Here is a 72089-nt window from a genome sequence, read left to right as displayed (position 1 = left end):
TACACCCACAGGAGTTCCCCAAGGATCAGTACTTGGCCCTCTCCTCTTCAACTTATTCATTAACAACTTCCACCTCTCCATCCCGGAAGCCTCAATCATCCAATATGCCGATGACTCCACCATCATCTGCTCAGCCTCCTGCCCCTCCAAACTTCTACTCAATACCCAAACAGCCTTCTCCAAAATTGAATCATGGATGCAATCCCATCACCTGGCCATAAATGCCAACAAAACTAATGATATTCACTCCCACCAAAACCTCCCAGTTCCACAAGGTCCAATTTTACATCAAAAGCCACAATAACACCCCTCTGGAAATCATTCCTAGTACCAAGCTACTTGGCATTGCCATAAATGAAAACCTAAAATTCGACTCCCACATCCTCTCAACAATCAAAAAAACCTACCAGAAAATCAGTCTCCTCTACAGACATAACTACTACCTTACTCCCTCCTCCCGTCATACCCTCGCATCTACCTTCCTTCTCCCCTCTCTCTTGTATGGTACTCCCCTATTCTCCAACCTACAACTTGGCCTGCATTCTAAACTCAAAGCTTGTTACAACAAAATCTGCAAATTTGCAACCAATTCTAAAAACTCTTCCCATCACTGTCACTCCCTACACACCCTAAACTGGCTAGAACTCCACAACCACCTAAAGTACCTACAACTTACAACAGCCCATAAACTCATCTTTAAACCAACAGAATGCCCCTCTCTTGCAAAATCTCTAACACCCTACACACCTACCCACACCCTGAGTTCCAAAGGCCAAAACCTCCTACACAAACCCATACACCCACCTGGCAAACTACTACTATCCCATACCGTAGCCAAGCTATGGAACAATCTCCCCACACCACTACATAATATACCTAACCATAACAACTTCAAATCCATGCTTCTCTCCCATCTCTCCTCCAAATGGGAATGTCCTTCACATGCTTCCACCTAAAACACCCACACTACTAACTCCACACCTAAAATCGTTTCTTTTCCAACTTTAACAAACGTCAGAGATCTTGCTCAGAACATCTTTCCAAAAATCTTTTGCATGTGTGTCTCTGACCTACCTTACTCATATTCTCAAAATGACATGCTCTAAATTGCAATCCAGTGTGTATATATCATTTGTAAAACTGATACTCCTGTACAGACTAATATTGACACATGCAACTCACTTTATCTATTATTAATGTGGCAAATCTCTGTAATTCTGCCTTTTGTAAGTTTACAAATTTTTGAACTTACATCATATAATGATGCATATTCTGTATATTTAGATATATTATAATGATGCAAATCTATGTACTTTATATTATGTACCGGAGCTTTTCTCCTCGGGTCTCCACTGAAAATGGGCCACAAGCCCAGCTGGACTAACCCAGTTAACAGACAAACAATAAATAAATAAATACAAGTAATAGTCTAAAATGGTCCCTGGTTTTACAGAATGCTTCTTCTGTTGCTTCTTTTACATGCCCTACGTGTCCTGTCATGGACCACTGTAATCAGTGAATAATGCCAGACATTAGGGTTACTTACTTCTTTATAGTGCTTAAAATACATTAGTATACAAGCCCTCTTCAGTTAGTGTACATGGTTAAGGCTTGTCAAGCTGCTTTCTGTGCCAAGCGTTCAATGTTTAAAACTTCAGCCCCTTTTAGTTTAACTTTTTCTTTTTTCAAGATGAAGTTAATATGTAAGAGTGTCCATGGCATCTAGTGGCAATACAGATGGCTAAAGCTGTGCTGAAGAACGGTTTCTGAATATTAATGGTGCAGGGCTTGAATGCCTTTAAATGCCATGAGAGCATGATATAAAGAGTATCCCTGCTATCTAGTGTTCCATCCCACACTCCATGTCCTTCATGCTGCAAAACATGTTGTATTTTCTTTTTAACCAACTTAAGGTCACGATATAAAGAGTATCCCTGCTATCTAGTGTTCCATCCCACACTCCATGTCTTTCATGCTGCAAAACATGTTGTATTATCTTTTTAACCAACTTAAGGTCACAATATAAAGAGTATCGCTGGTGTCTAGTATCCACTCTTATTTCATGCTGCAAAACTTGTGCTGTTAGCCTTTTTAAGTGCCTTTAAGGCATAATATAAATCATATCCCTGGTATTTAGTGTTCCTCACCCTCAATATTGTGGATTTACTTGTTATTCTATGGCAGTTTGGGGGGGTATGATATTTGTTAACTTGGGAGGACATGGTTGTCAGACCATACTGCTTTGCCAGTAATGGCCTGCACCTGTCCCCTCTAGGCTTTTGAATATTGGTTAAAACCTATTCCACCCCCATAGTGCCTTTTGTAGGCATAGCCAACATGATAAACCTTCCATAGCAAAACGAACCCAAGAAATTCTAAAGGTGCTACTGCTTAATGTCAGGACTATAAACAAGAAATTCCCTCAAACTCTCATCACCCAGGAGAATGTAGACATCTATGCAGTTACTGAGCTGTGCTTAAAAGCCAAGGACAGATCCCCTGCAGTACAGGGCTATAATGTCTTCCACAAACTTAAATCAGGTACTGCACAGGAAGGGACAAAAGATGGATTTGTCTCAATTTACATCAAAAGCAAACACACCTCAAGGCTGGTCAAACATTATTACATGCTTGAGCTCTCTACAACCAAATTAATATAGGTAAAGTCCCATACCGTATCCTTGCAAATTACAAGTCCTCCTCTATGACCCAGGAAACCCCTAGCATATACTCCAAATGTACTGGAGACACTCCTCATTCAACACAACACCATATGAATAGGTGACTTTAACTACCCCCAATATAAACTGGGAGTCATATACAACCCCAAACATGCATGTTCTAGACTTTGTAACACAAACATCCTGAACCTGCTATTCTGCGTAGTTACTAGGAACTCTATCAAGGTCCTCGCAACATGGGTGTATGTTGCAACCCCCTCCCCAGCCAGTGTAATGCCTTCACTGGTCAGGTCAACCTATAAAGCTGGCTCCTTTGAAATAAAAATTAATCCTGGGATCCAGGTTAGCCATGGAATTTTTAGGCATTAGTCCAAGGCAAATGCTCTATGATTTAGTGACATCCTAGCAAAATTTGAAGTTCACCCAAACCATAAAGACACCACTGCCTATGTGATATTGTTCATTGAAACCCTCTGCATTCATGTTAATGGCTATATAGAGACAGTTGTACCATCCAAGAATAAGCACAGGGCAAACTCAAAATACAAGCCACTCTGGAGGAATGCCAACATTTATAGATTGTATAACAAAAGGAAAAAAAAATCAGGATAAAATTTTGGATGTACAATGCTCAGCAAGGTGAAAACTCCCTCATCAATCTAAACAAGCAACTTGGGGGGTAATAAAGTCTACCAAAGCCACATTTGAGGGATAGACAGCTTCCAATGAGAAGGACAAGCAGAAGGCATTCTTCAGCTATGTCCACAACCTCAAAGGAAATGCACAACAATATGCCAAAATAATTGTAAATGGACCCACCTATACAGAGCTGGAAGAGGTAGCAAATCTACTAGCCAGTAAATTCACCCCCGTTTTTACCCCATCCTCTCTGCCAGACAACCCTCAGGAAAAAACCCTTAACCATAACTCTTCTGACTATCACTAGGGAACAGGTCCTTAATACACTGTCTAAGGCAAGGCCAAGAACACTGCATCAATAGGCAAAGAACATATCCCAGGATGCCTCCTTAATAGCATGAAACATACAACCTATCAGAAACACTCAAATTATTATTTCACAGTAGCTCCTCACAGGCTTCAAGTCAAGCGAATGGAGAGCTGCAACTGTAACACCCTGCATAACAGCAGTCAATCTATGAACCCAAGAAACTACAGACTCATAAGTGGGGGGGTGGCTTAATGGTTAAGGTGTTTACCTTACAGACATAAGGTGCAGGGTTTGATTCTCACATGGAGTAACTGGCTAGGTTTAACATCGCCTGAAAGGGCAGGTAGCCTAGTACCAACCTATGAACCTATGACTAGTCTGATATGCAAACCCATGGAGATAATTATCGTGAAAATGATAAACAGTGATATAGAAAACATTCAGACACTGGATCCAACCCAGTTTGGTTTCAGCAAGGGCAGGTCATGCCTACTTAATTTGGTGAAGTTCTTTGAGAAGGTCACCAAAGTAATGGAAGAGGTCAAAATGGTGCATACTGCCTATGTGGACCTGACCAAAGCATTTGACACAATACCCCACATGGGTAGTGTAGACAAACTCACAAAACTAGGTATAAATCTCTGTCACTTGCTGGATAGCCAGCTAGCTCACAGATAGGATCCAAGAAGTTAGGACATGGAATGGGAGTCTACGTCCACAAAGAAGTGAGTGACTAGGAGAGTCCTTGATGGCTTGATGCTGAGGCCTCTCCATTTTGCATCTACTGCTCTGAAGTCAAGGTAAATATCAAGGGCCTCTGACTAACTCACTTTGAAGATGATTGCAAACTTAGTGCAGTCATAGAATCTTCCAAAGATATACATACCCTACAAGAAGGTCTGACACAGACTAATAACTGGTGCCAGAGCCATGCTCTAAATCTCAATGCTAAGAAATGCATAATAGTATCCTTTGGAAGAAACATATTAGAGTATGGCATGCAGGTCCAAGGATATCATTGTTCCACTGTACCCAGCTGTCATCAGACCAGCCATTGAGTACAACTCACCCTTTGGTATGTAACAGTCCAAGTATATGCAACAATTGAAGCATCCACAGAGGTCCATCACAAAAAGAATGCTAGATGTAAACAACACGTTCTATGAGGACTGCCTCAAAGCTTATTCCTATACTCAGTCTCTTACAGACAGCTGAGAGGCAGTCTATACCTGACCTACAAAACATCTTCTGAACCCACTTTGAAGAATCAATTATAAATCCTTAAAACAAATAACATTAGTATTACCCACTCTCAAGACCTCAACCTTGTCTGTAACATTAAAAGGACATGTTGGAGGGACAGGTAGGACAGGTATGTGTCTCAGAGATTACTCCTTATCTAGAACTGTCTTCTCATCTCTGTCAAGCAGAATTTATCCCTAAGTCGATTCAATCATAGCTTGGACAAGTAGGTGGGAAATCGGAAATGTACCCCTTATCTGACCCAGAGACCAGTTGGCATATTGGTTAAGGTCTTCACTTCCAAGGTGCAACATTCAGTCCTAACCTCCAACTAATGCCTTTTTCAAGTTTGCATGTTCTCACTGTGTTGCTGTGGTTCCTCCCATCTCTGAAAACCATGTTAATTGTTTCCATCTCAGACTCACCTAAGAATGGAATTGCTGGCACAGATTCTAGATGGTGCCCTACTGGGAAGAGTTGTATAGACCAACTGTTTTGGGCATTTACATCAAAGAATCCTCAACATAGGGGAATGGGAAACATGGATCACAGATCAAGGCAGAGCTAATGTTACCAAAATAGGCATGTTAGGCATGGTTTTTGGTGGGAGGGATGGATGTACCCCTATAAGCAAGTGTGTACCTACCATATAAGCTGGCTTGGTTACCTGGGGAAGCTAGATGTAAAACCGTTCAACCTGCCAAACATGAACTAAGAACTGCCACACTGATGAGACTTGGAAGTGGATGACATGAAATTACAGAGGAGGCTGGACATCCTAGGTATACAGGATACAAGATAGAAGAGTAGTGCAGCAAAGCCACTTGGCTTAGGAACCAGAGCTTACTACTCAGGACTATGACAGGCTAGAAATGGTATATGAATTGTGGTGAGGGAAAGCCTTCAGAAGACTGTGAGGGATGTCATCAGGGTTAGAGGCAATCAGACTCCAGAGCAATGATAGGCCATTCATAATCCTATGTCCCTCAGTGATGACTGTGATAGTGAGGAATTGGTGGTGATAATGGCTGACCTGAATGCACATATTGGGAGAGACAGCCACAAGATCACTGGATGCAACAAGAATAAAAAGGAGATGTCATTCTAGACTTCTGTCTGGCAAATGGTTCAGAAAGAGTGACAGCCACAAGATCACATACAAAAGTGGCCAACTCAGGTAGACTTCATCATAGTGGAGAAAGGGCACTGGGGGTAGAATCAGCAATTCCAAAGTTATGCAAAGTCAATGAACCACTGATTACAACCATAATAGTCAGAGAAGGCTCTAAGGTCAACAGAGACCAGGCAGAAGACCTGGGAGTCGACTGAAGAGAAAGCACAATAGTTCAAGGAATTACTCAGGGCTCTAGTACTTCAAGAAGAACAAGAAAAAGGTGGACTTGAAGAAGAATGGCAGCACCTCATGTGTGAAGACTGTAGAACAGATATGTGGTGAAGGCAGGTATGGAAATAAGGTACATATAGAAAGCTAGTGGTGGAATGCAGTGGTCCAGAATGTCATGAAAAGAAAGAAGGAGTGCAGGAAAAAGTAGGAGTTAGAAAAGCCAGACCTGACAAGGATGGAATGCTGATTTTCTAACAAACAAGTTAAGAGAGGAGTCGCAAAAGGAAAGAACAAAGCATCAGAGGCACTCTACAAACTTCTGGAAAGTGACTCAGTAGATGGTACAGAGAAACTCTATCAGGCCGAGAGACAAAGACAGAATGATAAAGAAGATTGTCAAACACTCTTCATAAGGGATGCCAACAACAACCTGCTCACTAGTCCAGAGGATATCAAAGGCAGATGGAAGGCATACTCCCAGTAGTTTCTGAATGAAGAAACCCCACAAAAGATGTACTGCTACAAACATAGTCTTCAGTGAGAGAAGTGCAGGATCCTACCCTGGAAGAAGTAAGAACAGCACTAAGGAACAAGAAGTCAGGGAAAGCAGCAGGCTAAGATGAAGTCACAGAAGGGATCTATGTCAATGACTGAGTTTTCAGAAACTCAAAATTCATATGGATGAGACCATATGATCGAGTTTCTGAAAACTTGAATATTAAAAAACAAACTACTTTTTTTACATTTTTGCAGGGGGCATGCACCCCTGCATCCCCCATCCCCCCTGCAAATTATAGATACCAACTCTGAGGTCACACTACAGTGAAGAAAATGGTAAATTTCCCAATCCTCACTGTACAATGATCTCATTCAAAAGCTCTGAGTTTTCAAAAACTCAACCATATGGTCTCAATCATATGAATCTCATGTTTCTGAAAACTCAATCAACTGTTAGGGATTCCTCAGAAGATATGATCAAGATGTTGGGTGAGAATTAGTGACAGGCTTATGACATATCCCAAACTATTAATGAATAGAGAGTAAACATACTAGTGCCGGTGTTCAAGAGCAAAGGAGACATTCACAACTGTGGGGAGTATAGACATATCAAACTCCTGTCACTCTGCATGAAAGTTCTAGAGAGCATGAATGATAAACAAACAAGGTGACAGTAGAAATAACTTGGGAAATGAGTTGTGTGCATTCAGATCAGGATGCAGCACAACAAATCCAGTGTTTGCAGTGACACATATAGTTGAGAAGAAGCTACAAATGAAGAAAGTGTCCAAATGGGCATTCTTAGACTTGGATAAAGGATCCCTAGGTCCCAAGAAAGCTGATTTGGGCAGTTCTGTGGTGGTCTGAAGTCCCAGAAACATTGGCAGAATTAGTGTAAACTATGGACAAGGACCCAATGATTCAAGTATGAACAGTGTTCAGTCTTACAGAGGGGGCAACAGTAGGAGTGGGTGTGCATCATAGTTCAGCTCTGATCCCACTGTGGTTCATACTGGTGATGGACTACATTAGCAAACAGGTCATAGGAGGCAGATCAAGAAAGCTGCTGTATGCAGACAATGCAGCATTACAGGCAGACTCTAAACAAGAACTTCGGCAGAGGGTAGGGGAATGAAATGCAAAACTGAAGGCACATGGGATGAAACTCAGTACAGATGAGACAGTTGTAATAGCAGCAAATGGGGGAATAAGAAGAAGCTGAAAATTGAAATAGACAGGAAAACAGTGGAACAGGTTAACAGCTTCAAGTATCTGGGAGGGGAGGTTGAAGAGAAGGGAAGTCTGAATGAGGAGTTCAAAGCCAACTGGCACAGAGTGTCAGGGGTAGTGGATGACAGATGAATGCCAAATAAAATGAAAAGTGAGGTGTGCAAAACATTAATGTGACCATTACATCTGGATGGTACAGAAACTGGCAGTAAAGAGAGAGCAGATGAGAAAACTAGAGCTGATGGAGATGAAATGCTTGAAACTGGTGGTAGAATGCACACTGTGGGGCAGACAAAGAAAGTAGGACAAAATTGCAAAAGCCAAGGTAGCAGCTATAACTGCAGAAAAGGGCAAAGATAACAGGTTATGGTGGTTCAGGTACATGTGCTGGATAGCAGTAGAAAATCTGAGGAAGATGATATGGCACAGACAGGAAGAAGGGAAGAGGAAATGAGGGCATGCTACAAAGAGGTGGATGGATTGTGTGAGAGAAGACCTATGATAATCAGGAATGAATGTTGAAGAAGGTATTGAACAGGGAGAGGTGGTAACAAGTGACACAACTCCCTGAGCCCACGTAGAAAATGAGAAAAAAAATGTGTTGATGATGATGATGATCTGACACATATGTCTCTAGTAGACAGAGGCAGCCTATAAATGCTTAACCACCTATGCTCAAAACTACATATACCCCTTAAAATAACTACAGAGTACCAAAACTGGGGGAGTTAGTCTTGTAATCAATTATGAACCTATTGACAGCCCCCCACACATGGGCGCACATTTTCTCATTCATGCATATATTTATACAAGAACACACACATCCTCCCACCCAATCACACTGATAGACACATTCAGCCATGCACACACACACACACACACACACACACACACACACACACACACACACACACACACACACACACACACGCATGGGCTCACCCATCCGCACCCAGTTACCATATCTATCTCATAACTAAGTCACTTTAGCCATCTAGACAGACTTGTAATCTCACACACACACACACACACACACACACACACACACACACACACACACACACACACACACACACACACACACACACACAGACCTGAAACCACTCATTCCTCTGTATACATTCACACATGCATCCACACACATACATGTATCCACATCCCCCCTAGAACTGCAATTATATGAAACTCAAAAGAAAAAAGCCAAACCAGTGAAATCAGGAAGCAAATTTAATATCCAACAAAATGACAAAGGTAAAATCACACAAAGCTTTCAGGTTAGAACAACCCTTCTTCAGTGCAATGAATAAAAACAATTAAACACTCAGCTCTTTTATATAAAATACATGACACAGTCATCCTATCAAAATCAAACATTAATTAAGAAATTAATTGAATTAAATAAGCAATGAGAAGAAACAAGTAAAAAAACTGCTTTTTACAAGCATTGACTGGGAATTAAACCCAAATCTCCTGCATAACAGGTAAACGTTCTAATACTACACTACTTATTTATCATAACAGTGCATCAAACTTTATATTCTCATCTTACTTTATATTCTCATCTGCTTTTCCTTTAGAACAAGTTTAATACTAACTGCTGCATTAAGCCCTGGATCCTTATCTGCATTAAGCTTCAAGATCTATTTGTATTCCAACCTATTTTTAAAATCACCACCCTAACATTTGGATACACTACTTAAACAACCCTATATCCAAAAGTATTTTCTAAGCCTTTCTCTAAGCAATGCTTTTCCAGGGCATTTTTATATCAGAAACATGTTCTGTTATTCTTTATTTTTATCTCGTACCACAATTTCCTATATAGAATGCAGAACAGGCCAGACAAGTGGCCAAATAAACTACACTTTCAGTATTACATGTTGAAAGCATTTAATTTCAAACTTCTCCTGAGTAACAGGATGTATAAAAAGGTTATCTTTTAAGATAAACTTGCAGTTTGTACAATTTAAACATGGAACAGTACCAGCTTTATAATTATTTCTTACTATATTTGTATTTTTTAGCTTGTTAAAACATAACTGCTGTTTAAGATTTCTTCTTCTTTTATAAGAAAAAGACGGGGCATTGCCCATTATGTCTACCAGCTCTGATTGAACACTTAAAATTGCCCAGTTATTTCTAACTATTTTCAAGACATCTTTTGTCCTAATATTATAATTTGTTATACATATTATATGATTCTTCGCTGAAACTTTGTTCATATTGTGACTCTGATAACCATTGTATGTAAATTAAGGCTTAGATGATAACTGCCTTTCACTGTCTACATATTCTTTAATATGCTTTAATAACCCTTTATTATATTTTCTTTCAATAAATTCATTATCCAGTTCTTTAATCTGTTCATTATAAACCCAGTCTTTAGTATTTAATCTATTCACCCTCAGATATTGACTTGTGATGATGCCATTAAATATATGTGGGGGGTTGCATACTATTTTTATGCAAGAACCTAATAGTCTGTAAATCTTTCCTATGTATCTTAGTCTGCATGTTATCAGCTTCCTTAAATAAACAAACATCTAGAAATACAATTTCTTCTCTAGAAAAGTTCAATTTAAACTTAAGGAAGCCAGTGGTGCTATTAAGATATTGTACAAAGGTTCCCAAATCTTTTTAATTTCCTGTCCACACTAAAAAGACATTGTCAACAAAATGTGAATAAAATACAATATGTGGAGAAAACAAATGCCTTTTTTCAAAAACGAAATTCATTTCCTAATAGGCAAGTGTAAAGTTGGCATATGTATTGGCCAGGCGAGTACCCATGGCCACCCCAGATATCTGTTGAGATAATTGTCATTCAAACATAAAGATATTATTTTTAAGAACAATTTCAAGCAATAAATGGATTGTCTCAATCTTCCTTCCAGTATATTCTCTCTTATTACATAGAAATTGTCTGACAGCTTCTATGCCATACTCATTAGGTATAACAGTAAACAGTGAGACTATGTCTAGAGTTATAAAGTAAAATTCTGTACATTTGTTAATCTCATACCATTTATAAAATTTATTCAAAAAATCTCCTGTGTCCTTTATATAACTTCTAACTTCTTTCAAGAAAGGGCTCAACGTATGTTCACTATATATTGAAATGGGTTCGGTGACCCAGCCTATGCCTGACACAATAGGCCTCATAGGTGGAGTCTGTAGATTTTTATGGATCTTCGGAAGTCCATAAAGAAAAGTGGTCATTGGGTGAGGGACTGATAAAAAATTAAACAATTCTATAGAGATATCATTAGAAACTTGCAAGTCATAACTAAAACTATCAACTCTATGAATAATACCTTGAAGCATAGCAGAAGAAATTTTCTTAAACACATTCTAATCCATCAAAAGTTCATTAATAGAATTTACATACATATTCTTATCTAAAATAACAATAGCCCCCACCCTTGTCAGGTTGTTTTATCACAATATCAGTTTTCTTTTAATCTTTGTAAAGCATCCAACTTCTGCTGAGCTAAATTGTATTGCTTAATATGTTCATGTATAACATATAGCTCTCTAATTTGTTTCTCACAAATATTGTGAAATGCAGTAATTATTGGGGCACTAACAGGAACAAACGTACTAGTTTGTTTCAACGTATTAACAGAAGAAGATTTATCTTTAAAATCAATTTCAAATTTAAATTCTGAACAAATAGCATTAAATCAGTTAAAGCATCTTCTAAACAATCACTATTACAAGGCACAAAATTTAATCCTTTAGATAGCAAAGAAATATCAGAATTAGTCAAAGTCAGTGTAGCTAAATTAATAATCACTTGTCCGTTGCTCATCTTTTGTTGTTTGATCAACTCAGGGTCTCTGGACCATTGTAATCCCTTCCTATTCCTTCTCTTCTCCCTTTTGGTCTCCTTCTCGACACCATTCTTTCCCTGACTTCTAATTTCTTCGGTAACTCTAGTTTTAATAAAGGGAGAGGCTGCTGAAAAACTTCACTATGTACTGGAGGGTTAGAACCAGTAGGAATGTCTCTATCTGCCTCTTAAGTTCTTTGGTTGGTTAAAGCCATATTTTCAATAAGAGGACCAGGAAGTTCAATATTTCGCCTGACTGAGGCTTGCCTTGTTGCTTCAGGAGCCTCAAATGTATCTAAATCATACATAGAGTTTCTCGGGCAAGTATCAGATGTTTTAGCCACATCCTCTTTACTTACTTTAGGCCATGAAAAAATATGACCATTTTGGAAATCATGAATGTCACGCTGTAACTTATTTCTCTTTGTATACTCAAGGCACTTATCATATTCATTTAGACATTCTAACTTTCTATTATAAACACGAATAAAGTCTTTAAACCATGACATTGAGGAAATAGTACTCTCTAGATCTAAAATATTCTTATGCAGTTCCCTCTTGATTTCATAAAAAAGTCATTCATGAATCTCATGTAATCCACACTCAATTTCAAATTAAGTTCTTGCCATTTTTTTAAAAGAGATGGATACAAGTTGACAAATGTAGGCATTTTAAAAATCCTTAGCCCTCTAGGGGCTATACCAAGCGCCAGGTAAGCCTGGAAACTCATTATTTGTCATTGTGGGCATATCAATGCCTGTGCTTTCATTTCTAATATGGCCAATTGTGGGGTGAAATCTGTAGTGTCATTACTGGAATTACTTAGTTTGGGGAGTCATATTCAGTAGCAGCGGGTTAGGATGCATAACCAAAATATCACTCAAAGTCTGATGTGATGCTTCAGTCATATCCAACTGTGTCTCCAGAACCAAGGAAACTAATGGCTATGTCATATTAAAAAGTAACACTTCCCAACTCTCGATTCTTTCCAAACCAGTAGCAAAAAACGAAAAAAGGAAGGCAGGATCGAGCAAACACTGGTTAACAACAAAAACAACAAAATCCAAAAGGAAAAAAGCCAAACCAGTGAAGTCAGGAAGCAAATTTAATATCCAACAAAATCCAAAGGTAAAAGCATGCAAAGCATTCAAGTTAGAACAACCCTTCTTCAGTGCAATGAATAAAAACAATTAAACACTCAGCTCTTTTATATAAAACACAGGACACAGCAATCCTATTGATATAAAACATTAATTAAGACATTAATTGAATTAAATAAGTAATGATAAGAAAAAAGTAAAAAACAAGCTTTTTACAAGCATTGACTAGGAATCAAACTGATATCTCCTCCATGGCAGGTAAGAGTTCTACCACTACACCACTTATTTAACATGACAAAGCATGTTGCTTTATATTCTCATCTGCTTTTCCTTTAGAACATGTTTAATACTAACTGCTGCATTAAGCTTCAAGATCCATCTGTATTCTACAACTTCCAACATATTTTTAAAATCACCACCCCTTACATTCGGATACACTACTTGAACAACCCTATATCCAAAAGTATGGTCTAAGCCTTTCTCTAAGCAATGCTTTTCCAGGACATTTTTATATCAGAAACATGTTCTGTTATTCTTTCTTTTTATCTCCTACTACACTTTCCTATATAGAATGCAGAACAGGTCAAGCAAGTGGTCAAATAAACTACACTTTCAATACTACATGTTGCAAAACATTTAATTTCAAGCTTCTCCTGGGTTATAGGATGTATAAAAAGGTTATCTTTTAAGATAAACTTGCAGTTTGTACAATTTAAACATGGAACAGTACCAGCTTTATAATTATTTCTAACTATATTGGTATTCTTTAGCTCTTTAAAACATAACTGTTGTTTAAGATTTCTTCTTCTTTTATAAGAAACAGACAGGGCATTACCCACTATGTTTACCAGCTCTTGTTGAGAACTTAAAATAGTCCAGTTATTTCTAACTATATTCAGGACACCTTTTGTCCTAATATTATAATTTGTTATATATCGTATATGATTCTTCTCTGAAACTTTGTTCTTATTGTGACTCTGATAACCATTGTATGTAAATTATGGCTTAGCTGAAAACTGTCTCTCACCATCTACATATTCTTTAAATGCTATAATAATCCTTCAGCATATTTTCTTGCAATAAATTCCTTATACAGTTCTTTAATCTGTTCATTATAAACCTGATTTTTAGCATTTAATCTACTCACCCTCAAATATTGACTTGTGATGATTCCTTCAAATGTATGTGGGGGATGCATACTATTTTTATGTAAGAACCTAATAGCCTGTACATCTTTCCTATGTATCTTAGTTTGCATGGTATCAGCTTCCTTAAATAAATAAATAATCAAGAAATACAATTTCTTCTCTAGAAAAGTTCAATTTAAACTTAAGGAAGCCAGTGGTGCTATTAAGATCTTGTTACAAAGGTTCCCAAATCTTGTTCATTTCCAGTCCACACTAAAAAGACATCATCAACAAAACATGAATAAAAGGCAATATGTGAAGAAAATAAATGCCTATTATCAAAAACAGAATTCTTTTCCCAGTAGTCAAGTGTTAAGTTGGCATATGTATTGGCCATGGTAGTACCTATGGCCACCCCAGATATATTATTTGCTGTTAACCAGTGTTTGCTCAATCCCACCTTCCTTTTTTCTGGTTCTTGCTGTTAAACTGCCCATACTTAAAACTAACATAATATCACTTACCAAAAAGCTGCAGGTGAATCTGAGCTTTTGGTCATTTCATTAGCATGGCTGGCTGAGTTAACTAATACTGCCAAGTAATTATTTAAATTGCTCATCTAGGAGAGCACATGGCTAATTAGCACACCCTGCTCCCCTGGAATACCTCACACTGGCATTTGCGGTAGGTTGCTGAGACAGCCCACCATGATGTTACACCACTTTATTGTATAGCACTATGCTAGGACTGCTTCTGAACTGGAAATAGTTATTATGAGGGGTAAAATTATGTGGATAATACGGCCCAACCCACAAAATCCTTTATAAACGCATTCTATGAACACCATCAGGAATGCATGGATCATGCAATCCCAAATAAAACCAAGACCCAATCCTCCAAAGGCAAATGTCCTGTCTGGTGGACCCCAGCCATAAACAAACTATACAATAGAAGGAGGAAGCTACTACATGATAGAGCAAAATCCCAAAAAGGGAAGGCATCTCTGATCAGTATTAGCAAAAAACTACGGCGCTCATAAAATCGTCTAAGGCCAGCTTCAAGAGAAAAATTGCACAGGACACTAAGGATAATCACAAGGCTTTCTTTAGTTATGTTAGGAACCTGGGTGGGAATTCCCAGATATGCTCAGAATTAGTCCAAAATGACAAAAAATACACCGAACCCACAGACATTGCCAACATCCTAGCTGACAGGTTCAGTGCAAACTCCCCCCTCCCCACCAAAAGGGCTAATATCTATCCCAGCAGAGTGCTGCCCCCCTGACATCTTAGATGCTCAGGTAAGAGCTGCCCTCTCCAAAGCAAGAAACACAGCATCAATGGGACCAGACGGTGTCCTGGGCTGCGTCCTACATGAACTCCAAGAAGAGCTAAACCCAAACCTAAAACTACTGTTCAATCTCAGCCTTATGACAGGATATGTACCCAAAGAGTGGCGTACAGCAACAGTGGTCCCTCTCCACAAAGGTGGTGCCTCAATGGAGCCTGGAAACTATCACCCCATAAGTCTCATTAGCTTGGTCTGCAAAGCTATGGAAAGGATCATCATGGACCTTATAAATAAAGATATTGGGGACCTACAGACACTGGATCCTACCCAGTTTGGCTTTGTTAAGGGCAGATCCTGCCTCTTAAACCTGGTTGATTTCTTTGAAACAGTCACCAAGGCCATTGACAAGGGGAAGGTGGTCCACACAGCCTACCTGGACCTCGCAAAAGCCTTCGATACAATACCCCACTTGAGCATTATAGATAAGCTCACCAGCTTAAATATAAACCCCTATGTCACTAGATGGGGTGCAAACTGGCTCAAGGACAGAACCCACATGGTTAGAATAGCTGGAGCCATGTCAGACTCCAAACCAGTTACAAGTGGCGTCCCACAAGGCTCAGTCCTAGGACCTCTCTTGTTCGGTATATATTTCTCGGAGGTACAGGCCAACATGGAAGGTCTGTGGCTGACCAAGTTTGCAGATGACTGCAAACTGGGCATCATAATAGACTCTCCAGCTGACACAAGCATCCTCCAAAAGGGCCTCATAGAAACAGACAACTGGTGCCAGAGCCATGGCCTCAAGCTAAACGCCAAAAAGTGTATAGTCATCCCCTTTGGCAAAAACAAAGTACCCACAAATTACCACATAGGTGGTAATCCATTAAGTACAGAAGAAGTAATTAGGGACCTGGGGACCCAAGTTGATAGCAATCTCTCATTTGACAACCACGTGGCCAAAGTGGTTAGAAAAACATTTTATATAGCCCACCTAATCATGAAGGGATTCACATCTAGATCAGGGGAGGTCATCGTGCCTCTTTACTCATCCCTCATCAGGCCCATAATTGAGTACAATGCCCCTTTTGGGATGTACCTTACCAGACACCTGCAGCAACTGGAAAGACCCCAAAAGTACCTCACCAAGAGGATCAAGGGGCTCAAACAGATGCCATATGCTGCCCGGTTAAAGAAAGTCCAGCTCTACTCAGTGGCATACCGCCTGCTCAGAGGTGATCTGTGCCTGATGTATAAAGCCATGTCCAACCCGGAATTAATGGACATGCTGTACCTCAGAAAATCCAAATCCCATCGAGCTACGTGCTTGAGGGACTTGAACCTCAGCACTGAAATAAATAGGACATGCTGGAGGGACAGATTCATAACCCAGAGGCTCCCTTCACTCTGGAATAAAATCCCAGTCCAGGTTAGGCAGAGTCCCTCATTGACTCTCTTCAAGAGGAATCTTGATGAGTGGATGGGAGATCATAGGTTTACCCTGGGTATCACTTCTGTGTCACTGTTAGACAGAGGCACAGTATACTAACCTCAAAAAGGGCATAGCAAAATTAATTTAAAATGGGTGGTGAAAGCCATACACACTCTGGCTAGGCTTATAAATGCCCTAGGGCAGATAGCCTAGTATGAACCTATGAACCTATGAACCTATAAAATGGACACACCCCTAATGGTAACATTTCTGAATTTGGCTCTTTGTTTTGACCACCCTACAATGATATGGGTTAGTGCCATCTGTGCCAGGGAGAGTAGGGCAGTGCATGTGTAACATATGCCAGCATAGCTAGCTGGAGTTTTGTAAATAAGTTTATGTTATTTGACTATCACACTGATACAGATGCTTGTGTTAAAAATGTATTTGTAAAGTTGCTTGTGTTAAAAATGCTTCAACAGTGAGTCCTGCTTCAAAGAGTATTATTATGACTGATTAAATGTATATGTTTTAACAGAGAATTCTGGAAGGAAAGAGGTTAATCTCAGTCCAGCTAATTTTGAAAAATTGTTTGAAAATTACTGCCACCAGAAAGAAAAATACTCCATTTCCTTTTCTAAGTGAATATTCCATGTTTTGGGGATTTTAACTGTAGGTAAAATGAGCAATACGCAGATCAAATGGATTGTCATTAACTGCATGCATAGATGCAAACAAAGGCATCTGTGAAACACAGATATGATGAGATAAGGTAGCATCCAAACAACACATATTTTTGGGAAACCTACAACATATTCATAGGGGACATACATATTCATTTTCAAGCTGTATGTCTGAGTGGGAACATAATTACTTATGTCAAAATTGAAATGTACTGCATAATAAAAAGCAAATGTATTTTTCCATCAGCTTAGTATGCTTTATTGAAAGATTTGCCTAAACAGAAATAATAACAATAATAATATTATCATGAACACTTAATGAGAATATCAGCAATTCAATGTACTGTGAGCATCAAGAATTATCCATAAATATAAAACTCAGTAGTTGTGGTTGTACAATGAAGTTTTAGGCAAATAAATATGAAGGATTAGAGCAGTTTAAATAAATAAACAGATAATGTAGGAACTTGAAAGAAAAAAGCAATAAAAACAACATACTTTTCCCCATCATTCTTTGCCTCTGGTCCCTTTTTTCTGCTTGCTACCATCCATACATACCAGACCTAACAAAAATGGAAATATGATTAGCATATATTCTGGCTGTAAAATGTTTATGCCAGAGCTGTCATTCAGTTATATTAATTGCCATATGCTGGTTCTTGATTCTTTACTCCATTCATGTAAGCTGGGCATTTTTATTTCTTGGGCACAAGCAAACAAAATATCCAAAATGAATCATAAAATTAGTTGTCACTTTAAGACACTTATCTAGTTCAGAATAATGAATGCAAGAAGGCAAGAGACTTTGCTGAAAAAAATATTCTTATTCAGCACAATATAGTAGAAAAGTGAATTATAGTCTGTTTCCACAGCTAAGCATCATGTTTTCAGGCTCTTCAAGTTTATACTTTGTACAATAACTCTATCTGCTAACTTATTTCTTTTTGATAAAAATTGGGACTAAAGTGTTATACTAAATTTAATGCCTCAACCATTTCAGACATGGTGTTAGAGTTGCTCTGAAAGGTGATTAACAAGTGAGCAAGATGCTACTAATTCCTAGGAATTAATAGTAGCCAGCAACTGAATACATTGCATTCAAAGGGAATGCTTGTCTCTAAAACATCGTATAAGCCACATGATTTTAGACTTGTACTAATTTCATTCCATTTCATTCACCACATAGATAGCAATGTTCAACATTGAGATAAAACATACACCATCCCTATGTAGATACAGGTGAATAGTAAAGCAGTGTCAATGTCTGTTAATAGTTCTTTGACATGGAAACATGAATGGTCAGTTAATAACTCCTGGATTATAATGATAGTTTTGACACCTCAGGAAGAATGTAGGACAGGGTCTGCCAGGACCTGGACTACAAATTGGAAGCCCATATGCAGTTCATCTAGTTTATTTTGTTGAATATTTACAACTACTGTTAAACAGGCAAGAGCTGCTCTGAAAACACAAATCAGAGTAATTCAAGCAAAGTGTTCTGTTAGCTGTGCAAGATACCTTTACTCACACTACTGCTATTCTATTACATGGATGTTAAAAAACAATTTTCTTATGTCAAGAATGACTTATATAAAGGAGACTTTAAGTGGATTCTGTGGAAAAAAACCTCTAAGATCACTTTACAGTGGCAAATCTATTAAGATATAACTGTAAGCACTTACTAATGCACTAAAATAGTCAGAGTACAAAGATAATGATGAAATAACCGAGAAATACTGGCAACCAAAATTAGTTTATTCAGTTATACTTTTTGTTGACTTTGTTAGTCCCACTAGGCCAATGGCCTTTTTTCTTGAGAGGCCAGAGGTGCTTTTCATACTGAATAAAGGAAATTTGGCCAGGATGCTAGAGAACTTCTCCTACTCTTTTTGATAAGTGCCAAAGGATCTTTATATCCACCTAAGTGACCAGCATCTCTGGCAGATGGGGCCTCAGTTTAACATATCATCAAGAGTGCAGCACCCTGCCTATGTGCACTGCAGTGTCAGTATTGCAAAATCAGTGCAATTACCTGGTATGGTTATAGAGCCCACAGTCATCTGCACCAAAGGAAGGCATGCTACTTGCTGAGCTACTGAGACTGCAAATCTGCATGTTAGTTTTCCAGCTCCCTCCAAGGAAAATGGCACTAAAAGAGAAAAACTGTACCAAGCAAATGCAGCAACACGAATTGCCTATTACCCTATTTCAGGTTTGCTGAAATAATACCATTAGAAATAATTTCGATCTAAATGCTTATTGTAGCACCCGACCTTTCAACTTATTTTTTCAAGAATTCTAGACAAAGCCAAAAATAATGGTGGTAGGGTTCAAAACTTGGAAGAATTTTTAAGTATTACTCAAATTCACTTATAAAGTCAGTAGACTAAGTTTTGGATCTATGTGCATTTTTGAAGAATAAGAAGTATAAAACACTAGTGATTTGCATTACTGACTGACTGCCTCTTATCATGGGTGATTAAGACATCTGAACCAAATTCAGGGGCATTCTGGAAAAACAAGGACAGTTGGGAGATATGGGTCTGGTCACAACTCATTACAGATTTTATTTTTGGATGTTTGGGATTTTAAATGATGTAGTTATGATTTTCTGAACATTATTATACCATTATTATAACTGTATGTGAATAAAACTAAGCAGAAGACTTTAAAATTTGCATTTTAATGAACAGGATAATTAAAACTATATATCTTTAAATTTTATAGGTTCATAGATATGTAGTAGGCTAGCTGCCCTTCTGGGCCATTTTAATTCTAGTCAGTTTCCCTTTTTGTGCTCAAATTAACCTATCCCATTTGGTTATAGATTATCCTTACCCATCCCACGGTCAATAATTATTTATTACCACTAGTGGGAATAACTGGGATCATTAAGCTGAGGCTTTTTCATTTTCACTTTAGTATGTTTTGACATTACCATATCATCTATCATACCAACAAGCAAAATAATTAAAGAAACTGTAGCCATAGCAAACTTTCCATCTTTGAAATATGGAACATTATGCTACCACTCATAAAGTGGAAAAAAATGGACAAAATATTAGTTGTTTTACCACATAACCTTTTCATTAAATATTAAAGACTCTTGGAAGAAACAACTCAAGTTGAAAAAGTCAAAACCCCCAGATTTTAAATGCGTTTTTTTATTTGTTTGTTAACCAGGTAATCCCTTTGGAGAAAGTTCCTCTTTTCAGGGGTAAATCAGGAGTACTGTCTGAGTGATGTAAATAAGAGGATTCAAACCCTGTACTTTTAACAGCTCAGAGCCTTAAGTACCAGTGTCAGACAACTCTAATTCACTTAAAGGGTTAACAGAAGAACAGCTGTTGCATGGACATGATTTTTCTGAACAATGAGAACTGTGAAATTTCCTCAGTGATTTACGGAAAAAAAAAAAAAAAAGCTAATGGAAGTTTGGCAGCTGGCAGAAGGGTACATGGCTTGATTATTTCTACACACACACACACACACACACACACACACACACACACACACACACACACACACACACACACACACACACACACACAATTTTACTGGATCATGTTCTTCAAAGCTCAGAGGGAAAATTTATTCATTCTTCAAACTGGAAACAGAAGTTGTTCTCTTTTTTTCTGCCTTTCAAAACACATGGTGTGCTTCTGTGTGAGCAGAAACAGAAAGCAAAGCAAACATAATCCACACTCATTGTCAGTGCTTTTGCACAGAGGATTACAAAATGCTGCAGTACAGTGGGAAATGTTGAATATTCAGGTGATTCCAGTGACCGAAGCATTGGGAGGCACACAGTTTCATAGTGGAGCACATGGTCATGTATTCCTCCTCCAGCATTGCCACTGCAGATGCTTAGAATATGTGATTGCAAGAGGGATCATTAACCTCTGAAAATATGGAAAGTATTAAAAATGCTTTACATCCAGTAACAAACAACAACTGAAAGTGTTTTAGGACTAGCAGGCCACTGTAGAAAAATCATACCCAACTTTGTCACCATCATCTGTCTTCTGGAAGACCACACAATAGGTAAGCTACCAATTTGGATAGTATGGATACTAGATGGAGATGAGGCTTTTAATTAATTAAAAGCTATCTTGCATTTAGAGAAGATTTTGATTGGCCCTGACTTTACGAAATTCATTATTGTGTACAGTGATGCACCTGAACTTGGATTGTGATTTGTGTTATCTCAAGAAGCAGGTGGTGAGGAGTAGTACCCAGTTTCCTACCTGAGTAGGAAGTGAAGTAAGGCTTTAACAATACCCCCCCCCCCCATAGAACATGACTGTATTGCTATTAGATGTCTGCTAACTTCTTTAGAGCATTATTTGTTAGGCTACAACTTCACTTTGGTTATAAAAGGAATAAGATAAACACCAAATTGCATAGTTCGGTTTTGACACCGCAACATTTTCACTTCACCATTAAGTATTGGCTTGACAATAGCCAAATGAATGCAGAAAACTTTATCCCAGTCTTATAACACATCCTATTCAGAACAGAACTGGGAGGTTCTATGATGGGGGGGGGTCAGTAGTATAGCTAAGGTGGAGCAAGACGGGCAACTGCCCTGGGTGCAAAATATTGGGGGAGCAATCAACCATCCATCATCCTGATCACTCTTTAGTGTAATACTGGCTTTTAAAAGTGGTCAGACCTGAGCTGTACAGCACTCCATATATGGTGTAAAATGGCCTTTTGTTTTGTGACCCCAATGACCACAAGCATGATGGAATTACTGCAACAACCTGCAGAGTCACAGGCATCAACTGACTGAAAGCTGGTACAACTAAGCAACAGTTTATTGTGCTAGCAGACATAGCTAACAACTCCAGGACTGTGCCTACTATGAAGAAATTAATGAAGGAGGGGGAGACCTAAAATGCTGCTTGTTGACCTCTGGATGATATGACATAACAGAGAACTGGTACTTCTCAGGGTGGACAAAATTCATGTCTCCCTAATTCACAGAAAGGACACTGAAAATGTATATGCACATAGAGGTAACTGATTACATGCACTATAAAAAACAACAAATAATTTTTAGTAAAGCCCAGTAATGCTGAAGGATATGTTGATGCACCCAAATCAATAAGACCACTGATGCATCATTTAAAACATATTCTAAATCTTTGGCTAGAACTTGATAGCAACAGCAAAGTGGAAATTTTAGAAATTTGAGAAGTAGATGAGTTTACAAAGGCTTTACAGAGAAATATAAGAAAATGGACACTACAATGTAAATCCAAGAACTCTGATAATAGTAAAATGTGTATATTGCTTATTAATTAATTACACAGCACTTAAAACTGAATTCCCTGCTTCTAAATAAAAAAAATGACAGCAAGAAATATATTATCTAAGGTGAAATAAAAAGTAGCAAGTAATCTGTTAATTAGTTTCAAAAGTGTGTGTGGGGGGAGGTGGGGGTTACATTGATAGGTTCTGTGCTAATACTGAAGAAAATGCAGCTAGTAGAAATGTAAAGTATAAATGCCCCTATTAGTACAGCTCATGTAAATGAGTGTGCGTTATGTCACTGTGCTCCAGCTAAGCTAGTGAAATATATTGAATTTTAAGAGGAAAGGAGATCCAGATTCTGCCAGATGCTTGGAACATGATTTCCTATGTCAGGATACCCAGGCGTGTAAGCATGAGACTATAAATAAAAAAAGTGGAGGTAATATACATCCATTGGGATAGAAAATGCTACCCCCTTATTCATGTATAAATTTAGAGAGTTCTATGAAAATTGTTAGAGCCTGTGGCAGCAACTCTGTTAATGATAACATATTAGGAAAATGTTGTTCCCATTTAAGGGATTATAGGGAATTTTGAAAAATGTGAGACATCATTGCAGTGTAATAGCATGATACACTTAAGAAGAAAGAAATAGATCATCAAATTGATACACCCATTCACTATAAGAATGGGTAGTGGGAAAAATGCAGTTATACTCCTACAAGGACTCAGAATAAAGACCCGGAAAATTAAACTGATACAGAAGCTACAAAAGGAGTTAGAAATTGATCATGTTTAGACAGTAATGGGATACTGTCTGCTATCACAAACATATTCCAATAATACAACAAACATATAAGAGATCTCACTATAGAGACTGAAAGTGAATTGATAGGGAACATTGAAGTAAAAAAAATACAATTCTTAAGTCTGAACATAGACTGATAAGGGATGTTAGATGTAAAACTTGGGTACTTTGGTGAGGGCCCTTAGAGCAAGGAAATGGTAGTAAATACATAGGGAGTGCTAAGTAAGAAAATGTGAGGTCTGAGCCTATTTCTGCTGGCGTTAAACAACAATTTCAAATTAAGATAAACTCTAATCCACAGCTTTCAAAACTGATGACATTGTTTGTTCTAAGATAAGTAATGCAGTGGGAGGCAACAATGAGAATAAAAAGGATGTGATGGGGTGTTATCCACTCACTCTAAGGTAGAGGGAAAGCAAGCTAACAGAAGAGTGCATATTCAAGAGGTCTATACTGATAGCAGAAACAGTACAGGAGGAGGTAATTTTCTTTAAAACTACCATTTGCAAGGGAAGGCACAGAAGAAGCTGCAGTACCAGTATTGTTGGGGAAGAAGCTAAATCTTCTACTTTGAGACAAGTTACTGAAGAAAGTAACCTAGAGTCTGAGAACCTTAAAAAGCACAATGGGAATATTATACTTTAGGGAGGCCTATAAAGTGGCCGAGATATTCAAAACTAGAGGGTATAACCCAGATGATGTAGAAAATAGCTTGCATAGAGCCTTTAAACAGAGTAAGGGCACTATTAGACAAAATAACTATGAAAGTAGCAATAAATATGGGACTGAACAGGAGAGAATGTTTTTTGTTACAAAGTACACTAACTTCTCTATGATTGGTAATAAAATCATTATGGAATATTGGAATTTTATTAAAAAAGATATAACATCACTGAAAATATAAAATTAATGACATCATATAGAAAGGGGAAAAATATACAGGACTTTCTGATACACAGCATTTATAAAAAGCCTTGTACTAATGAATTAAATGTTGTGAAGAATTTGGGAACATTCCCTTGTGGAAAATGTGCTATATGTAAACATGTTGTAAATGAAGTGAATAAAATAAATGGCAAAATTTTTGATACAAAAGGCAAATATACATGTATGAGCAAAGGTGTTGTGTATGTCATATTCTGTGATTGTAACAAATACTATATTGGAGAAACAAAAGAATGCTAGCAGATAGGATAAAAGAACATATTAGAGATGTTAAAATAATAAAATTACTAGTCCTATTGCTGAGCATTTTAACTCAGTACACCATGGAAATATTGAGAATATAAAAGTGTCTGTTCTGGAACATGTTCCATTATATTATAATGATGTTGATAGGCAAAAAAATATGTTAAGACAAAAGGAATGCATTTTGATTATGAAATTTGGGACTTTGCATCCACATGGAATGAACAGAGAATGTAACTGGCAATGTCTTGTTTAAGACTGTGACTTTAAATATATTTAAGCTATGTGATTTGATAGTTTAATTATGTAATTGATTGATTACTTCTTCTTTGTACATATTCCAAGTCTTTTATGAGTTTTACTGTTTTACTCTGTAAAGGCTGTTGGGCTAGAGAAGGAACTGTTCAACGAAATAAATTTTATTGGAAGGTAGAGCTGGGACTCACTGATAGTCTTTGTTGTTTATATATATACATCTTGCTTGCTGTTGTTTTAATATGACAAGTGAGTCCATGTGCTCCTTTCCTAGAATATTTAGAGAGACTGGTATGGAGATGTTTAATCGGAATGGAGAAAATAGCAACCGTTCCAGTAATTTGCCTAATGACACTGGCACAACAATGATAAAGAATGTAGTACCAGAAGCCACAGGAGACTCAGGCTTTGGTATTATAAAGAAATGGGAAAATTCCAGGAAGAGAACTACTACCAATCCTTTTGCTATGGTAGGCAAAAGAACATTATTTCAGATAATCCAGATATACAGGATTTGTGTTCTAAACTTGAAAGATTGATTTTTAAAGAAACATCTACTTTCTACAATATTGGCAGTCTTGAAAGATATATTGAACTGGATATAACACCTAGAGGGTTAAGGTCTATTAAGAATCCATCAACACCATTTGACCTTACTAATGAAGTAGAAGTTAAATTTCATGAACGATGGATAGCAGCTGCACATCGCTGCAGTTTAGAATGGGTGTCAATTTTAATTCAAAGAGACAATATGACAAAAGACAAACTTGTAGTTGAAACCAAACAAGTTTGTGAACAACTGGTAAATATTACATCAAATTCTACATTAGAGAATTTCCTCTCAGGCATTAACACCAAATTAAATAGTTATGAAAAAGATCTGGTAGAAAGAAAAAAATCTAAACTGACTAGAGACATTAGAGACTATGACCACAAGAGGGCGTTTGTATTTCCTAGCTATCAAAGAAACAGGAGAAAGAGTGTCTCTTTTCAAAAGGAAATCCTGCTTCAGAAAAATATGCCAGTAAGAACTTCCTGTCTGGTGAAAGTGGAGCGTCTTCATGGGAAGAAGATGACAGAGAAACTTTTCCTAGACTGCCAGTTGCAACAAACCCAGAAGCATTTCATAAAACCTACTCAGAATCGAATGGACATTATACCAATACCAGGAAAAGGGGCTGGAACAATCCAGAGCGCCAGAGACTCGGGCGATGGACAACATAAGAAAGGTAGATGGACATAACTTACATAGTAATTATGTTGTTAACTTGTCCAGTTATAAACTAGACAAGATAGAAATGTCTGTTTTAGAGAAGGGTTTAAAATTTGTCCCCACATGCTTACCCAAAAAGTATGAGGTTAAAACTGAATTGTTCCAACTATGCCGAAAAATGCATTTAAAGGAACACTTCTTTAGATTAAATAAAGCAACTGAGTTAGATACTAACTGTGATGTTTTACTTTCATCAGATAGTGAAACAGAAAGTGAAGAAAGTTTTTATTCATGTGCATCGGGTAGTGAAGATGAAAATAATGCTTATGACTTATTAAATACACATATGCTTAAAGATAATAACTATTTTTACCTCCATGTAAAAATTCTAATATAGTGCGTTTTGAATCTTTACTGAATACAATGTTAGAAAAGGAAATAGAGAGCTTTATGAATAAAAAGCATACTTATAATCTAACAAAATTGGAATGGGAAAAGCTGCAACAACTGAGTAAAAACTGCAATATAGTCTTTAAACAAGCAGACAAAGGGAAAATTAGTTATATTAAACTCTCATGATTATTATAGTATGTGTATGCAACATCTAGATAACAACAATGTATATTGTAAAACTAACATTAATCAGCTATGTCAAGCAGAAAAAGATTTTGAAAAATTATTACAGAAAGGTGTGAGATTACACTATCTAAGTCAAATGGATATAAATAGAAAAATAAATGTAAAGAACAGAAAAATTGCAAAATTCTTTTGCCTACCTAAAATTCATAAAGATCTGAACCGACCACCTGGTCGGCCTATTGTGTCAGCTTTTGGATATTTTACTTATAATCTTTGCACCATGTTACATGAAATATTGATAAAGAAAGTTCTGTTGTTACCTTCTTATATACAAGATTCATATGATTTTCTAAGGAAAATAAAAGATATATATTGGGGTGAAAATATGTACTTTATTACGGTGGATGTAGAGAGCCTCTACACCAATATTTCCCATATTTTGGGCTTGGAAGCTATAAAATTCTTTTTGAATGATAGTCCTAAAACATATTATGTCCTGGAACTGGTAGAATTCTGCTTGAAAAATAATTTTTGAATTTAATGGCACTGTTTATAGACAAGTTACAGGTACTGCTATGGGGCAGCGTTTGCACCAGCCTATGCTAACCTGTTTATGGGGCTATTTGAAAATGAACACCTGTATAGGTTGCCTTTCTTTCAAAATAATGTTCTAAGGTATTTTAGATTTATTGATGACCTAATTTTCATTTGTCATGGGGATTGGGATACATCAGATAACTTCATTGATGAATTAAATAATAACAGATTTGGTATAAAATTTAGTGACATACAAAAGGGAAACCAGGTTAATTTCTTGGATATTTCACTTAGGGGCAATAATGGCTTTCCCATATATACTAGTATTCATAGAAAATTTGATGAAATAAGCTGGAAAATGTGGGAGATAGTTGCCATCCCCATACGTTGTCAGCCATCCCCTATGGGGAATTTTTGAGAATAAAAGACTCAATTCTGATATTGATATGGCCTTTAGGGAGGCCTATAAAGTGGCCGAGATATTCAAAACTAGAGGGTATAACCCAGATGATGTAGAAAATAGCTTGCATAGAGCCTTTAAACAGAGTAAGGGCACTATTAGACAAAATAACTATGAAAGTAGCAATAAATATGGGACTGAACAGGAGACAATGTTTTTGTTACAAAGTACACTAACTTCTCTATGATTGGTAATAAAATCATTATGGAATATTGGAATTTTATTAAAAAGATATAACATCACTGAAAAATATAAAATTAATGACATCATATAGAAAGGGGAAAAATATACAGGACTTTCTGATACACAGCATTTATAAAAAGCCTTGTACTAATGAATTAAATGTTGTGAAGAATTTGGGAACATTCCCTTGTGGAAAATGTGCTATATGTAAACATGTTGTAAATGAAGTGAATAAAATAAATGGCAAAATTTTTGATACAAAAGGCAAATATACATGTATGAGCAAAGGTGTTGTGTATGTCATATTCTGTGATTGTAACAAATACTATATTGGAGAAACAAAAGAATGCTAGCAGATAGGATAAAAGAACATATTAGAGATGTTAAAAATAATAAAATTACTAGTCCTATTGCTGAGCATTTTAACTCAGTACACCATGGAAATATTGAGAATATAAAAGTGTCTGTTCTGGAACATGTTCCATTATATTATAATGATGTTGATAGGCAAAAAATATGTTAAGACAAAAGGAATGCATTTTGATTATGAAATTTGGGACTTTGCATCCACATGGAATGAACAGAGAATGTAACTGGCAATGTCTTGTTTAAGACTGTGACTTTAAATATATTTAAGCTATGTGATTTGATAGTTTAATTATGTAATTGATTGATTACTTGTTTTTTGTATATATTGCAAGTGTTTTATGAGTTTTACTGTTTTACTCTGTAAAGGCTGTTGGCCGAGGCGCTAGAGAAGGAACTGTTCAACGAAATAAATTTTATTGGAAGGTAGAGCTGGGACTCACTGATAGTCTTTGTTGTTTATAAATATTATACTTTATGTTGGCCAAAAACAATATATCCAACAATGTAGGGGAGACAGTAAATACTTTGCTCTCAGTATCTCTTATTCCTAGATTGAGATAAAAGATGGCTGGCTATTATAGATGAAATAAAGAAAGGGAAAAAATTCTGCATTAGTTACTACTGCCGACAATAGTAATGAAACTAGCCCATACTCAAGTTTCAGGAGGTCACTCGGAGATATTCAAAATTAATGCAAGAAAGCTATTAAGATTTTACTGGTCAGACATAATGAAAAAGATAGAACATGTCTTTGCTTCTTGTCCAGATTGCCATAAAACTGTACCACATCCTGGATTTAAGAGTTCACTAATCACAACGCCAATCACAGAGGTGATTTTTGAATTATTGTGATCATTGTGGAGTTAAAGTCTTGCAATGGGTATCAGTACATACTAAGAGTAGTAGACTATGCTGGATTGGGTATCCCTAAAGATATATTTACAGGCCACAGCACTCTCTTGTTATCAAGGGTACTGTGTTAGTTACAACAGTGATTTAAAGCCAGGCAGTTGAAGACATCAGTTTAAGATTTGCAGACTGATGGCTTTGTAGCGTGGTTTACTAAAGCACTGAATCTATACTACAGAAAGTTGTTGATGAAGTATAGAAGAACTGGCAGCATTTGTTACCCTACTTACAATTTGCAATCACAGAGTTGCCTCAAGCTTCTACCTTAGCTGAATGCTTGTATAACAAGCACCAAGGAAGACTGCTTGACATTACTAAGGAAGCCTAGGAGAAAGATGACACCATGTAAAAGTATGTTGAGATACATTTGTTTGCAAAACATATTTATGTCCATAGTAATAGAACATATACAACTAACTCAGGAAATGCAACAAGTTTATAATAAGAATACTCAACTTAAAAAATTTAAGCCAAGAGCGTGATCAGATATTACTGATAGTACTCTATACCGAAAACAAATTTCTCACCACGTTAAAGGGTCATTTGAGGTCTGAAAGAATAAACGCTGTCAACTATAAGATTAGACAAACACGAAATAATGAAAGAACAAATCTGTCATATTAATGTACTGAAGCAATAGAAGAAAGTAGAGAATTATGCAGAGTGCTTGCAAGTTGAAATTCATATAGGAGAGAAAGATCACAGAGTCTTTACCTGAAGTTGATTAGAGGAATCCTTATCAAAACAACAAGTAAGAGAATTTCAGTTAAGACATAAGGGAGTATATTCAGAAATGACTTGGAAAACTTAAAGGATAGTACATAATATAAAGTAAGCTCCTGGAGTATAAGAAGGACTATGATCTTAGTTCTACATTGACAAATTGTTAGTAAAAGAAGAGGATCAAAAATGTTCATGCTAGCTTTTATGGAAGTACTAAATTCTGTAATGACTTTATGAAACAAAATAACATTTCAGCGTATGATATCTATCCCATACCCAGAAATTTTGAGTTGATAGAGAACCTAGGAAAGGCCAATACATGGTAATGCTAGACATCACAAAGACATACTGGCAGATATCACTTGCCACCTCCCACAGCCAAAGAAAAACATGCTTTGTAACTCTGTGCAGTTAATTTCTGTACATAGTATTGCCTTTTGGTATACATGGAACCCCAACCGTTTTCAAAGCATGACAGATAAAATATTGAAAACTCATTTATGACATTCATTAAGAGGAATTTGAGTCTCAATTACTAAAAATTCAGGTTTAACTAGAATCTATAAGACCAGCAGACTTAACCGTGATACTAAAAATAGCAACTTACACTTGGTAGGAACCATGCATTTGGGATGTCTTATAAGAATAGGGGTTTTAATGCTTCAAGTAGAAAAAGCATTTACAAATGGTCTGTACCCTTCACTAAAAGACAAGGGAAGATTTATTGGAGTAAATGGGTAATACAGAAAAAGTTAACACATTAGTTTTCTGCTCTTGCCTGTCAGACAGATCAGGGGAAAGAAAGCTCCCATTATGGTTTATTGGTGCTGTGAGGTAGAGAGAGTGTTTAATAAACTTAAAAGGATTCTTTGCTCTGAACCTGTGCTAGCAACTCCTGATATTACTGAATTGTTCATTGTATATTTTCATGTATCAAAGCTGAGCTTAGGGGCAATGTTATCCCAAAACTTTCAAAGTAGGGAAAACACTGTATGCTATATCAGCAGGAAGCAGAGCTTTGTATGATAGACAAAACTAGTATCGAAACGCAATCTATTGTAATTAAGTAGGCCTTCTACTGTACACTGTATGAAAAAATGTTACTATGGTTTGTTTTCTTTTATACTAAAGTATGTGCACCCATGTCACTGTTTTAGTTAAAATTTAATATAAAGATAAATATAGATATATATAGATCTGCATCTCTCTCTCTCTCTATATATATATATATATATATATATATATATATATATATATATATATATAGGTTATGTGGAGGTAGTTGATTGAAGTATCAGCTGACCTTTTTTGTCGATACACTTTGGTCTACAAAACTGATGTTAAACAACTGTACAAAATTGCAAAATCTCCAGTTTGAGGAATATGCTACTTTCCTAGGAATTGCATAATCTTGAAGTTAGAATAATTAATAAATAGGGTATGCTGGGGTTGAATTTGGGATTGGCCTACTGCAAAAACATGTTTTACAACTTCAGCTTTCATAGCATGATGAATAATCTTAGAGCATGTGCAGAACCGTGTCAACATTTGTTTGTCAATGTTATTGTGTCAACATTAGAGACGTTGACATTTCATTGATTGCCACTATACATATTATATATATATATATATATATATATATATATATATATATATATATATATATATATATATATATATATATATATATATATTTAGGTGAAGTTTTTTTTTCAGTTAGACACACACACACACACACACACACACACACACACACACACACACACACACACACACACACACACACACACACCCCTAGAGGTTGCCTTCAGTTGATCTACCACTTTATCAAAACATAATGATCTAAAAAAGTAATCTAACAGCATTTCATCGTATGCTACCATTCACTACATACTTACAGTTCTGAATCTGTGGAAAACCTATCAGCTTATGATCACTGGAAATGGGTTTCTTATAGATTTATAAGTAATATTGCATTTTGGTTTACCACAGTGTGATGAATTATGGGAGCTGATGGTGCACTTTTAATGTCTTTTCCCTTTTTTCAACTATGGCTTGACTATGGATTTGGTATATATAAGTTATTGAGGGAGTGGGGTGTGAAGCCCTCCATATCTGGGTGCAGGTGGACTTCCCTCCTACAAAAAACAGATTTTCCTTTCTGTTTTTCTGTTTTTTTTTTCAGTTATGCTGGGTTTAGATGAATAGTGTGTTAAATCACTTTTGTTTCAATCACTTGTTTTTATATATTGTATATATATAGATCAGATGACATAGAGTCTTCTATATCTAGGTTTTAAAAGCTGTTATCAAGGGCCGGAAGAATGTGGTATATACTACTGTTCATGCATGCCACATTTTATACATAATATGTATTTAAAAATAATTTGGGACTGACTGGATATGGAAAAACAGAATAAATAATTCACAGGAAAAATAATTCGTAATATGAGTGAGAACCACATCTAATTTGGCTTTAGCAACAATTCTGTTTTTTTAGTTCATTAACTATCCAATTAAAAATAGTTTTACATCTTCTTTACAAAGATGTTAAGTGAAGCACAAAGTTCATTAGCCTGACTAACAGATTAGGTCTAATGGATCTAGTAAGTCTTATAAAGAAGGGGACAACAGTCATCATGTCTGTCGAACGATATCTGAATGTGATAAAAAAGTGTTGCTTTAAGACATGACAGAACTATTTCTGAAGTATACTGGCAGAAATGCCACCGTTGAAAGAACTGTGGTCTTCAAAACTTTTGAGAGATCCAGAAGTCTTGCTTATCACCAGAGTTCAGTCATATCAATTCCTCATCAGAAATTGTATGAGTAGCCAATTATGTCATTTCATTTTTGGGGGAAGTTTGGAAATGAGAGTTTGCTGTTTAGAGTGTGCTGTCAAATTGGTTCTGTTAAATTAGACTGAACTGTGTTAGAAGACCGAGTTGATTTGACTGTTGTTGAATGATGAACAGGACATGCTAATGGAGAACTAAATGAACTTATTAGCTAACTCTTTCTCACAGTGGTAGTAATTTCTTAGGGCATGTGATGCAAAATAGTGAAATGGGTTTGAAAACAAAGTAATGCAACATGCATAGAATGATACAAGCACCATTATCATTGTCATTATCAGTCACATTTTTCGCATTTTTCTAGGTGAGGTGAGTGTCATGTTAATTGTTAACATCTCACTCAATTCAGTGCAATTCAACTACCTTCCTTGACAGCCATGCCTGACTGTCGCAGGTTTTTTCTCAGCATCTATAACATAACATCAACAGCTTAGGTTGTCGAATCCAAAATCATCAACACCTAAGCGTTGAAAGCTAAAATCAGCGAACGGCAAAATCATCAAATTCTTTCCTAGGGAAAGAATTCACTTGGCCGTCCGCAAACAAAATAAACAAACACACCCAAACATAGTGGGGGGCTTCACCCCCCCCCCTAACTAAATATACCACCTCTAAGACCACTCTACATTGGGGAAAGGGCAAATCCCTGAGAATGGCCACACAAATTCTTTCCTGAGGAAAGAATTCGATGATGTGGCCATTCGCTATTTTAAGCATTCAACGCTTAGGTGTCTATGAATACGCATTCGACAACCTAAGCTGTTGACAAATCAAAAGGGGACTTTTTCTCACGCAATCCATTCATCTGTCTCTTTGCTGGATGCCCTTGTTTCCTCTTGACTTCTTCCTCTCTGTCCCAAATCTTCTTCAATAGACTTTCTTCTGATTTCTAGCACATGTGCCAGAACCACCATAACCTGTTCTCTTTGGCCTTCTCTGCAATTGGAGCAACTTCTGCTTCTGCTCTGATGTTCTCATTTCCTCATTTGTCCACAGTGTGCACTTCATTTCCATCATCTCTGTCTTCTTCAACAGCTGTGCCTTCACTGTCCAGGTTACTGTAACATACAGTATTACTGATTGCACCACTGCAAACCTTATGTTTTAGATTCTGTCATTCTTCTGTCACACACTACCCCTGACATTTTGTGCCAGTTGGCTGCAGCCCCTCTAATTCTAGCTTTGGCCTTATCATTCAGACTTTCTTCTCCTCAGCTATCCCTCCCAGATACTTGAATCTGTTAAACTGTTCCACTTTTCTCTCTTCTATCTCAATTTTCAGCCTCTTCTGATTTTCCCCATGAGCTACTACTACAACTGTCTTATCTGTACTTTGTCTCATCCTATGTGTCTTCAGTTTTGCATTCCATTCCCTGACATTTGCTGAAGTTCTTGCTCAGAGACTACTTATAATACCACATTGTCTGCATACAGCAGCTTTGTTGAATTGCCCACTCTGACCTGTTTACTAATGTAGTTTATCACCAGTATGAACATCAGTAGACTGAGAGTTGAGGCCTGATGCATGCCCACTCCAACTTGGAACCTTTCTTTGAGTCTGAACAGTGTTTGTACTTATGGCCATGGGTCCATGCACATAGCCTAAACTAATTCTACCACTGTTTCTGGTAGGCATATGTGAGGACTATAGAAAAGATATGCAGCCTAGCCAGATATGGGAATAAGGTATAAAAGTGAAGTTGATGGTGGAATATAGAAGTCCAGAAAGTCATCAGAAGAAAGAAGGAGCTCAGGGAAATTGGGAGAAAAGGCAGTCCAGCCTAAGATGGAATACTGGTTGACTAACAAAGAGGCTGAGAGAGCTAAGAATAAGGTATCAGGAGCACTCTACCTGCTTCTGGGAACTCTCTCAGCAGATCCCTCAAAGAAACTCTATCAGGTTGCAACACAAAGACAGAATGACAGACAGATAAAGAAGATAGTCATCAGCCACTTTTCATAAAGCATGCCAGCAAGAACGTTCTCACCAGTCAACAGGGCATCATAGGCAGATGGAAGGAATACTTCCAGCAGCTTCAGAATGAAGAAAACCCCACAAAGAAGAAGAGGAGCCCACCCTACAAAAAATACGAACAACACTAAGGAAAATGAAATCAGGGAAAGCAGAATGCTCAGATGAGGTCACAACAGATATGATTAAGATGTTTGGTGAGTTAGGAAAGAAATGGCTCCAGAGGGTATTCAGAGAAATACGGAGTAAAAGACATATTGCAGATTATAGGAAAATAAGGCTTCTAGTGCTAGTATTAAGGACAGTTATAATTATACTTCTGCTAGCAAGAGTGAATAAAAAGTACAGAATGAACTACTAACGCATGAAATAAATATAAAAAGGATAAAATGGAAATTAAAAAAAGTTCAGAACAAATGTAGGAGGAAGGTGATGGGGCTGTAATATTTGGGGAATTATGGCTAGGCTTTAGTTTGAATGGTTTGTAGAACACTGGACTTCCTTCAAGATGACATCAGGTTGTTCTACAGCATATTAATCATAAGCAAATTGGTAAAGGGAATGTGGGCATTTAAAGTCAAGGTAGTTTACTGGGAAGAATTCAGGAAGAGACAGGGATTTCAGTAGAAGACAGTACAGAGCTGAACTTAAATATATAAAGGGAAACAGTAAAACAGTATTGTGAAGGTAGTGGTCATATATGACTGACCTTTAGAGGCAGGTTTGGACCATCATGCAGATAAAAGCAGGGGAGGGAGGATGATACAGACATAAACACTAAGTAAGATGAGATATCACCAAAGTAAGAGTCGTAGGGTAAGGGAATGGAAAATGTGCTGGGTGGTGCCAGTAAATAATTAACTGTCTTGAGGGAACATCAGTATTAGGAGAGACACAACAAGTTCTCATGAATCAAAGATACTTCAAAAACATTTAATGTTAATAAAGTCATTAATGCCAGGTGATTCTTAAATCACCATCTCTAGGTCTTATGGACAGACCCTCAAGAACGAAAACAGGAACTTTTTAAAAGTTGGACATTTAATGGAATGTTTATATAAGGCGTTGGTAACATCACATTTTTTGATACTATATAAATGTTCCCTCATCCGAACCTTCAATTGCTGTTGTCTCAACGGGTAGATTGTTATTATGGTTGTTGTTAAAGCCTGGTGCAGCCACTTTCACCGGTTGATTAACATGAGGTCCCAAACGTTGTCTGGTATAGTTGAGGGATGAACCAGAATTAACCACATTTTTTTGTACAAAGGAATGACTTTAACACCAAAAAGATTTTAGAACATAGTGACACTAAGGTTATACACGATAACGCAGCCCTTACGAGGAAGAGGGGAATGCACTGTTGCAATCATTTCAACATGTGCAGATACATTTCTGTAGAGCCTTTTGTTACTGTGGCTTCCTTTGACAGAACTTTTACAGTTCCTGGTTATGTTGATTGTTGCACCCAAGGTGTTGTATACATTGCCCTATGTTCATCATGTACTGCTTACTACGTTGGTATGACAACCAGGCAATTGAAGGTTCAGATGAGGGAACATTTATATAGTATCAAAAAATGTGATGTTACCAACGCCTTATATAAACATTCCATTAAATGTCCAACTTTTAAAAAGTTCCTGTTTTCGGTTCTTGAGGTCTGTCATAAGGACCTAAGAGATGGTGATTTTAAGAATCATTGCCCTCCTGGCATTAATGACTTTATTAACATTAAATGTTTTTTATGTAAATTGAGAGAAATTAACAAACAAGAGGGCAGTGTTTCTAGGTCATTACTTGCTGCTCCAGCTTGGTCATTTGGATTGCTTTGTTACCTTGTTACTTGCACTTTTTTGCTTCTAAGTTCTCATGAATACTTTGTGAGGAGACAAACACACTGGGTAGGAAAGAAAATTAACATGGCAATCTGAAGAATGTATATATAATACAAAAGAGGAGACAAAACTGAAGGGCATGGAAGGTGAGGGACATCAGACAATTGCAGTGCAATAGTTGTTACACTAAGAGATTACATTAGACAAAATGTTAGCAGTGGCTGCAGGCAAGGAATGCTTTGGTGTGCTTTATACAAAATCTAAGGTTAGGCATCATAAATGAAGTTCTCTTGACAGCTGTCATATGGAGAAAAAAAATACTTCAAATGACTGTGATAGAGATTAAAAAAAAAACTCCCATTTGCCATTGCACAAGTAGTAATATAGCAAACAATTTAGTTAGCTGAGCTTTGTAGGAAGTAGACCACTAACTCATAGGAGCTGAAAGATACAAACACAAGACATCCAAGTAGTGAGCTAATGACATTGTGCTATGTGTATAAGAATGGAATAATACATTTCTTAGGATAAGAATGGGGGAATCACAGGCCTTATGATAACAATTTCCTTACCGAAATGTGGATGGAAAAAAAGAATGGAGAGCACTACTAAATTAAAACCAAAATCTCCATAAAATAAACTGCAGATGAGGAGAACAGACATTTCATTATTAAGAATACAGAGTGAGTAAAATTGTCAGCTGAAGAATATTAAAGAAAAAAAACACTAGATGAAGGAAAAGAAGAGGCAACAGAGGATGTTGAGAGTCGTGTGATGTTATATGTTGCTTATATTATTAAGAATACAGAGTGAGTAAAATTGGCAGCTGAAGAATATTAAAGAAAAAAGAACACTAGATGAAGGAAAAGAAGAGGCAACAGAGGATGTTGAGAGTCGTGTGATGTTATATGTTGCTTATCATCTTGTTATAATAATTCAGCTATATGCTATATGCTACTCTGATAGAAAGAGGAATAGAAATATCAGCATGCTAGAAATAATGATTACAATTAACTGGGACTGAAACATAATAATACTAGAAGTTAATGTTTAAATCAAGTAGAATAAATTCATCAGATGCATAATAGTCTAGAAAATGGAGCTGTAACGGTGAACATTAGAGACTTTAAATCTGCACATTTATTCAACATAGGATCTTCCTTTACAATGTACAAGATTTTTGTCAACTAACATCAGATATGAACATTATTTATCCAGCTCCTGTATAAGACATGTTATATAATAAAGTATCACCAAATCCACAGCAGTAAACTTTAAAGATGCAAATATAGGTGCAAATATAAAAACTGTAGCCCCAAATAATACACACGTGCGATGCTAGAAATTAACTGCTTTAATAAATGAATCTTTTTTCAAAATATATTAGTTCCAGAAAGAAAAAAATGTTAGTCCCCAAGCTCTGCTGAGATCATGCTGCAATTAATTTGAACCTAACACATGCACTGAGAACATTTCAGTTACACTGCTTCCTCAGTTTTAGTTGAAGAGAAATGTTCTGTGCAGTAATTTTCTATAAAAGTCAACAGATAGCATGACCTAATGACAATCCAACAGGAAAATTTGAAAACATATATAGGATATAATATGTGAAACAAAAACAGCAGTTATTTTTTGACTATGTTCAAATTGTATCAGTTAAAATGAATCCCTGATTCAAGCCAAGTGTGACATATATTTCCGAAGATGAGAACATTTGAAGTCAGTACATGTCTTTAATTAATCAAGCACATTAACGGATAAGTCAAAGTAAAGAGTATTAACTCTTAAATGTGGATGCCAATAGATAATACTTAGTGCAACCAATTTAAAATTAGCAATAGAAAGGGGAAGACTCTACAACTTAACCAAGAAGAAACATATTCAAACAGTACATTTGTTCTTGACAAATTTAGTAATTTTACTAATTTTGCAGATATATGGTTAATGGCCTCCAAAACATGGCATACATGGAAAGACTGGAAGCCCTGTCACTATACTCTGTATCATACAGGCTGCCGAGAGGCAACCTTTGCCTGGCCTACAGAGCAGTCTTGGACACTGCCCTAATGGAAATGCTGTACATCCACAAATCAAATGGGACAAGAATAACTCACTCCAGGGATCTGAACCTAGCATGTGACATTAACAGAACATGCTGGAGAGACATATATCTCCGAGCAATTACTGCTCCTCTGGAATAAGCTCTCACTCCATGTGAAGAAGAGCTTCTCAATGACCCTGTTCAAGCGCAAACCCGACAACTGGATGGGTGACTGTAAATTCACCTTGGGGTGTTACTTATGTCCGTCATTGACAGGGGCAATCAATGCTGATACAGATTCGCTCTGCTAACAATGACCATCTAACTATGGTCAATAAGGGTACTCGGGTTATTGCACAGCTAGGCTTGTAAAGGCCCTAGGACCATTAGCCTAGTAACCTCATATGAACCTATGAACCTATGACTACACCAGTGATACATAAATTAACAAATTAATTTTGATCAGTTTGATTTTGCATGTGATGTCTTGTAAGACCTATTTATTATTGACCAAAATAAATGGAACACTTTATGAATGAAACTGCATTAAAAATACATATATTTAATTAGATCCATCTCCACTAGCAAATGGCAACATTCATTGCTTTAGATTAGCTAAAATAATTCTTATTCACAACAAAGCATCTGCAGTTATATAACTACTGATCTTTACAATGCATATTGTAGGAAAATAGTTAAAATTATTTAAACCACATAAATAATTTGCCTTGACAAACTGGTTTCTCCTTCTTAGTGCAGGTTGGTACATTGAAAACCTAGGTATATCATCAATCAAGTTCTACAAACACGAGTCATTAAATAATCAGAATGGTAAAGTGGTACTAACTCTAGATGCCTGCATAGCATTTGATTTAATGATTGATCAGTGTGATGTCAGTTTTACAAAACTGCCATCTTTTAAAAAGTACAATGACTGTGATCTAGCATGTTGTGGCTGCCACATTTCCTAAACACTGCTTATTATAACACTTGAATTTTTGTAAGGTTAGCTTCACCCCCCCACCCCCCTAACTAAATATACCAACTCTAAGACCACTCTACATTGGGGAAAGGGCAAATCCCCGAGAATGGCCACACAAATTCTCTCCTGAGGAAAGAATTCGATGATGTGGCCATTCGCTATTTTAAGCATTCGACGCTTAGGTGTCTATGAATACGCATTCGACAACCTAAGCTGTTGACAAATCAAAAGGGGACTTTTTCTCACACAATCCATTCATCTGTCTCTTTGCTGGATGCCCTTGTTTCCTCTTGACTTCTTCCTCTCAGTAGATCAAAAGGTGGTAGCCCCTCTTGCTTTTTGGCACAGAAGGCTGTGGGTTCTGGTAACTGGATTAATTTTCGAATCCTGACAAGACAGCATAGCATAAGAGGGGTGCTACGCACCTGAGTGTGCACTCCTTTGGACTGAGATGTTAAGCAGAGGCCCAATCTACCTGACCTGTTGGCAGTTCGGGTGAATGGAAAAGATCTTATGACGCATATCAAAAATGAAAATGGAAGCTCTGCGGTGTACTGGCCAAATTTCCCAGAGTTCATATGAATTCCACCTTGGGTCTCCCTTGAAAAGAGTCCATTGGCTTAGTTGGGCAAATCGGTAATTTTGTACAGTTCTCTTTGCTCCCTTACTGGTTCTGCCCTACACACCCTTTGAGTCTACAGCCTGTATCTGTTCAGTTACCTGTGGAAAATGTCATTATTGTAGAGCTCCTGCTAGGAAGGAACACCATTAATTCTGTGCTCTGAAGGTGGACCCTTCTCCTAAATATTAACCAAAATTTAATCTCAACAGAAGTTTATGTGAACTCTGATTTATCTTGCCTTGCTAAGTTTGACACCCTGGCCAGAGTAGCCCTTCCAATCATTATTATTTTTCCTCTTCAAGCCAAGTGTCTATCTTCACTCCATGGTCATAGGCATTTTTCTAGGCAAATATTAGTATAGATTTGTACGATTCTCTTTTTTCTCTTTCTTTATCAACCATCCTATTTCTTCCTTAGAGTACTTAATCCACATCCCTCTGCACTTCCTCAGCTTGCTTTCCAGCTTTGAACCCCTCATTTTCTTATGTTGCCTTCTATAATTACTTGCCAGCTTTTAATCCCTCTTTTTCTCTTACTTTCATTCTATAATTGCTCTTATTTACTCAATACTTGTTAATATCCCTAGCCAGTGTGTGTGTGTAAAAGCTGCCATATTTTTAATTTTGCTTACATTCTCTCTCTCTCTCTCTCTCTATATATATATATATATATATATATATATATATATGGTTTACTATCAAAAGTGCGAACGGCACTCCGTCAACTGTCATATACTCGAACATGGAAGGTCATAATTGGCAATGTTGAAGACAAAATAATCAATCTAAGAATGGTTTTAACATGGGTCGAGGTAGGGGAGATGTTTGTAGTTTGGAATAATACTGAACACCTACCTCGACCCATGTTAAACCATTCCTAGATTGATTATTTTGCCTTCGACATTACTGATTACGACCTTCCATGTTCGAGTATATGACAGTCGACGGAGTGTCGTTCGCACTTTTGATAGTAAACTATATATATATATATATATATATATATATATATATATATAGAGAGAGAGAGAGAGAGAGAGTAAAAGGATAACTAAGTAATACTTCTATAAAAAATACTTTCTATATTACAAAAAATACTGACTTTATTAGTGCTCAACCTGATATTCATTTACAGCAGGATTCATTCCTGGCTGATTGTCTCTGCTGCACTGGGATTTCCTTCCTGCCTTTGTTATGTAGGCCAGCAGTTGCTATATTAACCCCACTGTATTCCTAGATGACAACCCAATTTACCGTTTCTACTTTGTCGAACTCCTCTACCTACAATCCCCAGTTCACTGAGCAGTACTGCAACCTGAAGGTGCCATTTTCAAACTTGACCCCTATTACTATTCACTGTGTTCATTTTCTGGTCAGCATGCAGTGAGGTAGGAAAGCAAATACTGTTTCCTTTTCTTTTTACATCGTTTTATACTCTAGTGTACCTTGTTTTGCATTAGGAATCTATTATTCTTCACTTTGTGCTGTAATTGTATTGGATATGTATTAGCTGGGCTTAAAAGTGCCATGGAGTTGATGTTAGCCTTTAGTAAGCCCATGAGTGACTTCTTGTAAATATTATTGTATCCTTGTAATCATAAGCAGGAGTTGTGCTATTCGTTCATAGCCCTGCTGCTGTTTTCTGCATTTTAATAGTTTTTTTATGTCTATACCCTAGGGAATGCTTTGTGTATGGTTCAAGATTGATAGAATAAAAGCTGTAATGTACTCTATAGGCATTCCTGTTTAATGCAATGTAAAGTAATTTTGTTTCTGATACCCTACTTCTTCATATTTTTATATCCCTAATTGTCCTGTGAGTTATTTACATTTGAATACTCTCTCTGTAGCAAAAGGACAACTAATCATACTTCTGTAAAAAAATATTTTCTATATTACAGAGACGACTGACATTATCAGCCAGATACTCATGCTTAACAGGTTTCATATCTGACTGAATTTTTCTGGAGCACTGGGAATTCCATCCAGCCTTTGATATGACACCAACTACATAAAATAAAACTAATGGCAAGGGTACCATCCTCAAATGTATTATGGTTTCTAACCCTTTTAAATTTTGTACTGCTGGAATACTTCTCAATTCTCTAAGTGACTGCATTCCAGCATAGGCTGACAGAACTATCTCTCACATGGCTAAACAGCATGAGTTTAAAATAACTCACAATATCTCTAAATTTAATCAAGCTATTTTTTAACACAATAAAAGCAATTAACTTGTCCACTTTAAAAACACTTCCTTTAGATGAGGCCACCAATTATTTCAATTCAACATGTGGTATAGAAGAATTACCTTTGCAGAGCTAGCCTCCCAGCCATGTAAACTTTAGCTCTAGATGATTGTCACTGCTGAAGTGACACCCCAACCCCATGTGCAAAAATGGGAAAATGGGGCTGTGGATGGATGGGTGGATTTCTAAACACCCTTAATAGTTTTGGTCATCTAGGCAGAAAAAAATCAAAGCCAGTCATTCTCTTTGCCATTTTAAACAGAATAGATGCCTTATGGCTAATAGAGACAAAGCCGCTGAATCACTTACAAATGCCTTCTACCAGCACCTGCAGGACTGCATGGATAAGGCAATCCCAAGCAAAACAAAGACTCTTTGTACCAAAGGCAAGCGTCCACTCTGGTGGACCCCAGCCATAAACAAACTCTACAACAAAAGGAGGAAGCTACTACAAGATAGAGCAAAATCCTTAAAAGGTAAGACACCCTTGATCACTATAAGTAAAAAACTAAGAGCTCTCATAAAATCATCCAAAGCAAATTTTGAGAGAAAATAGCTAAAGACTCAAAAGACAATCATAAGGCCTTCTTTAGCTATGTTAGAAACCTGGGAGGAAACTCCCAGATATGCTCAGAACTACTTCAAAATGATGTGAAGATTACTGATCCTACAGACATTGCCAACATACTGGCTGACAGGTTCAGTGCAAACTTCTCCCCTCCCCAAAAGGAGAGATATCTATACCAGCGATTGCAGCCCCCAAACATCTCCAATGCCCAAGTGAGAACTGCTCTCTCCAAAGCAAAAACACAGCATCCATGGGACCTGATGGTGTCCCTGGCTGTGTGCTCCACGAACTCAACGAGGAATTAAACCCACAGCTAGGACAGCTGTTTAATCATAGTCTTACCTCTGGATACGCACTCCAGGAGTGGCGCACTGCAACTGTGGTCCCACTTCACAAAGGCGGTGCCTCCACCGACCCTGAAATTACCGCCCATTAGCTTGACAAGCCTTATCTGCAAAGCCATGGAGAGGATCATAATGGACCTCATAAATAAAGACATAGGGAATTTGCAGACTTTGGATCCATCCCAGTTTGGCTTTGTCAAAGGCAGATCATGCCTTCTAAACTTGGTTGACTTTTTCAAACAGTCACCAAAGCCATTGATGAGGGAAAGGCAGTCCATACAGCCTACCTCAATCTGGCGAAGGCCTTCGATACAATACCCCACTCGGGTATCATTGAAAAACTCATCAGCTTAAATGTTAACCCATACATCACAAGATGGGTTGCAAACTGGCTGAGTGACAGAACCCACAGGGTCAGAGTTGCTGGTGCCATGTCAGACTCAAAGCCTGTCACAAGTGGTGTACCACAGGGCTCAGTCCTGGGCCCACTCTTGTTTGGCATCTACTTTTCCGAAGTACAAGCAAGCACAGGAGGGTTATGGCTGACAAAGTTTGCAGATGACTGCAAACTGGGCACCATAGTAGAAAACACATCTGACACAGATATCCTTCAGAAGGGTCTCACAGAAACGGATAACTGGTGCCAGAGCCATGGCCTAAAGTTAAATGCCAAAAATGCATAGTCATACCCTTCGGGAAAAACAAGGTTACCCCTAGCTACCAAATAGGTGGCAATCCACTGAGCACAGAAGAAGTTATCAGGGACCTGGGGACCCAGGTTGATAGTAGTCTGTCATTCGACACCCATGTAGCTAAAGTAGTTAGGAAGACCTTCTACATTGCCCACCTTATCATGAAGGGATTCTCATCTAGATCAAGGGAGGTCATAGTCTCCTATACTCATCACTCATCAGACCAATGATTGAGTACAATGCCCCATTCGAATGTATCTGACCCGACACTTGCAGCAGCTGGAGAGGCCACAAAAGTTCCTCACCAAAAGGATAAAGGGTCTCAAACATCTGTCCTATGCTGCCCGACTGAAAGAACTCCAGCTCTATTCAGTCGCCACCGCTTGCTCAGAGGTGACCTTTGCCTAACATACAAGGCCATGTCAAACCCAGATTTGATGAATATGCTTCACCTCAAAAATCTAGATCCGTCAGAGCCACAAGGGCGGAGACTTAAACCTCGACACGGCTATTAATAGGACGTGCTGGAGGGATAGATTCATCACCCAAAGACTCCCTATGCTGTGGAATAAAATCCCGGTATATGTGAGGCAGAGCACCTCGCTGGCCTTGTTCAAGAGAAATCTTGACCAATGGATGGGAGATCGCAGATATACCCCAGGGATTACCTCAGTGTCACTGCTCAACAGAGGCACAGCAAAATAATGGGTATAGTTCCCCATACTAAAGGGGTGGCGTAAGCCACAAAACTATGGGCTAGGCTTGTAAATGCCCTCGGGCAGATAGCCTAGTATGAACCTATGAACCTATGGAAAGAGATGCAAAAATGCAAAACTACCAGCATCTTCAACTCCTTAAGCAGCACCAAAACCAAGTTAAAAAAAAACAAAAAAACCAAGTACATAATGACCAAAAACAAAACAAAACAAAAACTGTACACATTCCTACAAACCAACCAAAAACATACCCCCCCAAAATTCTAGTCCTCAATTACTTCACTACTAAACCCAGGATCAAAAGAAGACCCCAGTCCATCTCCTGATAGCTCCGCCCTTCAAACTGCAACCAAAAACTTCAATACCTACATTATTGAAAGTATCGCCTTCACAACTGCAGACTCTGAGAAACCAATCTGCCCATCCACAAAAACCTCTTCTAGCTCCTGAAACCCGCACCTGTCCCAATATGTGTATGAGTTTAACTTGAACCACTATCTTATCTGAATCCAAACATTCTACCTCCACTAATTCTCTCTCACTTATCCTACAACCTGTCCACACTGCCATTATAAAAAGCATTTACTTAAGCTCAAAACCTGCTCCACTTTCGCTGATAACCTCCTACCAGAATACCTTAGATTAGCTGCAGAGGCTATAACCTACCCCATAAGCATCTTTACCAATAGAGGTATATCTGTAGCCCATGTCCCAGTCTTATGGAAAAAGTCCTGGAACTCTACAGTTGGAGCTAACTTTTGTCTCATTGCAATACATTCTCCTCTTTCAAAAATGTTGAAAAATCTATCCATAAGCAACTTCTTGAGTACATCCTTCACAACCAACTCTTATTCTCTACAAGCATGGCTTTTGGCCAGCCTGTAGTACAAACTATGTCTTACTATCCTTCATTCACACTATAAATAAAGCTAGGGAATTTGGCAAATGTGTCTCCTCTTTATTCTTTGACCTATTTATGACATTTGGTACTGTTTCTCACTCTAAGCTCCTGCACCAACTATCCGTCATTGACACAGCAGCCCTTACTCATAACTGTTTCAATAGCTACTTATCTAATAGGTGGCAATATGTAAAATATCAAGGTTCTCCCTCCCCATAACTGCTAAGCACCACTGGCATTCCTCAAGGCTCTCTATTTGTAGCCCCCCCTTTTTTAACAATCTTCACACATTTTATGTCAAGCCTCCTGTATTAAATATTGGATAACTCCACACTTATATGCTAAGCTAATAATCTGTTGCATCTTCAGCAGTTAATACAGGAAGCTTTTACTTATATTGACTAAACACATGAAGCTTTCACTTATATAGAGACATTGCTCAGTATTGCCCAACTTCTTCTCAACCCCAAGAAAACTAAGTTTCTTATATTCACCCAAAAATTCATATTCAACATAAAACCAAATTTAAAATAGTTTCCCTGAAAAACATAGAAATTAAGTAGTTTCCCACAGAAAACTTTTAGGTATGGCTATAGATGATAATCTTAAATTTGATTTTCACATCCAAAAACTCGGTAACCTCTACAGACATTCTAAGCACTTCAACCAAGGCTACTCTTGTCGTCACATACCTCCTTCCCTCTGTCCTATATGGAGCTGCAGCCCTCAGCAACATACGAACCTCCCTAAATACTAAACTTAAAGTTTGCTACAATAAAACTGCTAAATTTGCAGCTAGTGCAAACCAGTTTTCCCATCACTGCACAGTACTGCAGTCACTAAAGTGGCTTGAACTTCCTCATCATCTTATATTCCTATAAATTGTTACTGCTCACAAAATCATTTACATACCTTCAGCTGTATTTGCAGCAGACCTCTTTAATCACTCCTGTTCATCTATAAACTTAATAAAGTCCTGGACAAAGCCTTTTTTTACTCCATAGCCAAAAGCTGGAATGCTTTATCACTTACCATTAGGTTAAATAAAAAAGTCTTGCCTTTAAATACTCATTAAAGAAATTTATATCTAAATCTTGGCTCAGCTCTTGTTCCATTCCTTGTTGATCCCTTACCCCTTAATTCTATAGCTCTTCTTTACTCGATTTACTGATCTTCACTTCTACTTACATCTCCTACTTTAATATCTATAACACATATTTTATTATATTAACATGTATTCTTATTTTGTCTTTTTTATTGTGTATAAGCTCCTCCTTTAATTTCATGTTCTAGAATTCTGTTTTATTTTTCAGTACTTTGCATTTTACCCTTATCTTGTCAATTCCTCACTGTACACTTTTCATATTCAAATGTATATCACTGTATATAATATAATATATAATATATATATATATATATATATATATATATATATATATAGATCTAGAATATTTGAATTAAAGTTCAAAATCCCAAATCCAAAACCACCGAACACACTTTAATGAAAGCGCTTTCATCAAAAAAGCGCATTCATTAATGTATGTTAAAAAAACCCCACTAAATCTACTTGAATGCATGGGGGCAAGTCCCCCTGCACCCCCCACACCCCCCTACTTAAATATTCTCACTCAGAGGTCGCACTACAGTGAGGAAAAGGGAATTTTCCCTTACCGCACCGTAGTACGACTGGAACAACAAGCATAATTACGTGAAAGTGCTGCTTCAGTGAACAGCACTTTCGCGCAAGTATGCTCACCAAATTAGGAATCAATGAAAGATGCAGTTGAGCATCTGTATGGACCCTATATATATATATATATATATATATATATATATATATATATATATATATATTCAACAACAAACTGTATCTTCTGTTCTTTTTTCTATGCATGTTGGTGCTTATTCCCCCTGGGCCTCTTCTGAAAATGGGTGTATTTGGCCCAGCCAGACATTCTTAGCAACAAATGTCAATAAATAAATAAATATAAAAATTCTACACTGAAAGTGGATATTGTAAATCTTTGTAATTATAACAAAGGATGAAGTAAAGTGCCTGCATTTGGAAGCAAAAAAAAAAAAAAAAAACAAGTAATTGGTGTAGCTACACTGGAAAGCATCAAACATTTCTGTGGTTTTGTGTTATTCTGCAGTAATATGTTTCTTGAATTTTTCTTGATAAGAAACTTATCACTTTTTTGAAAGTATTACCATGGCACTTTGTTTGTCAGAGAGTACTAGGTGTTCATTTTATTTGTTATTTAGTTGAAATGTGTATTTTTCTAAAGCACAGCAAAATAAAAAGAAAATATTTAAAACTGAGAGCAAAGGGGGCAGCCTGATGAGGTAGAGGAAGAGCATATGTCTATACCAGTATTAGCCAGAATTCAAGAATGGATTTAGGCTACTGGCAGGAATAGGTTGAAGTGTCCTATGGTCAAATTTTCCATTGGGGGGACCCACAGTTTAGTAATCTATGTTGGAGAGCAGGTGTTACTTACCAAGCAAAAAGAATAAGAGAAAAGGCCCTACATTCTGGGCATATTTTAAATATTGGTACTGTTAATCTAGAACTTCTCAAACTATTTTTCAGTTTTGGCAGGGTTGGAGCAAAAGTCTAAGATCACATTAAGGGTTTCCCTCCAAAATATGGACACATAAGAGGTATGCACAATATATTACAGGATAATTGGGAGTTGGCAATAACATCCTGATTTCATTGTACCAGCTACTTCCACAGCTAGGATTAATGACTGGTCAATTTGAAAATGATGGCTCCTAGCTCTACACATGCAACTCCCCATTAGATCCTTTGTTATCCATGCCCAACACTGAGTCAGTATGAGGTTGATTCCTAGTGAAGCCAGGATTCCTCCCAGTGAAGGGTTATGTCCATGGTATCTGGCTGGAACAGTTAAGGCATCTAGAGTTGAGTGTATAGGTATATCAGGGGATAACAATCAGCAGTGTGGAGGTCCAGAGGAGCTTAGAAAAACAGTCATACACCTTGACTTTAACTATGCATTTCTTAATCTACTTCATACTGACCCTGCTCTAACAAAATCTCCCTTACCTCTCACCCATTGCATCTGTAACCTGAACAGTCTCCCATATTCATTTCCACCAAACCATAGACTCTTACTTTTTCCTTTTAACTGCCTCCTGTCATATAAAGGTCTTAGTCACTCCTGTTATGTTTTTAACCTTCTAAAACTGCAACTATTACCATTATTCTACAATATTTTAATAATGAATAACTGCATATTTAACTACTTAGTTTTATACTGAGCAAAACTGATTTCTGCGAGTACAGAATTGCATATACTTCATTTCCGTCCTGTTGCTATGTACAAAATAGATGCTGACTAATTCATTTAACTTTCTTCATATTTACATTGTTTCATGTTAACTTCAATGTAAATATGTCAAATTATCTTAATGTGCAGACAACAACAACTGCAACAGGGTGGGAGGGTGGCAAAATTCTTAGTCACTTAGCTCAGTAGCTGACTAGATAGGAATTGTCTTAAAGCAACACAAGTCTTGAATTATCCTGACTCTTACCACATATGAAAGAAAATAGGATTTAATACCAACAGTTTGATCACTTAAATGAAAAAATACAGTGTGACTATTAACTGGTGTTACTAATATTACCTTAAAGACCATAACTTAAGTTATTTCCTCTTCTAATTCACATCCTTTTCTATTCACATGGAATGTCTTTAATCTGTATTATAAATACCATATATGTTATAAGTACCCAGCTACTTTTAATACTGTTATTCCTTTTGAAAATATTTGCATAACAAATCGACTTTAAGTATATTCTGTTTTATACAATATATGTATACATCTTTGTATACTCTTGTGCGTGTTGGGGTAACAAAAGAAAAAAAATAGACACTTTGCCCAGGTCATCTACCTGTTAGCAGATGTATAAATAGTTTGATAGACAGATAGATAAATAAGCAAATAAAGGAAACAAATAAAGTAATTAAGTAAATAGGTTAGTAAGAAAGCACAAAGAGAATATAAATAGCAGCATTCTGAATGTCAATAGTGACATTTTTTTGCTAACCAAGCTCATGACAGTTCATAAAAATTCAATGAGACAATTCAGTTTGTGACAGTTTTGATATGAAGGTATCAAAGATTATCACTTGAACAGGGAGAAGAGAAAGCAGTCTACAACTGCTTAACATTATGCCTGTCTGCCTGCTTCTTTTTGTTTCCATCTCTCTCGTGCTCTCTCTCTTTTTCTGTTTTTCCCTCCCTTTTAATACTAGGTATACAACAGCATTTTTTCAATATTTTTCAAAAATCCTTGTGTTTTACCTGTTCATACACACACACACACACACACACACACACACACACACATATATATATATATATATATATATGTAGCTGAAGGTTTACCGACATGACTCTCATACTTTTCAGGTCTTTATTAATTTTGTCTGCCCTTAAACATTTCTCTTGTTTTGCTATGCTTAAAACTGAAAGAATGTTCTCTTTAGATATGCATGGACAAGCATGGCATATACCCTCTTCAGTTCATTCAATGCAGTCATACCACTTATTTCTCTATTCACAGCCTTGTCTGTAAATCCTGTTACCTTTTCTTTACTTGAAATAAAAATGTATTTCAGTTGCATGTCAACAATTTTTACAACTTATTTCAATTTTACATATTTATGTGAGAATAAAATGTCATATCTTGTCATGCACCTCTAGCACCAATCAATGTTAAAATATATATATTTTTTATGAAGTGGAACTTCTTTTTATAAAAATAATCTGGTATTAAATGTTCATGTAGTGTAGCCTTCTCATTAATTATAAATATTCACAAATTTTGCTGCACAGAAATGCTTATTTCTGTAGTTGTTTCTGATTTAAGTAGCATAAGCTGCTTTCAACAGATTTATGCATAATTTATTCACTGATAATATACAATTCAGTTATAGAACCATTTTATCTGACATCTGAATAATTGCTAAGTACTGATTGTTCATCTATACATTTTGATAAAGTTATTATAATACTAAAGGCAATTCTATAGTCATAAAAGCAGATTGTGAGTAATATTTAATGCATAGTACATACTCATTGTTAAGACTGGGATTAGATTTTATTTAATTGATATTAAATTGTTTTTAAAACAGATCAAGGTTCTTGCTCAGTTAGAAAGCCAAGCTCATGATTATATTTTGCTTGCTTCCCAGTAATATTACCCTGAACGTAATTTTACCCAGTTTCACCATTTTATGCCTTCTGCTTTTACCACCCCACCTTAAATGACACTGATGTGGCTATAATGGGTAGGTGGTACTATATCTGCCCAGTCTAAAACTCACACAGAGTTACAATACACAAAAAAACAGACATTTCAGGAAACTGCTAACTTTGCATGGGAAGAATACCTGTCAGAATGTTGGGTTAGCAAAATAAATGGGTTTATATCAGTCCGTCGAAATGGCTGAATATCGAATACCAGATGTTTGAACTGTAAAGTTCGAACACTGGTAATCACAAAACCATGGCCCACTGAATTCTTTCCCAGGGAAAGAATTCAGTGGGCCATTTCTGTGGCTTTCTGAGTATCAGGACTGTGGTGGGAAGTTACGTGTCGGGTTCAGGTAAGTGTGCGATTGTGTGGATGTTAGGGTTAGGGCGTGGTTTAGGTGAGTTAGGGTTAGGGCGGGTGAGGTGGGTGTGCAATAGTGAAAGACTTTAGGGTTAGGGCGGGATAGGTGAGTTAGGGTTAGGGCGTGGGTCATGTGAGTGTGTGATAGTGACGGACCTTAGGGTTAGGGTTTGGGTTAAGGTAAGTGGATAGGTAGTAGTGTATGTACAGTTTAGTGTAGGGTTAGATGTAGGATTTTGAGTGTATTTGTGTGGATTCATGTTGCTTTGGTGTGTTTGTGTTGCGTGTGTGTTTCTTGCAAGAGCGATTTTTTTCCCTGGGAAAAAATCGCTGTTTTAAGACTTTGATGTTTTTGCAGTTCGTGGTTTGAAGTTCGAACATATGGTGTTCGAACTTCAGACGTTTCGATGAACTGCTATAGACCCAAATAAACTAATGACATTGCTGATAAATATACATGGTGAAATGGCACGCAGATGATTGCTGCTTACCTCTACACACTATTAAACACATTAAACAAAAAATATAAAAGAGGGACTCACACACTTGACACACATGTTCACTTTAGCTTCAAGGGGGTAGTCATTGGTTGTAGATAAAGAATTGTTGCTCTAGCTTGTGATTTCACAGCCACAGATTCTGTTTTGTTCTTGAGTATCCCCAAACATTTCCAGTCAGCCTCGGAAGCATAATTCTTGCAACATGTCACGGCTCTGCCTAAGGCTATCCTCCAAGTGAGGCATGCCAAAAATAGCACCAGTGGGATCCACCCATGTGAATCCAAAAGAAAGGCGTAACATGCCTCAATTCAAAGGGGGAGCAGCAGACCCTGGATCTGAGAACTTCAAACTCTGCCATAACCCAACAACCACACCAATAAATCAGATTCTCATGGTCTGCACCCATAGTCTGATCATTTTGGTCATTGTAGCTCCTGACCACAGATTCAGTTGGGGATATAGACCAATCAATAAATAAAGTGTTTTGTCAAATAAATCCCCCCCCCCCCCAACTCACACACACTTAACTGCCTAAAATCAGTTTATCAGTCTCAAGGCTACATCTGTTGTCCCACTTGACTTGTTAATAGTCATGAAAAAGAATACAAGGTAATTAAACTCCTTAACACAAAACAACAAGTAACAGCCACCCAAAGAGATCACTTATTTCCTGTACTGCACCATAGCCTGGAACTTTGAGTTGATGGTATTTGCCCTAGGTAATTTTCATTTAGTAGTGAATTTGTTAATTTCATGCAGAGTGTGATGTTATGAGGTAGCGCCATATGTGTCAGGGAAAGTAGGATAGTACATGTATACATATGACAGCATAGCTAGCTGGAGTTTTATAAATAATTTTATGTTATTTGACTATCACACTGATTTGTTCAGATGCTTGAGTTAAGATATATATTTGTAAAGTTACTTGTGTTATAAATGCATCAACAGTAGGTCCCATTGAACAGAAGGAAAATATGCATTTAAATTTGGTTGTATTGTTGTAACTGATCAACTGTGTATGTTTATCAGAGAACCCTGGAGGGATGGAAAGTTTGAAATTGCGTTATAGCTTTCAGATGCTGCCACAAATATTAGCAAAGCTCTGTGTGTGTATTGTACCAGAGTCAGGTGACAAGAGGTGATGTCTTCCTCTAACCAGCATCTGGTTTCTTTGGAACTCTCACAGCAGCACTTTGGAAGCTGACAGGAAAGATATATCTCACACATACACAAAGACAAGACAGACATCATTTGGCTTTTGCTGTGGTAAGACACATAGCACACATCTGCTTACCTTGCTTTAGTAAGTAGTCAGGGGGCAGTAATTCTTTAGTTAGTCATGATCATTTAGTGAGAATAGTTTAGTATTGTTTTCTGCATCTATGAGAAACTATCCAACTGTATTATTTTTATAACTGTGGTTGAAACGCTGTTGTTTATTGTATTCAGTATTCTCCTGTTTTCTGTTTTATTATTTATCATTAAATATTGCAATACCTTTCATAGTGGCTGGTCCTTTAAAGAATACTTTTTAACATCTTGAGAATAGTTATTTTTATTCTATTGACACTGTGGCTGCTCCTGAAAGCCTTGCTGCTTTGTTTATACTCTACCATTTGTATTAGTATTAATTTTACACAGTATAATTGGGTATCCTTTGTAAGATCATTATGGGTAGCTGATTGGAGGCAGCACAATTACATCAGTCTAAGCAGAAAGGGGCACAATTAGTAAATATGTGCCAGCTTGTCCCATGTGTGTATTTTTTTGTGAAACTCAAATATCCAAGTGTGTGTGTCAACTACTGGGAAGAGAGACACAGACTTCCAAAGTGGTCAGTGTGGAGTTTTGTGTAGGCCTGGAGAGAGAAGGAAGGCCCAGCTCCAGGTCTGGAGCATGCTTCCTGTGTGCTCTTAAAGGATATTGTGCTTGGTGCAGGGAGCTGCCTCTGAAAACACTGTGTGAATCCATCTTTGCTCTTAGTGACCATCCCTCACTGGAGTCAGTCATGAGGACTGAGTCTGCTTGATTGCTGGCCCAAAGTAAGGACCCGTCCACAAAGGTCAGGTGTTCACTGTATATCTGCATATACCAGTTAATGTGTTTTTCAGCAATGCACATTAAGTAAGTGTACAAGGCCATATTCATTAGGTTGGGTATCTTAAGACTACTACTACAACGCAAAAAAAAAAAAAAAAAACAAGATATTGAGTCCCACAGTACTCCCTAGTTCAGGCTCACTCATTAGTAAAAACACATTACAATGAAAGAAACAAAGTTTGCAATGGACACTGGAGGGGATGCTGTTTTCATGTGATTTGTACTGTTAGATGTTATGAAATTCAATGTTATGGGTTTTAGATATTTTGGGTTTTAGGTCTCAATGTTAAGAAATTAGATGTTATGGGTTTTAAATGTTTTGAAGGGGACTCATTTGATATATATATATATATATATATATATATATATATATATATATATATATGTATATATATGTATATGTATATATATATATATATATATATATATATATATATATATATATATATATATATATATATATATATATATATATATATATATATATATATATATATACATATATATATATATACACACACACACACACACACACACACACACACACACACACACACACACACACACACACAAACACACATTTACACAAATACACACACACACACACACACACACACACACACACACACACACACACACACACACACACAAACACACTCATATATGATATATATATATATATATATATATATATATATATATATATATTTCTGCAGCAACCATCTATATTAAAAAGAATATCTGATTGTGAAATTGGACAGAATTTCAAGCACTTGACAGACTAAATTAGACAGGTTCATTGTAGTTACTAGGAATGCAGTCAACAAGACTATTGAGCAGTCAACTGTAATTTGCCAAGAGCACTGTTTGGTTAAGTGAATTTCTCTGGTTCACAAAATAGACAAAAGGAGACTGATGGAATCAAACTTTGGACTACAGGACCAAAGCAGCTTACTGTCTTAATTCTCTGTGCCAACTACCAAACTAAGAGAACATGGAGTATGCAGGTATGGATTGCTCTATGTCTAACCTGTGAAATAAGTGCTCATGCATTTGAGATAATTTCTACCAATTAAAAAAAACTATAAATAATGTGCATTTTAAATCATAAAGAAAGGGTTTTGACTAGGATATTAATCAGAACTTACTTGGAATTCAGTCATACAGCATCTTTACTCAGTTCTGATATAGTTCTCCCTTGTTTGAATCAGAGCCCTCGAAAAAAGAACACATCATTTGAATCATTGTTCAAGTATGAGCGAATGTTTGGATGAAGCTGCAGTATGTATTGCTCAAAATATTCTGAATTCAGTAAGAAAATAGTAACATCTTAATGAAAAATTATAATCTCTTAGTGTTGAATAAAAAAGTGGTACGTGTTATCGGTGATCAACCTAGCGATAGTTATCACAGAAATAAAACTCTAGGAAGTTGTTGAGAAATAAACAGGGCAATTGTATGACATGAAAGAAGATGTTTTGTAGAAAAGATAAATTCAGATGCTTTAAGTATAAAGTATACCTTTATATTAATATCATCAACTGCTCTGATCAGATGTAGGTGTATGTTGGGTTTACTGTGAATAAATATGTTGTTTAATAGACGTGTGAGTATTCAAACCCAAAACACTAAAATCTTGAGAGAATTCTACTCAAAACAGTGACACTCTCAAGGCAGTAAAATTCAGAGACATTTCCTTTTTGCAGGGTACATGAACACCTCATGTGGGAGCAATCTCTGTAACCTGAACTATCTGTATACTATCCCCAGAATTCAGCAAGCACTGCACGGCATGCAGGAATAGTGCAAGAGCTGCTGCAGGCAATATGGCTGCTGTGCGATCCAGGAATAAGCTCCTGGGATGTGCATGAGCGCTCCTGCACAATTCCTGCATGGACAGACCCCGTGTATGCTAATTACCTCATTTGCTGATGAAAACCATGCAAATGAGGTGAATTAGCAATCTAGGAAGCAGGTAGACGTCCATGCAGGAATAGTGTAAATTGCAGAAATGTATTCAGCCAGTAGCTGAATACATTTCTGCAAACTACAAAACGGAGGCATGACAGCTAGTAAAAATGCATGTATTAGAAGGGTTAGGCATGCCAAAGGCCAAATAAATGGCCATAGACATGAAAAATAAGCATTTAAACCAAAATCATAATGCTGCCATAATAGTCAATGGCATGCATAACACAACAAGACCATGGAATAATGGTTGCTAAGGGGGAAGGCTGAGTGCCGGATTTGTAACCATGCATTAGCAGTCAATCCCATGCAAATGAGGGCAATGATACTGAATCACAGATTTCCCCTCAGTGCTAGCTTGCACCCAACCATGTAGGTGCAGTAATACCATGGTATATGCCTAAGAGCTAGATGACTTCATAAGGGGGTGTGTCATGCATGCTGTAAGCTTATTGGAGCTCTGTGGCCCGTGTTTGCCCTTAGCTAAGCATAGCTAAGAAAGGGTGTGTGTCTAAAGCTGCCTAGCAGTATTTACATTGCCTAAACGGGTGTGTGCGCCGTTCACTGGGTTTTAAAGGAAAAAAAAATCAGGAAATAGCAACTCCATTCACATCTGAGCACTGGGTTTGCTCGTCACACCTCTGGGCTTAAACAGGAAGGCAATGGGAAGGGAAAATAGCAGTAGGAAGGTAATTAGGGAGAACTAGCATAGCTGGCAGGTGAAATGTATCAGAATCAGCCAATTACACAGGCAGCAACCTAGCCCAGCCCAGCACAGTACTATAAACTATGCAACCACCTTTCCCTCTGGTTTTTCCCACAAACTCTACACCACTGGTGTACACAAATGGGGAAATTTTACCTAACAAAAGCAACAAAATGATAGGGGCTGCTTTTGCTCTCATAAATCAACATGTGGAAGAGGCTGAGGGTGGTGAAGATTACAATGCTGATGGCCAACCCACAGTGAGGAGAAGGAGAAGAGTGTACAGACCCAGGGTAACCTACCAGGGGCTACATGTGCTGCAGATAGTGGAGCGCTATAGGGTGGACAGGGACCTCCTACAGCAAATTGTTGAGCTGTGCCAGCGACGCCTCACACACAGAACAAACAGAAGGGAACCCATCCCAGTGGATACCAAGTTATATGCAGGCTTAAGAATACTAGCCACAGGTACCTTCCAAAGGCCAACTGGGGATTTCATGGAGACCTCACAGGCATCAGCATCCAGGGTACTCCATCAGTTCCTGGATGCCATGTCAGCACATGCTGGTGAGCACATATATTTCCTCAACACCAGTGAGGTGTTGATCAGCAATATGTGTCTCTTCCACCAAATAGCAGAATACTCTGAAGTAGTGGGTGCTATAGACTGCATGCACATACACATCAAAGCACCACCCGGTGAGCGGGGTAGAGTCTACATAAACTGCAAGGGCTTACCCTCCTTCAACTGCCAGGTCATGTGCGATGCCCAGGGCATTATAATGAATGTGTGTGCTGGCAGCCCTGGAAGTTATCACGCCTCCCACATCTGACATAAGATGCAGCTGTACCAGAGATTTGCCAATAGAGACATCCCATATGGCCACCTAGTGGGGGATGCTGGTTATGGACTGGAGCCGTGGCTATTGACACCCATCAGAAATACACACACACCCGAACAAGAACTCCATAATGAGGCACACGCACAGACCAGAATAATAATAGAGCATGTGTTTGGGATGGTCAAGTCACAGTTCCAGTGCCTGAACATATCCGGTGGAGCCTTGCAGTACTCAGCAGCTACATGTACCCAAATTGTTATTGTATGTGCCATGCCACACAATATGATCCTGCGGAAACAGCTACAGCAAGAGCAGCATGGGGCAGGGCCACACAGCCCTACACATTGCCAAGGCCAGCACATGCACAGAGTGACTCAGAGGAGGAACAACCTGAGCCTGCCCCTGTAGGCAGAAGGAGGTGTGCCCAGTATGCCCAGGCCTTGGCAAAGAGGCAACGCATACACTGACATGGTAGGAACCAAGGGAATAACACCTCTCTCTGACTCGCACATACAGTAAAAGGGATGCCAAACATGACACCACCTGAGATCAACCATGTTTAGGGAGTGTACTATGTGCATCCGACATAGGCAGCCCTCCAGCACCATCCTCAGTACAGGCACAGCCACAAGGTAAGTAACTCTCACTATCAGTTGCTGAATGGAGTAGTATGTTCTGCTATTTGTATCTATGGTATGGATGTGAGCATGCAAGGGAGTTGGGTGGCTGAATGGGATGGCAGCAGATAGTAGACACCTATATCGGCAGCATGAAATCCATAACAAATACTGGTATCAACATAGTAGGCAGTACTAGACAAGGTGACAAAACCCACTGCAGAACATGTGGTGGGCCAAATGTTTGTCCATAGGAGACACACATGCATTTCAGTGAGGCTCACATACCCAATGACAGTCTCAGCCAGCAGGACAGGTGTAGACAAACACAAAGAAAGGGTGTGCTAAGGCCTCCAATTGATGGCAATGGAGAACAGCCCCCTCCAGACCTACATAGACAGACTACAACAGGTCAGGCAGTGGGATGTTAGTTCTGAAGTGTAAGAAGTCTGAAACTGAAATGTAGGTCAATAAAACCTAAGAACTGTACTACACTAATATGCCTCTAGTCTGCATGATAGGTCAGAATACAGAATGAAATGGAAGCCAACAGAGTACCTGAAATACCAGTACAGTCATAGCAAATGTTTACAGTTGTCAGGTGTACCCCCCAATCCTGTGTAGAAATGTAGTAACATGTATGTGTGGGTATAATAACAGTGGAGCACAGATTACCTGAGCTGGCCAAAGTAGCAGGATAGATTGTTGCACATGTACAATATGCAGGGCTCTGTGTGTTAGGTTGTTGTGATTTGTATATTGTGTGAAAGTGGACAGCATGTAGGCATGGAGGGTTGTGTCCCGGTGGCTAATGGCCAGTATTGTTGATGACAGGGCCAAGTTCTCACAACTGCAGTGCCAAACACAATGCATCCCAGCAAGACACAATCCAGCAATAATCCATACTAATTGTTCGGATGTAATATCTGTTACCATCTGAAAGATGGACATGGCATGAATGTGGGCCCAGACATACAAACAGTACACAGGTGGAAGTACCCTAGACAGAGAGTGTATAAAATGTTACTGTCAAATGGACATACCTTTGGATTTGTACATACAGGTTAGCAGAACATTAGTTGGCTGTGTAGTATGGAATACTGATGTAGTTTGGCCAAATACTGGGAAACCACAAAAGGCACAGGTATGAAGTACTGAGAAACCGCTGATATCCCTGCACAAGCCAGCATAAGTGGAATGCCCCACGTATATCTGTGAGTCAGCTGCAAGCAGCTTCCATAGCACACATGCACTCAGCTCACTCCACCATCAGCCACAGGTACCTCACAGGTCATATCCCTGCTGTTGGGAATGAGTGCAATATGACCCCCACCTCAGTATGGGAATATCCACAGAATGCAGCATGCTGAAGAGGTGTCCCATGCAGGTGTGTCCCTAACTGTAAGCAGCACCCTGCCAGCATCCACACCAATGGATGAATAAGGATGTAAACTATTGCCATTAACACCTTGCACACCTACCCTGTCACCCCAGGGGAATACAGTGGCTTGCAGCCTGAGCTATAGGAGTGACACAATGCACTGGCCTGCTACAGATGGCCTGCATCACTACAAAATGCCCTACAGTCCTCTGTTAAAGGCCTTTGTCTAGCCCATACTGCCAATGTATGTTATCTCATGGAGTCCCAAATAACGACATAACACAGTCCACAGAACACAAATGCAAGGCCATGTTGACAAATCCCAGTAGCATGCCCACCATGTCCTACTGCATAAACTGTGGACCAACTCCTAAATATGGCTGGGATGAAGTGATAACTATAGGGATACTTATCAGATATTGTTTGCATAATGTTAGGAAGAGGATAGAATAACAGAGGGGGGTAGAAGCATGGATGCCATGGAGTGTGTGAAGTCTGAAACTCAGATGTGTGCACATACTATCCCTGCCTGCAAAGACAGGAATGGGTGGCTACAAACCTGCTCATAAACCACAATGTGAAGGGGTAATGACCAGAAATATGAGCCCTGCCTCTGGGTAACCTGTGTGAATCTGTACAGCTGTAAGGTATGGCCACAGCAGGATATGGCCATTCCGTCACGTTGATAGGTGTACAAGCATGGGATCCTCAGCTACCACAGTACCAAGGTGCTGAACCATTTACACAGACCCATCAGCAAATGTCTGCAGCTCCTCCTCCAGAATGGCATGATTTTGCAAGAATATGTAGGCTGCAGACCACAATACTGGACACAGCTTCATTCATGTTGTATTCCCCAGGAAATTACTGCAAGCAAATATGTATACCTGTCAGTAGTTGATGACATAAAACATCACAGTGTACATATGTCTGAATATCTCTGCTAACACCAAAACCATGTAGCAGAAGCAGCACAGACACAGTTATTTACAGAATCCCACTATCCTTTGCCCATTGTGACTCCATACTGCCAACCTATCTACAGATATCCTGCAGAAACAGGTTAATAGCTGTAGGTATAGAACACAAATGCCTGCACTGGAGTACAACCTACCTGGAATGGATTCACGCATTCAATACAGAAGGTCATACTGGGCATGCTCCCATATGTAAAAATGAAGTCCATGTCTGGCAACAACAGTGGACTATACATATCTGTCATTCACAGATGTCTGTGCATACACTCCACATTGCACACCAGTCATGCTTTGAACACACATTGGATAGGAATACACACATATATCCAAGGACAACACACTATAATAGGTCAAACATAGACATACATAGATGTGGGGAAGAGAGTGACAGACAGTGACAAAGAGCTTCCCATCATGAGGCCTGTCCCACCCAGCACACATCCAATTGGCCAATACCGCATGATGTGCAAATGTCTATCACTGTAGACATTTGCTTCTGGTAGCCCTCAGCACTATAGTGCCTGTGGTGCTTATGATAACTGTGTAACATGACAGCACAAGTCATTATGCATCTAGCAGTTGTATACACGGTCCTGTCAAATATAAAGTTGTTGTTGTGTGTGCTTCCAAAGAAATGGTTTATGGCCCATTCACATGCACTGCAATCCCTATTGCCCTACTTTGCTAGCCTGCTGATGTAATTCACATTGAAATAAATCTTTGGAGAAGGGCTAGGCCTCTAAGCTCTGTGGCATGTGGTAGAACTGTGTAATGCTGTAGTGTGATGTACTAGTTAGGTAGGAGTTCTAATCCCAGACATGGCAACTGTAGGACTCTGTGTGTGTTTGTGTGTGAGTAGGGATCAATACTTTTGAGGCCAGTCACAGACAATACACTTTCCATTGCCATACTTTGGCAAGCCTGCTGATGTCATTCACCTTGAATACACCTTTGGAGAAGGGGTAGCCCTGTAAGCTTCGGGGTGCATGCTATACCTGCAGAATGCTATAGTATGATGTACTAGCTAGATAGGAGTTCTAATCCCAGACATGAAAACTGTGTGTGTGTGTGTGTGTGTGTGTGTGTGTGTGTGTGTGTGTGTGTGTGTGTGTGTGTGTGTGTGTGTGTGTGTGAGAGTGTGTTTGTGTGTTTAGGGATCAATGCTTGTGAGGCCAGTCACAGTCACTACATTTTCCATTGCCCTACTTTACCAAGCCTGCTAATGTCATTCACCTTGAAATATACCATTGGGAGTAGGGATAGCCCTATAAGCTCTGTGGCACATGTGATAAATGCAGTATACTAGCAATACATAGTTAGGTAGAGGTTTGACTCTCAGTACTGTCAAGTGTTTTTGTTGTCAGTATCCTGTGTGGAGGTAGCTGTGATTGTGTAATAACAATACTCATTGTGGGGCGGGTTTTGCAAATTTCTTATATTGAGGACCTACTCTATGTCACAATGTCCAACTTACAAGGACAACAGATGTCAAGAAGCCGAGAGGCTGGTGTAGACAAGCCATACCCCTACATGTGACATTATGGATTTGTCAACGATATAGGCAACTCTTGTATTACCCAGAGAACACTCTCCACCCATGTCTCATACAAACACACTTGGCTAGGCAACAACCACTATATTGGTAGTTCCCTTCCTACTGCCCACAGATAGTAACCACTGTGTGATTGCAGTGGACTACAGGGGACATGGCACCCTGTTCAATCCCTATAATAGGCAAATAATTGCTTACAGTGGTCCTTTGCTATGTTCCCCACCGGATGCCTGCAACAACTGTAGAGTCTGCAAATGTACCCCATGAAGGAAATATCATGCCTTATACACATGCCCTGTATGGACAGATGCCGCTAACACCAGTAAATACCTGTATCATGCTGTCAATGTAGGTGCAGGCGCAACTTCAGTTCCATAGCCAATTCTCACCACATGAGGTCAGGAATGCCACATCAGATGATAACAATCTGTCCACAACATGCCCCAGAGACCTCAGGTACACTTCCACATGTCACAGAACATGCATGTGGGACATGTGCACAACCCAAACACTGTCCATGTTATGGAATATAGAACACATACATGGCAAGCATCACACAGCACTGGCCACCCAGAATACTAACCCAGATGAGTGGATGGTGACTAAAATACCCACCTGTGTGGGCTAATCCAGGGACTACACCCCTGAGCCATACTGGAGACCATTGTCATGTGGCCTGATGCCAAGGTATAGCCTTTCCCTAGCCTTGTACAGCCTTCTGGCACAGTCAACTACTACACACCTGTGAAGCAATGAACCCATGCATGTCAGTACTGACAAATGTGTGTGTGTGTGTGTGTGTGTGTGTGTGTGTGTGTGTGTGTGTGTGTGTGTGTGTGTGTGTGTGTGTGTGTGTGTGTGTGTGTGTGTGTGTGTGTGTGTGTGGAGATTAATGATTTGGAAGCCATTCACACTCACTACACCTCCCATTGCCCTACTGTAGCATGCCTTCTGATGTCAGTCACTTTGACATACCCTTTGCCCATATATCAGCCTGATAACCTCTGTGGCGCATGTGATACCTGCTTAATACTGTAGTGTAGCAAACTAGTTAGTTAGGAATTCTAATACTGACCCTGTCAACTGTAATAATGTGTGTGAGTCCCTGAGAGACTGTGGTTGTGTCTTCCTTGATACCTGCTTTTGTGGACAGTCACATGTACTACACTTACCTTATCCCTCCTTTATCACTGTTGCTGAGGTCACTCACCTTCAAAGATACCTTTGGACAGCTCTCTAGCATGTAAGCTCTGTGGCACATGCAATAACTGCATAAAAATGTAATAGCAATACATAATCAGGCAGGGGTTTGAAACCTGAATTTGGTAAGTGTGGGACACAAGCATGCTTAGCTCTTACTCTTCTACCCCCTTACTTTTTCTCTGTCTGTCTCTCTCACTCCCTGTCTGGTGGATGTGGAAAAGTACATCTGCTTTGCCTAGGCAGCAACTTGTGTTTTGTAAGTGATGCTCATGATCAGCTGATGGCCTATGTAGGAATAGCGGTCCCCCACTAGCTGATTGCATGTGGAACAGCTGTGGTATAATTCCTATAGCCAATTGCATGGAAACACATTCCTATAACTAAGAACATCATGTGGGTGTTGGCCCTTTTCATTCACTGTGAGCAGGACTTCATGTCAGTATTTGACAAACAGCATCACAGAGGGTAGTTGGATATACCTCTTACAACATACACTGTGGAGACAGGCCAACATACAGGAGGGGGATGTTCCAGACATGAGGACAGAATGTAAGTATTGCTCTTCTAAATTTGAAGTAATGTTGGTTTAACAAGGTTTGTGTGGATATGGCTGGTCTACATGATTTAATATCTGTCATGACAGTGTTATGTGGTTGGGGAAACTCCCACCTGTAGGGCTATCTGCAGGCTGGCCAGTGTTTGGAGTCTTACATGTGTTGTGTTACTCACACATGTCCTATCTTTAGAAATGCAGTAGCATAGTCTTAGTATTGCAGTCAGTACATGGTGACAGCCATGTGATTCACTGACTTCATATCCGTCAGTAGACATATGTCACAACAAATCCTGTTACACCAGTAAATGTATGGGTTCATCACAGCAACATGTCAATATTGGCCCTATGTTAGTGCCTCCAGCCACAACTCTGTCAATCTTTGTACATATGTCATGCAGTAAGAGGTGCATATATTCAGTACATTATTTACTGACATCATACCTGATAACAAGCCAGTGAGATACCAGACTGCTATACATGTTATGTATAGTAGGCCTTATATTTGAGGACAAAACCTGGATATTCTGTTGTAGTATGTAGAGTAGTGAGGTCTATGTACTTATGGTGATTGTCAACAGAGTGTGTAATGTGAATATGTACCTTGGCCTGTGTACAGACTGTGGTAGATGTCATTGTTCTTGATCCTGTGCTATGTAATGTTGCATGCTGCTGCAGTGTATGGTACCCTAATGACGTACATGTTTGTAGGGCCAGACTGCAACATGTCCCATACCACAGTCAGGCATCAGAATACACTGTGCATTGGCCCAGTATATGTAGGGTTGGTATGTGAATGGCACATATGAGGATGGTGTTCACACAGTCCATATACAGTAATATTAAGTACTCTTACCATATGTGACTGGCTGTGTTCAGGTTGGTTGTGGATATGCACCATCACACAGGTATCTGTTACTCCATGCTGTTACATGCCTGTTGAGCCTGCTATATTTGCATGTACATGTGTATCCCCCCATAAGAAATGGGGGCCAGTGTTGTGGCAGTCTGCCTGTAGTTTACACAGTGCTTTGTGACATGCCTAGCAGTTCAGTGTATTTACCCAGTGTGATGTTATGTCCAGATATATGGCACATGTACTGTTGCTGGGCCACCATAACTGTTGTGTATTTCTGACAAAGCAGTGGGATGCTGTACAGATGTATGTCACTAACTAGCGGGTAGTATGTGGGCTTGTGACCTCTGCTCCTCTGGTTATTATGTGTCAGGACAGACAGGTGTGTGTGAATGCATAAACTGTGTGAGCTTATTTATTCCAGTATTTTTATGATATCCCCATTTACATGGTTGTAAACATCCACTTTGTCAGGCTTGGTCCACACGTCTTGCACTAAGGGGTGCTGAGTATACCTCTGGACTGACCAGAGTGTGTCAGACTGTCGACATTTATTAGTCATATCTCTGCTGTATTTCACAGGATCATTACTGTAATTTGTGTGGTACTGTACTATGATGATCTTATGATGTGTGTTAGTAACTGATGGTGTACATGTCAATATCAGATGTGACTTCCCACACAACATTTCTGTTAAGACAACCCCTGTTACAGTAGCAAAAGTCTACATGTATACCTACAATACTTACATGACATCCCCTTGCACTTAGAGGTTGTGACTACTGGTGCTGAGGTATGACTCCACTACATGTTATGGGCATATTTTATACATATATGTGTATATATATATATATATATATATATATATATATATATATATATATATATATATATATACACACACACACACACATATATATATATATATATATATATATATATATATATATATATATATATATATATATATATATATATATATATATACACACACACACATATGCATATATATATATATATATATATATATATATATATATATATATATATATATATATACACACACATATATATATATATATATATATATATATATATATATATATATATATATATATATATATACATTTATGTATATGTTTACATATATACAGGTATATATGTATATATCTTCATATATATATATATATATATATATATATATATATATATATACATATATATATATATATATATATATATATATATATATATATATACAGATAGATCTATATATGTCCATATATATAATGCAATTTACAGATGTATGATGTATAGCAATACACACATATATATATATATATCTGTGTGTGTGTGTGTGTGTGTGTGTGTGTGTGTGTGTGTGTGTGTGTGTGTGTGTGTATGTACATGTATACATATATCTACACACACACATACATATATATATATATATATATATATATATATATATATATATGTATATATATATACACACACACATGACTGCTGCATATACCTTCTCAGATGTATCACACCGTATTTATCTGATATGTGTATATGTAGATACAACAGCATACGTGATTCAACACTAATATAACTTACAAGTACTACACCACTGTAGAGGTCAAAACAGTTATTCAGTAATAGTCAGTATGTGTACTGACAGATATATTGGAAAAAACATCAAACATTTTCACAACTGTGATGGCTTAGTGGTTAAGTGATGTGACTGTAATGTACAGGCACTGGGTTCAAGACCTGCAAGGGTTGTTTATTATGTTGCTAGGCAGAACATAGGCTGTTGTATACAGACTGGTTAAGGTAGGTGTGAGCAGCCTGATCACATTCCAGTCTGATAAAATAGCAGGGTAATGACATTTTTAATAAGTGTATTTAATTCCATGTACATAACATGCATGTATGTGCTGTCATTACAGTTGAAAGGGGTGTGAGTCTACTGTCTGGGATACCTGAGTATATATGGCTTGTAGAACACTCTTTTCTTTTTGAATGTGTTGCATACATGGGTAGTATCCCAGGTTATATGCAGTCACACTGGCATGTAGTGTATCATTACATTACTACTGTTGACAGTGTTTTCACAAGTAAGAGTAGATTGCAGATTGTAGTACTGGAACCAAACACCCCTGCATGCAGAGATGGACTCTGAGTCCTTACTGTTGTGTTCTTGGTGTGTGAGCTGTGTGTCATTAAGTATTTTGTACTGGATATTGATCTGACATGTGGATATTACCTGTAGACTACTATGTGTATAGGACATGTCATTGAGGGCTGCTGTCATGTAGTAATGGCATACCTATCAGTGTCAGATGTCTATCTGTCAATACAGTCATCCTGCTGCATAACCAGTTGGCTATCTGATGTCTGTCTGTCCTCTGTACAGATTTGCAGATGTCGGGACTCCATCTTGGCTGCTTACAGGCAATCTATGCTTGAGTGACACTGACATGTCTGCCCAGCTGTGTTATGAATGCCACAGCTAGGAATCCACACCCTGTATGCACCACATGCCATGGATACCTCAACTACAATACCACAGTCAACAGGACATGCTTGGGTACAGGTCTCCAAGACAGACACTGGCCATGTTATGTAAGACATGTTGCATACATGCCAACTGGAGCACCTCACTGGCCCTCTGCAAGAGGCAATCAGATGATTGGATGTTGCATGTAACTCTAACCTTGAGGATCACCCCCTTAGTATCTGTTGATAGATGGCCTGCTGGCAAATGGCAGGTGGCATGATACCACTGTACACAGATCCCCTACTCTTCCCATCTCTCCATGGACAATATCCTGGTACACACTTATGAACACCTGCACCGATGGACCCCAGTACTGACAAATGTGTACGTGTGCATTACTGAGAATAACAGTGTCTGTGTGTTTGTAGACCTGTAGTTGATAATACCCTGAGGCCTTTCACATCCACTGCACCTCCCATTGCCATAGTTAGATGTGGCTGCTGCTGTAATGGACATTACATGTACCTTGCTACATTCCTCACTCTATGGACTACCTGGAGTTTGCAGTACCAGCACAACACTGTTGTACAAATGGGTTGATAGGCATGTGATACCCTCTGAGTTCTGGTAAGTGTGTGTATGTGTGCAAGTGTGTATATTTGTAGGATACAGCATTCTGAGGCCACATTCTCCTAATGCAATACACCTTGCCAGACAGTATTAGAGATAGTGATGTTGCTGACCATAGGAGAGCCATGACAATGCATCACCCTACTATCCCTGTGGCATGTGAATTAGATGCATATCCCTGTAGTAGCACTCTTGAGATAGACAACGGGTTGTATTGCAGTCCTGGTTAATGTGTGATGGTGGGCATATCAGAGTATTATCATGGGTTTCAGTGAGTACAAGATCCACTGCGGGGTGTAGGTGCTGAGTATACTGCCTTTTCACCATGGTACCCCCAGTACATGTCCCATGTTCTATTATATGGGGACCACTGTCACCATCAACCATACAGGTAACTAATAACACTATCCAGCCCAATGATGCATGTGCTGTGTGCAACTTATCTGTAACAGAATGGACACACTGACAATGTAGTTAGCACTGATAAGTCCAGGTCTCTCAGATGTGTGTATGACTGTTATGTGTTTCTCAATGTGTATATGACAGTATGTCACACTATGTATTGTTCATAAACAATCAGTACATCCCCCATTACCATACTGTACAGGGCTTGGTGATGTTCTTCACTTAACATGTAACCTGGAACACACCTCATCCTAAAAGCTGTGTGGTGTGTGCAGTTAAGGCCACACACATCAGTAGCACTATATATATAGTAGGGGTTCTAGTCCCAGTGTTGTCAAGTAAGAGTGTGTGTGTGTGTGTGTGTGTGTGTGTGTGTGTGTGTGTGTGTGTGTGTGCATGTAAAGGGATCTATGTCAGTTTGCAGAATATACATGTCCTGGGATGTCATCTGTCCGAGAACTGCCGGCTAAATGCTAACATTTTACAGGTATAATCCTGTGGAATTTCATTCCATCACAACTAGTAGTAGATGTGTAAATGCCCTCTTCCCCACTGTATAGCTGTACAGTGATACTGGGGTTGGTATATATATATATATATATATATATATATATATATATATATATATATATATATATATATATAGCTGGGTGTCAAACTTGTGGACACAGCCACCATCATTACTGTTATTGTTGAGTTTATCCCTCCGCTTAGCTGGCTGTACTACTGTACAGTTCATGTTAACAGGTTAAGAAGTTGTTAATCACACTATCTGTGGTTCTACAGCACCTCACACCCACCAAAGGGTAGGACTGTGCCACCCACACCAGCACACCTATGTTTACCAAGTTGAGGATTGCACTACATTGGGGAAGGGGACATAAACCCTGCCAGTACCATCATCAATAACATTAAACTAGCAGACTGCTTATTTCCCAATGTATTGTTGTGCCTATTCTGTCTTGGTGGAATTTCACAGGCTAAAATAGGTTCCTTGCACAAGTACATACATCCATGTGTACAGTATTCTCTGTGTATTGCATTAACACCAAATCATCTGTGTGTGTTATACAGAAACCTGTGATGTGTACCACCCAGTACACTTACCATTGTCCACTGTAGAAGGGCTGCTGACATCAACCACCATGCACTCACCTGTATGCACCCCAAGACCTATCAGGCATGTGGCACATGTAATAACTGTTATACAGACCAGTGACATGTGTTCAGCTGTACCCAGGATGTGGCACAGTCAAGGTGTCACCAAAGTGCCATACCCCTTGTAGGAAGCAATAGCAGACCAACATCCCACTGACACATGGACACCTACAAAACAAACGGACTACATTATGGAGACCACAATCACTCTGTTAATAACAGCTATAATGCATCATGGCTGGATAGCTGCACATCCTGACATGTAAGCATTACATTTTAGTGCTGAAAACATGTTACACAGCGTTACATTGGTACACAGTAGTACAGTCACCCTGTGCATCAGAACCATATTAGCTTATCCCTGCATCGATATTATGGATGACAAGGATGTGGCACAGGTATCATCATATGCACAGGGTGTGTTGTTGGTTTGCCAGAGATCTAGGCTGAGCCATACATTTGACATCATGTGTGCATGTGAGGGGGTTTAATTATTAATTGGGTTGTTGTGATGTGGTGTGTGTAGGTATGGGGTTGCCCTAGCTGTGTTGGTGATGTATATGTGTATGCATGCACACAGTTTTGCCATGTGGCTGCCCTATACAAGGGTTTGTTGGACAGCTGCAGACCATACCTGGCAGGGTGTGCAGTTCACCGTCTCCAGCCACGGACATGAAAACTGTGCCTGCCAGGGGTTCCATGGGCACCACCAAGTACAAGCCACAATATGGTACTCTCCCCTAATGATGACATGTCCGCTGGATCCAGGTCCCTCTTGGGACCGGCCAGGGCCATGTGCACATGGCCTGCTGTATTGTGGTGTGGACACCTCCCCCCCGCAGTGCTGGGGCTGGTACTGCCACTACAGGAGTGGCTCTGACCTCTTGCACGTCCCTTGTCGACCTCCAACTGTTGGTGTTGCGGGCCTACATCCACATGGCCGTCACACTATTCCCACCATATGTTCAAGCACAGACATTCCACAGTCGAGGATTCTCACCATCTCACCCAACCATCTATCCATGACCTCTGCAAAATAACGGTGGGCACCTGCAAGATCACAGATGTTGTTAATAACAGCTGAATGAGTAGCCCTCTGCAGCCTCGGTCCCTGTCTGGTATATCATTCCATACATGCCTGCACCTCCATGATGGCCTGAAACATGCGTCTGATGGCACCAGATGTGGCACTTCTGCCAGGGGCATGATGACCAGCAGCTGTCCTATGAGCACCCCTGTACATCTGCCTGTTTGGTACCCCACTGGACATCCGGTATGCCTGCTGTGTCCAGACACACGTGCCATAGACACCACACTGTTCTGTCCCATGCCACCACCTGCCATCTGTCCCTCATCTATGGCCACTGATGATGGGGTATGTATATGCAATGTGACTGTGTGCAGGGATGGGGTGGATAACAATGGGATGTCAAATGATAGTGCAGCTTCAGCCCTTGACAACCCTCCCTGTGACTCAACACACCTATCTTCATTATCAGTGTCTGCATGGACACTAACATCAGTTTGCCTGGAGGAGGAACCCTGATCCACCTTACCACCTGTGAGGAGAAAACAAGAAGTGCACTTTAAGACCTGTACATCATTGCTTAACATTATGCACACACACACACACACACACACACACACACACACACACACACACACACACACACATACACACACACACACACACACACACACACACACACACACACACACACACACACACACACACACACACACACACACACACACACTTACAGATGAGGTTGCACAAAGATATTGCACATAGACCTCTCATTACCCATCTGTCAACATGCATGACATATGACACTCAGCAGCATGCAGTGCAGCTATAGTCAGTCCCTGTTACCAACATTATACATCTCTGTGATGCATAGGTTGTGTTAGTAGGTGATGCCCCTTCCCCTGGAACACACTGTACCCATGTACACAGTATTGCTGTGTACCTGTTTAGCATGCTGGCATGTACTATGCACCATACCTCACAGGTGTACACACCCTTGCTGAATGTGTATATGTGTGTCAGTTATGTTTGCTTTGCTGCTCACAGCCCCTATGTGTTTGTTCGACACATACCTGGGATGATACGTGGACAGATGCCATTTGTGAATGCCTGATGTCTGATTTACAGATTTCATCATCAGCGGTGCATGTATGGCCAATAAAATAAAATTACACTGACAACCTTCAAACCTTACTGTGGCTATGAGGAGTGCACACACCATTATTGACATGGCACCCTCTTCCCTGATATGCCATAGGGCCACAGTACTGCATATGTTAACATTACATGAACCTGATATGTGACATATGACCTGTGCAATCAAATGCAGTATCAAACAAATGTGTTAGTTGTGCAGATGCTGATTGAGATGCATACAATTTGTGGGTGCATATGTGTGCAGGGCCTTATCATGATGGTTTGTTGCACCAACTGTTTAGTGTAATACAGCATTCACTATTCCTGGAAGGGGTATGCTAGCATGGGCCAGCTACATTTGCCAGTATTTGGTCACTCTGCCCTTCAAATGTCCCCCAACTCTGCATGATTGCAAGGTCAACTCATATGCACAGCCCTTGGAGGTCACACAGTGCCGTCACTATTGCTGTGGAGTCAGGGTTATGTCTGCTACAATTCATGACCTTGACTGTGTGCAGATACTGCCATTCTTAGCGAGCTTTGGATGTCTGCTTCAGTTCACTGTTGTGTTTCAGGATGACACCCCTTCCCCATCCTCAGCCTTTTTGGAGATGCTTGACAAATATGGGCTACACATGTGTGTCATTTTGCAGTGTCCCAAATTCTGAACA

The sequence above is a fragment of the Protopterus annectens genome, chromosome 5.part0 (assembly GCF_019279795.1).
Source record: "Protopterus annectens isolate FY-2018-M chromosome 5.part0, PAN1.0, whole genome shotgun sequence".
Classification (NCBI taxonomy): domain Eukaryota; kingdom Metazoa; phylum Chordata; order Ceratodontiformes; family Protopteridae; genus Protopterus; species Protopterus annectens.
This window is presented reverse-complemented; position numbering follows the sequence as displayed.